General features: G+C 41.8%; 2 protein-coding genes across 3 annotated transcripts; one reads left to right on the plus strand and one right to left on the minus strand.

Annotated features, from left to right (window-relative positions):
* Positions 1-23,869: 23,869 nt before the first annotated feature.
* On the minus strand, positions 23,870-33,757 carry mthfr (methylenetetrahydrofolate reductase (NAD(P)H)). 2 transcript variants are annotated; one of them, XM_080763524.1, is made up of 12 exons: positions 33,618-33,757; positions 32,414-32,649; positions 31,707-31,945; positions 30,333-30,443; positions 29,705-29,898; positions 28,908-29,158; positions 28,110-28,244; positions 27,303-27,483; positions 26,865-27,047; positions 26,278-26,379; positions 25,965-26,084; positions 23,870-25,580 (listed from the first exon to the last, which is right to left on the minus strand). In XM_080763524.1, exons 1-12 carry the CDS (start codon positions 33,645-33,647, stop codon positions 25,347-25,349), a joined length of 2,016 nt encoding a protein of 671 aa, XP_080619650.1. In that variant the 5' UTR covers positions 33,648-33,757; the 3' UTR covers positions 23,870-25,346. The 2 variants fall into 2 exon arrangements, with proteins under 2 accessions (XP_080619650.1, XP_080619651.1); XM_080763525.1 differs by lacking the exon at positions 33,618-33,757 and adding an exon at positions 33,358-33,436.
* A 1,447-nt stretch (positions 33,758-35,204) lies between these two features.
* clcn6 (chloride channel 6) lies at positions 35,205-55,503 on the plus strand. Its single transcript, XM_080764740.1, has 23 exons — positions 35,205-35,344; positions 36,035-36,094; positions 36,895-36,960; positions 37,278-37,343; positions 37,623-37,689; positions 38,132-38,238; positions 39,059-39,185; positions 39,569-39,636; positions 39,763-39,821; positions 39,977-40,109; positions 41,002-41,115; positions 41,544-41,710; positions 42,654-42,771; positions 43,553-43,682; positions 44,192-44,345; positions 46,730-46,886; positions 47,974-48,080; positions 48,922-49,108; positions 50,881-51,041; positions 51,476-51,632; positions 52,213-52,320; positions 52,707-52,832; positions 53,615-55,503. Exons 1-23 carry the CDS (start codon positions 35,267-35,269, stop codon positions 53,693-53,695), a joined length of 2,598 nt encoding a protein of 865 aa, XP_080620866.1. The 5' UTR covers positions 35,205-35,266; the 3' UTR covers positions 53,696-55,503.
* The last annotated feature ends 16,014 nt before the right edge of the window (positions 55,504-71,517 follow it).

Raw genomic sequence — 71,517 nt, forward strand, 5'->3', positions numbered from 1 at the left:
TGCGTATAATTCACATGAATGGTCCATGTCTGTTTGATTACTTTTATACTAACATTTATATTTTAATGAATGATACAAAGCTCCATTGATTTTAAAAAGTGTAGACATTTAGAAAATGTATATAGCAACTAATCTTTAATGCATCCATAGTCCATACTAATACTAAATATTAATATTACTCCTTTCATTGTATATACTGTAGGATGAAATGTGGCATCTTGTGGCCATTCCAATAGCCGATCTACAAGCTCACAACACGTCGCAATGCGACGGATTGAGAGCTTGTAGATATGCCATTTTCAAAAAATATCAGGAAAAAAAGCTAACATTTTAACACAAATCTGGTGCGGGTCCCTGGCAAAAAATGTTTTCAGATAGGGTACATAGACAATTACATATGTTTTGTATATTTACAAGCAACTTTACAGAATAACAAACCCAAAGTAATTTACAAGCAGACATGGCAACACTTCACCTTTACATTTCCTAAGTTGATGTAAGATAGATAAGATCGTAAAAAGATGAGTGATGTTGTATATGACTATCCTATTGTACTGATTTGCACTTGTAATGTATTTGTTTTACCATCCCAAAGCAGTAAAAAAAAAACAGAAACATAATTTGAGCATTTGTAGTTTATTGTATGTAAGGAACATATATGAAGCAGATCACTAGTGCAAAACAAACAAAATGGGAAGCAACACAATGCTTGTATCTACAAATAATTTCACAACCAAGTAACAAAACAGTCTATCTCTTGTCTTGTATGTTTGTTTTGTGTAGTAACATTATCTGGATCTCATATTAACCTCAGGAGGGACAGGGGATCTCATAATAACCACAAGAGGGAGAACTTCACTGTTGCAACTGATTTTAACACTACAACTATATGCACTGCATTTTATCTGCATTTCAATTTCATCATTACGATTTACACAAGAAAATTGATTATTGGAAAGGTAAAAATAGAAAAAGAAAAAAATGGCAGCTATGAGGATGTTGAAAAAAAATATTTACATGACAATTTCATAGTCATTTTCCTCATGGTGATAAAAAAAAAGATATTAAACAATAATAGTAATAATAATGAATGAATGGGATACAGATGTTTCCCTTGCTCAGTGGGAGCCATTTTCTTTCCTCAGTGGGTGTCCTGAGCATTGTTTCCTGGCAACCAGACGTGCGAGAGGGGTGTGAGACAGTGACACTCGAAGTGTGCTCTGTAGTCTATTCTGTATTGCAGTTTTTCTTGTCATCATAGAAACAAACCCAGCTTCACAGAGGGAGGTCGTTGGAAAAGGAAGCAAAGTTTTCAGTGCCCTTGTGGCTATCTCGGGATACCCGGCCCTGAGTTTGACCCAGAACGTCAGCAGAGATGAAGTTATCCAAAACAAACTTTTAAGGCCACCATCGTTTGCCACCTCAATGAGTTGACGCTCTTCCTCTGTGGACAGGGACGACTCATCGCCTGGGACATTCACAAATGGATCACGGATCCACTCATTTGAATGTTGTTCTTTGGTGGTTGGAAAGTAATGCTCCAGCTCCATTGACAGCGATGCTAGGTGATTCCTCACCAGCTGGTAGAAGGATGGCACAGTCTCCGTCTCTCCCAAAACCTCTGCTAGTGAATGGAACATGTCAAAGGATCCCTTGTTCACTCGCCGTCCCCACAGTCCCAGTTTGGCTTTGAGCGCAGCCACTTTATCTGCGACCTTGAATACATTTGCCATTCTCCCCTGAAGTGACAGGTTGAATTCATTGAGCAGGTTGAATATGTCACACAGGTAAGCTAGTTTTGCAACCCATTCCTCATCAGTGAACTGTGCTGCCAGTGGCGAGTTATTTTCTGAAAGAAATCTCTGCAGTGGCCCACGTAACTCAAACACCCTAGCCAGCGATCGCCCCCTGGAGAGCCACCTGACTTGAGTGTGTAAGAGAAGGCACTTGAGTTCTGTGTCAGTGTCCCCCCCACAAAGATGCTCAAACAGATGCGAGTTGAGAGCGTGTGCTTTGACGTGGTTGATCATGTTGACAACGTCATTCAATACACCGTTAAGTGCAGGTGACATGTTTTGGCGGCCAAGCAGCATTTCCCTGTGGATGACACAGTGCGTGCGTTCACATTCAGGTGCAACCTCTTTAACCCTGGCGGTGAAAACAGCAGACAGCCGCCCAGTCATGGCGGCAGCCCCGTCTGTGCTCAGGCCAACACAGAATGACCAGTCCAATTTACCTGACATGAAATTATCCAAAGCCATGAACAGTTCTGCGGCTGTTGTGTTAGCTGCCAGCGACAGTGCACACAACAAATCTTCATGCACGTCATCCTGAAATATATATCGCACATAAACGAGAATGACTGCCTTGTTATAGACATCATTGGATACATCGTCCACCTGGATTGCATACCACGGTGACCCTCTAATTCTCTCCAACAACTGTGCCTCAATGTCCCCCGCGATTTCATCTTCTGAAGGATGGACGTGTGCTATGTTGTGAATGGCAGACTCTCCCAATATTTCGCGGAAAATTAGCTCACACGCAGGTAGAATCAACTCCTCGGAAATAGTGAATGGCTCTTCAATCTCGCCAATGAGACTAGCCACCAGGTTTGACAGGCCTACTCTCAGTGCGACCACGTTAGATGGGGGCTTCTTCGGCTCCGGATTCTTCTCCACCGCGGGCACCTTTGTAGGTGTCCTGGAAACACTCGGCACTTGTTTCTGTCCTTGTGAAACACTCGGCAATTGACTCTGTCCTTGTTGTGAAACACTCGGCACTTGATTCTGGACTTCTTGTGAAACACTCGGCACTTGATTCTGTCCTTGTTGTGAAACACTCGGCACTTGATTCTGTACTTCTTGGGAAACACTCGGTACTTGATTCTGTCCTTCTTGGGAAACACTAGGCACTTGATTCTGTACTTCTAGTGAAACACTCGGCACTTGATTCTGTACTTGTTTAATTACCTTCCGTTTTCTTTCTTTCTTTCCTTCCTTCTTACCTTCTTTCTTCTTGACTGCAGCCATCTTTGTAGGTGTCTTGGCAACACGACTCGGCAGTTGATTCTGTGCTATTTGTTTGATTATCGTCCGTTTTCTTTCCTCGAAGTACTCCAGCGTCATGTCTTTGAGTTCGGGGTGCCTCGATTCGAAGTGCCGACGCAGTTTCGAGGGCTTAAGTGCGTCGTTCGACAGCGTATCTGCACATACTACACACAGAGGCCTCTGGGCGTGCGATTCACCGGTTGCGATGAAGCCATATTTTAGATAGGACTCGTTGTATTTCCTATTAGACTTCTTCTTTTTTGCACTCTGTCCGAGTCGCTCTCCTGTCAACCCGAACCGTATCAAGTCATCGGCGCGGGGCCTTTTGCGTAGCTTGCCACCTCCGATTAAGCTCTCCATTGTTGGCTTTTGATCCATTTCGGCATGCTCCATTTCGCTCTCGTACGGGACTTTTACAGAAAGAAAGAAAAAAAGGAAAGAGGAAAAAAATATTCCAGGCTCACGGCACTTCCTGTCTTCCTCCTTATTTCTTCTTCGCTGTATACTTCTGTTTGATGTGTCTGTGGACTCTGTTGTAGGCCCTCTCTGCTGCCTCTACAATGCAATACCAGTATTGCATTTGGATTCTCAGTTGATGTTTGACCTGAATGTCAGAATATGATTAAGGTCGGAACTTGGAAGGGATAATATATATAATAATATAATATATTAAAATGTTGCATTATCGCAGAATTATCATTTCCCATAGAGATGAACGAAAAATATTTATTTAAAATATTTATATCAATTATTGTAACCCTGACCTGGAACAAAGCCATCCTGGCTCAGATTAATCATGACCATCAAACATGTTGATTCTGTGTCAAACCATACAATATATACATATATATAATATATCTATACAGTATAATATACTTCAAATTGAAATATTATTATTTTGTACATTATTATTGGTTCCAGATTCCACATACACAGAATAAAATATTTTATGGTCATGATTCACCATATGCCAGTGCCACTGCAACACTATAATTATACTGAAGAAAAGCCGTCGAACATGTTTCGACTCACAAAGGAGTCTTCATCAGGGCAGGTATATCCTGTGTACTTTTCTTCATTCGTACTTTTAAACCTTTTTGTGCACCTCCATCGAGCTCCTGGTGGATTCTCTCTTTGTCGCACTATACTTATAGTTGTAAGCTGTAGGCTATAGATACTTACATTGTACTAATAACAAATTGTATAATGACTTATTAAGTATCATACGTAATGCTATTATAATTCTCATAGTTTGAGAACATTATAGTAATTTTACACTAGCACTCATCGGACGAGTCATTCAAAGTTCACGTTTCTGACAGAAATAGTCTGTTTAGACCCTTTTAGGGTTTCTTGTTTATTGAAGTCATGCCCCAGCAGCAGATCAAACACAATGCACATGTCAGCCTGTAGGCCTTCCTCACCGTGAACGACACGTTTTACTGTAAACAGTTTGTGGGGTGGTCGTCATTGTCTGGACGTGTCCTGTTTGTCATTGTGAATAGCTGTTTTCATTTGTGAGTCAACAACACTATAGGTTAGTGTTGGATTGTTATAATGTAAATACACTAAGTACAGGGTATTTACATTATTACACCCATCCCAATGGCCAATCAATTCTATCCACGCCAGCATCATTATTTGCATTTGTTATTTGCATTATAACAGTTCACTCCATCAAGACTCTGTTTCTACATGCTTCCTTTATCTAGGTTTACCAAGTCTCAATGGAATGGCCATCCCGTGTCTATATATGCTTATAATCTGTTTATAAATATAATACTTTTATCTTCTACGGTAATATAACATGGAGATAATAATAACCTATCTGGAACCCTCCCATCCAAAACACACACAAAAGCAATGTTGACCACAACCATATTACATAGCCATTCCCAACATAGGCTCCAGACACAACCACCGGTCCAAAGTCAAAGTGCACACATCATGAAATGGACCAAGACTGGACCAACGAGTGGATGTCGTGTTCTCTGCGTAACTTATAAATGGTAAATGGTTAAATGGTGCATTTATGTAGCGCTTTTATCAAAGCGCTTTACATAGATTGTGCATTACATTCACCCATTTACACACATATTAATCATATACACTGATGCAAAGGAAAACCATGCAAGGCACCAACCTGCACACCAGGAGCAATTAGGGGTTCAGAGTATTGCTCAAGGACACTTTGGGGGGGGCCCGGGTTCGAATTGGGAATCTCACAGTTCCCATCCGGCCTCTGCCTCCCCTAATGTATAAGACCATGTGTATCTGTGTGTAGTCTATGTAATCTTCTCTCAGTATCTTCATAATTTCCTTAGCCCACTGAAATAAGGAAGTGATGCTGCATATTTCCCAATGCTATGGCATTTGATTGAGGATTTGTGGCAGTGGGTTGATACTATAGTATGGATACGCCCAATTGTACAGTTTCAAATCATGTCTGAATCTCTTCACCTATACAGTATCATGTCATGCTCCCATGCTGAAGTTATATAATCTAGAAATAGTTTCTGATAAGGATTAAGGACTACATTTATAAATCTTGGTCTTGGATATAAGATGTGGGAATTTGCTATGGATCTGGCGATGTAAAATAGAGTACTAGTTAATAGTTATAGTTGTCTGTAAGTAGGCTATATTAGAAAAATACAATACAACTATCATCAACAAAAAGATAATAAAGAAAATATACATTTCTCCATATCAACAGAGTTCTTGATATGTAACTTGTTTGCACATGTCAGCCTGTAGGCCTTCCTCACCGTGAACGACACGTTTTACTGTAAACAGTTTGTGGGGTGGTCGTCATTGTCTGGAAAATATACATTTCTCCATATCAACAGAGTTCTTGATATGTAACTTGTTTTTTCCTTGTTTTTGTTTTTTGTCCTCAGATTTTGATAGACTGTTTGCACAATTCAATTATGTGTGCCTTATATTTATCCTAATTCAGTCGTTTCTGGGTTGTCTTCTGTGGTGAGCAACTGGATTATTCACAGCCAATATAACAACATACAATATATTATCACGAATACTATACATATATAGTAAGCCATGAGGCCTCCTGTTTCTGTAGGCAACTTGATGTACAAGTACACCCCCTGGGCATGACGTTAGTATGTCATAGGGACATGGCTGAATGCCAATCAGGGAGGCTGACTGGGTCCCATTTTTCAGAGTCTTTGGTATGACCCGGCTGGGGTTTGAAACCCGGCCTCCCAGTCTTGTCTCCCATGCAGACACTAACCACAAGGCCACTTAGCTGGTATACTATACATATATGGTGCCTCTCTATTCAAGAAGGCAGTGCCAGTTTCATCCCATCTGCCATTAGGCTCCTCAATAAACACAAACCCCCTATACCTGATCCACCTCACCTGGTCGAACTGGACTTGCTTGCTAATCCCCCCCCCCTACACACACACACACACACACACACACACACACACACACACACACACACACACACACACACACACACACACACACACTCTCTAGTCTATACAGAACATAAACAAGGTATTTCACTTGGCTGTTGGGATGAACTGTTATAATGTAAACATACTGTATGTAGTAAGTATTTTTTTCTTAGCAAGTTCATGGCCCGATTCCCAATTCCTATAGACTGAGATTGTCTTCCTCATTCCTCTTTGTGTGCTTGATGGGGCAACTGGAGTGGACTGCTATGCAAATAACATCATAACACTGCTGCAGACTCACACTAATCAATTGGGCTGTTGGGATGGACGATTTGAATGTAAATGACCCAGTGCTAGTGTTTTGATTGGGTTTCATGGGTGATTGATTAGCATCTTTGGTTTCATCGTCCATAGAGCCAGAGTATCGGCCAATCGAGCCTCCCTCCCTTCCACAGCATAAATACAGCGGTGTTGCATGCTGCTGTTCACTCTCTCAGCGCACTGTGACTATGGAGAACTATGGAGTTCAGTCTGTTGCCACTGCTGTGAACCAACTCTTGGCTGCTGCAGGTAGAACCGCCATCAGCCGTATAGAATTGACAGAGCCGTTCTTCCTGGATGCCAAGGATGTCCAAAGAGTGGTGACGTTCATACTGAACTATGCAGAAGACTACGCTACTGTCCTGCCCGGGCGCCACCCTGGTCCCAAGAACATCAGTATCAGGAGGCTGCCATCTGACGTCACCAAAGCCTCAGTGTGGCAGCTCTACAGAGCTGCTGTGAAAAAGCTTGGTATGTGCAAAAGATACATGTATAAAGATGTATAATCTACTGAAGCGTGGTAGATGGTAGAAAAGTTACATGCTTTAGCGATGAACAGCAATGCTGTATGGATATGTATAATAATACTCTTTGTGTATCTGTCACTTACTTAAAATAATGCAGTAATGCAAATAAACCTACAATAAACAGTAGAAACAGCAAGCCAATGAAACAAATACAATTATTACACATACAATGATGAAAATTGGCTTTTTTATAAGGAAGGAGAAAAAAAGGCCTTTTGAGGGGAAAAAAACTGGAACAAGTGAGTTAGAATCTTGTTAGATAACCTGATGTCCTCCGGCAGGCTATGTCAATGTCATAGTCCTTTAGGGCAGGCAAAGGCCCGGTCACCACTGGTCACAATTCATCAACCTAGACCTAGGAACTAGCAACATATGTGCCTGACCAGGTATATAGACCCCTATTTAATACTCATTTTTGTCTTTGCAGGGGAGCGTGCCATTGATCTGTACACCTTCAAAAGACTGTGGAAGTCACTGCTTCCTCAGATAACAGGCACCAGAGCCCAGACAGACCTGTGCTGGAAATGCCAGAGTACTAGCAACCACCTGCTCAGAAGTGCCGACCTGTTGGACGAGATCAGGATGCAGAATCTGCAGAAGCAACAAGAGCATCTCAAGCTCGTTCACAAAGAGTTGTCATTGTACCATGATATGAATGCTGCCTGTGCAGAGACCTGTGAGGATTTCCATCTGTCTCTAGGCCCCTCCCAACCGGCAAGCAGGAATATCACCATGACCTACAGTTTTGATTATTCGCAACAGGTGAGAATAATTCTATTCAATCACACTGTTGATTTGATTTAACAAACGCATGTTAGGCAGATGTTGGTTTCCGTTTCATTGTATCTGATCAAAATTCCCTCCAATCTCTCCTCTCTCAGGTGCACTTTCCCTCTGACCCTCAACAGCCTGGGCCCATGTATTTTTTTACTCCACGCAAGTGTGGCCTTTTCGGCATCTGTTGTGACGCGATGCCGAAGCAAGTGAGTTACCTAATCGACGAAGGCATGGCAAGTAAAGGTAGCAATTCAATCATCAACTACCTGCATCATTTTTTCAATAACTACGGAGTTGGAGAAACCTGTGCAGACCTTTACAGCAGCGAGCCAAACAAGAGCGATTTTGTGCTGTGGTATTGTGCCTGGCGTACCATGAAAAGACTTCACCTGAAGCTGGACCTCCACTTCCTGGTCGCAGGCCACAGTGAGTCTGGCCCTGACTGCTGCTTTGAGCTGGTCAAGGACTGCTTCAGGGATACCAGGGTGGAGACGTTGTCAGACATTGCTGAGGTTGTGAGGGACAGCTCTCCCGTGATGCAGATGAACATCCCCCAGCTTGTAGGACTGGAGGACGGCACGGTGCTCGTCGAAAGATACGACTGGCACCAGTATCTGAGCAGCTACTACCGAAGGTTCTCGCAGATTAAGAGATACCGGCACTTCAGGTAATTATCATTGTTATTCTATTTAATAGATATCAGATTTTATGAACATGACAGTATCTTGTGAAAATGATGGTGACAATTGGCAATATTTTAAAATGCTTTTATTCTGTTACAGCTTTGATGCCCAGAGACCTGGTGTGGTTATGGCCAAAAAACACTGCGACTCAGAGCCAGTCGAGTTTCAACTGCTGTCCAACACTGATGTCCATCCCCCCAGAGATAGTCGTCCTGTCCATGCCCCAGCTGGACTGGAAATGACCAGACAGAAATATCTCTTTGAAAACATCAGAGGATTCTGTTCCGATAAGGCCAAAAACATCACATGCCCTCCACCAAAGTCCATGGAACCTCAGAACAAGACCGTCTGATTTAAGATTTAACTTCAAGTGCAGTCACTTTTCACTTCAGTCACTTTTTTTTAAGTACTGTTCAATTTGTTCAAATCCGTCTGATTTAAGATTTCACTTCAAGTGCAGTCACTTTTCAGTCACTTTTTTTTACGTACTGTTCAATTTGTTAAAATCCTGTTTTTATGGAGGTTTATTTTGTATGTATTTATATTGTACAGTTTTTTTCAATTGATGTTTTTGTTTGCACCATTAAATTCAAGTGCCATAAACATTAAAACATTTGTTTTGTCTTCTTTGGAATCATCTGAATGCAAATGTTTGTTTTTAGATAAAGTATAAAGGATAATAAATGGTACTACTGAATAGCAATAGCACATTTAAAAACTAGTACACCTACACGACTGTATATGAGGATTTTCAGTCATGCTTAATAGAACAGTTCATGTAAATACATTTCTGCATATGTTTGTTTAGTAATGTGTTGACTGACAATCTTTATAATGCAATTACTGATACGGGAATCAGACACATTGTCTAGTGTTTGTCTCTTATTAATATAGTCGGAGTTGTAAGTACGGTAGCCTTGCCGAGCCATGAGGCCCATAGGGCAGGAGCCTATCTCCTGTTTCTGTAGTGTGAGGCAGCTTGATGTACAAGTACACCCCCTGGACTTGACGCAGGGACTTACCCCCAATCCAACCCTTGATGTTGAGTGTCAAGCAGGGAGGCACTGCATGGGTCCCATTTTTAGAGTCTTTGGTATGACCCGGCTTTGGATTGAACCCCGACCTCCCAGTCTCAGGGCGGACACTCTAACCACAAGGCCACTGAGCTGGTAGTACAATATAGTCGGAAAATGCTTTGATGTGCTCGATTAATAACTGGCGTGATAGACTTATACGATTCTCTTCTCTTGTACTGGTTTGTTGAGCATGAAGAGGCGATAAAAAAGAACACGATCATAAAACATAAGCACTAAACAGAACATAAATTGTGTGTTATAACACATGATTTGGCAAATGTGGTTTTTAAGCGAGCATTGTCAATTTAAATTGCAGTAGTCAACCAGGGCCAATGGAACACACACACACTCACAATGAAGGGCTACTAGACCAATAATCATGATCTCATAGGTCTCTATCTCCCTCACACTGTTCACTACTGAGAAGTATCACTCACTATTTTTCAGTGATGGATGCAGTACGCCGGTATATGTGGTGAATCCATCCACAGAGGTACAATAGTTTCACCTGCAAGCCAACACAACCAGCTCAAGTGTTCTCAGTGTAAATCAAATTAATTGGTAGTATAACTGATATCTTCACCCAAACAGGAAAGGGTGTTTCTGACTTCCTGCATGGCCCACTGGAGATGGGTCGTCGCTCGTCGTGGGTCTTTAGTCGTCATGGAGACGCAGGCCTGCCATCTTCACACCACCAGTGTCCTCCGACACAGCTTGTCAACATGGCAGAAAAAGGTTCGGCTTTTCACCTGTAGGATCAACCAGCCCTCCATAGGAAGTTGTACGTGTCATGTTCCTTTGGATTTGGTTAAACAGGGTTTCTGATGCGTCTTGGAAAACCTGACGATAAACTGACGTTTATCGGAAGCAATATAATATAATAGACAATTTTGGTGCTACTTACAAAACACAAAAAGTTTCACACCGGTTAGTTAGTATATTACCTTATTTTCTACATAATAATGCATGTGTCACAAAGCCAACTGTTTGTTGCTGGATGCCTGGCGGTATACAGTAGCAACAGAGTCTTTGACAAATGCTGAAAACAGCTGACGCTTTCGCCGAAGGATTCAGTCATTTCAGATTTCAGTATTGGTTTAATTGGGTTCATTTCAGCAGAGCCCTATATATTACGTGGCTCTGCACAGTAAGATATAGGTGCTGCATGTAACATTTCAGCATGACTTTGTGCGATTGCCAAACACAACGGCTGCCTTCTCTCTTTCAGCGAACACTGATACGGGTTCAGCCAGACCCTGAGCTCCGAGCGCATATGGCGAGGAAGCTGCGCTGGCTGCAGAGGAGAGGGGACAGATGGACGCTGCGCGCTGCCTTCACTCTCTGGACAGCACGGCTCAGACAGAACCTGGCTGTCAGCTCCCTCTATACCCGCCTCACAACCACCAGGTTAGAGAGAGATTCACTGGAAATGGTCCATTTATATATAGCGCTTTTATCCAAGGCGCTTTACCTCAGTGGTTCCCAAACGTTTTCATGTCAAGGACCCCCAAATTGGCACGCATTAGGCTACGGACCCCCATTGAATGGCATTTCTATCTCTGAGACGCCAATTTATATTGTAAAATCAGTGTTAATTTAACTCTGAGAGTGTACAAATGGAACCAAATGGACCCGTTACCATAAAGGGTCCATTTGGTTCCTAATTATCATTTAGCTTGGGACCCCCTGGAACTCCATCAAGGACCCCTGTAAATGGTGCATTTATATACTGTAGGCCTAGCGCTTTTATCCAAGGTGCTTTACATAGATTGTGCGCTTTACATATATTCACACACACACACACACACACACACACACACACACACACGCACACACACACACACACACACACACACACACACACACACACACACACACACACACACACACACACACACACACACACACACACACACACACACACATGGCGGAGGAAACCATGCATGGCACCAACCTGCACATCGTGATCAGTTAGGGGTTTACCGTCTTGCTCAAGGACACTTCGACACTAACTCCCTCTGGGGGAGCCTGAGATCGAACTGAGAATCTCGCAGTTGCCTTCCGGCTGCTCTACCGGCCACTCTACCGCTGATCCACTGCCACCCCTGTGTTTGCATTTAGGTTTAGACTGCATTCATGCTAAAAATCCAACAATACCATATAGCTTGAATGCAACAAAATACCACTCTATTAGCAATCAGTTGTTTCTAAAAATCCATTATCATATAATCTACTTTAACAATTTTTTTTTTATTCATTTTTTAAATTATATTATGTATACATTTGCATTTGTCAACTTTTTCATGTCTTATTTAATGTATTTGGGGCTTTTTATTTCAAACTTCTACACACATCTGTCTTTGAAAAAGCTGTATTCTAAGCTGTCAACATGCATACATGTCACAGGTTTAAAAGCCCAGGTGGCATCATCATACGCTGCAAACAGCAGCAGCCCAGTAATTCCTGATGTTGTCCATGTTCCAGGGTGTTTATGGCATGGCGGAGTTACATCCAGTCACATGAGGAGATGAAGCATCTGGCCCAGAGACACGCCCACAGCAGAGTCCTACTCACAACCATGAGACACTGGAGACGGAGCGCTGACCACCAGCTGAAGCTACGCATGAGGACAGAGCACAGACTGACCGTGGTGGTCAGAGACTGTCTGCAGCGCTGGATTGAACACGCTGTCAGTACGTCCCATGAGATCTTCTCCCAGAGCCCCTGTCCCCCTTGGAATAAGACCTAACATGTGTCTGACACTAGTGATTCTCTTTGTCAGATAATATTTGCAGTACTAACAACTTAAATCAATGCATTTTAAAGATGGATGTCTATGGAGTTAACATTTCTCTAATAGACCCCCAGGTGTGGTTAGAAATGAGAATATTCAAATATGTCTTCCCTGTGTATTTTTGGTTTCTTCCTGAAAGCCTTTGAGTAAAAAAATACACCATTTGACATTATAACCCTTCCTCCATTATCATACAACACACGGCTGAGGGGGAGGCTTACATTCAGGTGTATGAAGTGGATGTAGGTGGATGGTGCTAAGGTGAAAACCAGGTAGTTAATGAACTGGTGGGTGTGGCCACATGAAAACATAATTTTGACACATCTTCCTATTATATTTATAGTACCTGATGATCATGTTTTAGGGGGAGCACACATCTAAGCAAAGGCCAGTTCCGTTATTACCTATCTCACACAAAAGGATGGCTTCTCTAAATTAATCTCTCTCTCACTCTCTCTCTCTGTGCGTGTGTGCGTGTGCATTTGTCCTCTCCATTTCTCTCCAGTGAAGCGTTGTCTGAAACAGCTTCTGTACCAGCATCTGGATGGCAAACAGAAACGTCTGAAGACAACATATTGGCTCAGCTGGCTTCAGGAGGTGGTCAAAGTCAGGAAGGCTCAAGAACATCACCACTGGACTGTGCTCAGCAGGTGAACCAGCGGGTAATGTGGTGTCATGTGGCCAGGAGTGGAATGGCCTGTATCGTTTCAATCATGCCCTTTGGTGTGATGGTACCTCTTACTTAAGCCATCAACGACAAGCCCGGTTCATGTTATTTCTCCTATATTCAGCTATTTTCGTCAAACATTAAATTCTCATTGACAATGAAAGGAGAATGTACGTCATATGTGGAATGCGCAAATCGTTACGTCATGATGATGTACGATGATAAGAGCGCCCCTCACTTCACACGGGTGTGATTTGTAAGGTTTTGTCCCCACACGTCTCTAGATTTGCCATTGACAATGAAAGGGGAATACATGCAGGTGTAGACTAGACTCGACTAGAGGGATAAAATATGGGGACCAAGTATAGACCCCTGGGGGACCCCTGTCAACAACGTTTATAGTTTTTTTTCCCCATTCCACATCAGACACACCCAACAGTGGCACGTCTACACTCAACACAGAGCCAAAGTGCATCTCTGCCTTGTCACCGCTACAAGCCGGAGAGTCCAACACGCCCTGCGCTTCACCTTTACGTCCTGGAGGGGACGTGCCCTTCGCAAGCGGTCCATGGCCCAAACCTCCATCCATCGATGGAAAACCAGGCTCCTGGAAGGTAGAGCTGCCAGGCATCGTGTCGCTTGGCAGCTGTCCCGCCGGTTCGACCAGTGGAAACTGGTGCTAGGCAGGAGGAGGGAGACGCGGCGCAGAGCTCTGGAGTTGTGCAGGGAGTGGGCGAGGCGCGCCAGGCAGGCCGTGGCTGACCGTGGGAGGGCCCTTGTGTTCTCACAGGACAGACAGAAGAGAGAGCTAGCACGGAGGTGGGGTCGCTGGGTGAACGTGCATGGAGATGTCAGGAAGAGTGTGGAGTTCCGTCAACAGAAGCTATGTCACAGGTTTGTACGCCATGTGTACACAGTATATACTTTAACACTGATCCACACAAAAATAGCTTTAGGTAGTTGTTACTTTAAAAATGGAACACACCGCTGGTCTAACACGTGTAACCCATTGAATACGACCATCAGTATATTTGGCATAATTATTGATGATTGATTGAATACTTTATTAGTTAAAATAGTTATTAGTATTTAGCATTAAAAAAAACACAATAATACATGTCATCAACAAATCAAAACACTATATGTATACAAAGCAGAGAAATGAGAATTACACCTCCGTTCTATCCTCCTTTGCATTTATCTCCCCTTGTGTGGTTTCCTGATTTACAAAGTCTAGCCAAAATAATCCCTGGACATAAAATTCACAAAATAAATTCAAATGCCCATCACTTGTAAACTGAACAAACAATGTCATGCTAGCATTGAAAAATAGCATCTAAAAATAATGCCAAAGGGAAAACTGTCTATATTTGTGTAGCCTACAGTGGTTCCCAAACTTTTTCATGTCAAGTAGCTACCCCCAAATTGAGACTAATTATCCTGCAGACCCCCATTTGAAAAGACATGCCAGGGACCCCCATAAGAGAAGATTTTTACGGCTCTAGCAGTGATTCTCAACCAGTTTAATTTCAAGGACCCCCAGTTTGACATGCATTAGTCTACGGACCCCCATTTAATGGCATTTCTATATCTCTGGGACTCCAATATAATAATTATTATAATTATAATTATAATAATATTGTAAAATTGTCAAATCAATGTTAATTTAACTCTAATTTAACTCAGAGTTACAGACCCATAAGGGTCCATTTGGTTCCAAACTATAATTTAGCTGGGTACGCCCTGGAACTCTCTCAAGGACCCCTGGGGGTCCCAAGACCCCACTTTGGGAACCAGTGAACACTGGCCTACAATATAGGCCTATGTCTGATGCTGTGAAAATGTACATATATTGATGCTGGTGTGGCCCATTGAAGCTGTGCAGCAACTGCAGTCTGTCTCTGTGTAAATGCTGTTCTATATATTCACTTCTCACCCATTCTGCTCACATTAGTGTCCTGCTAAGCTGGCATTCCTACACCAGCTCCACCGTGGCACAGGGGCGAGAGTGTGCCATGCAGCAGGCTGTCAGTACAGGGAGGCTAATGAGCCGCTGCTTTGACCGGTGGAGGTGTGAGCTGGAGAAGGAACGACACAGGCGAGAGCAGCTGGAACAGAGAATGAGCTGCTGGAACAGCAGGTTGACTGAGAGTGTCATGACGTACTGGAGAATGGCCACTAGAGGGAGCGCACAGCTTAAAAAAGCCAACAGACGAAGACTGAAGCAGGTGAGACAGACTTCAGGAGATGCATGACTGTGTGCAAAGTTCACATGTGTTAGTGGTGAAGTGTGTGTCAGAGTAGAATAACACCTTGTATGAAATGTAAACGTAATTATCATTGTTATTACATTATTAGCATATTTAATACCCTATTGTCCTGAATATAAATGGGGTCATATTATAATCAGGGAGGCTACTAGACCAGTGGTTCCCAAAGTGGGGTCCGGGGACCCCCAGGGGTACCTGAGGGAGTTCCAGGGGGGACCCATCTATTTTGTTCATGTTCATAAAGTGCTAAAGTGTTTAAAGCAGTGGTTCCCAAACTTTTTCATGTCAAGGACCCCCAAATTGACACTACTTAGCCCGTGGACCCCCATTTGAAAAGATATGCCAGGGACCCCCATAAGAGAAGACGTACACATTTAGACGTCTACATTTAGACGTCTACATTTAGACGTCTGTATACATTTAGACGTCTACATTTAGACGTCTACATTTAGACATTCCTGCAGGAAACACTGCTTGTGGTTGTAAATATATTGTTATCCGTGTTGCGAGGATGAGGGGGTACCTGGAAAAATATCTACCACAAAAGGGGTACCTGGTCCAAAAAAGTTTGGGAACACCTGTACTAGACTATTTGACATGCAATCCTCTTTTTCCACAAATGAATCTTGAAAAATGGGGGTTGTCTTATAATCAGAGTCAGTCATCTTATATTCAGCACAATACGATCAGCCTATATATATTAAATGCTTTTCCCAGCTCTCACATATTGTCAAACATTACAAGACAAAGATCTTGGAACTCCAATCATATCTTGGACAGTGTCCACTTTTCTAGAGCCAACTGATATATCAGTTTATATACTAGATAGCCATATACTTTATGCATTTTCTGTGGTGTTTGTTTTGCCAGTGTTTCCAGTGCTGGAGGCAGAGAGCCCACACACTCAGAGCTGTCTCTCTGCTGTGTGTGCAACGACAACACAGGAACACAAAGCGTGTCCTGCTAGCCTGGAGGGAGTGGACCCGAGGTACCAAACTACGTCTCCTCATAACACAGAACATTTCTCAGAGAAGTTGAGAGAACAGTGGCCTTTATTTCACTGATTGTTGGGCTGGGCAATTATCGGAAAAAAATGAAAGAGACCGACTCTAGAGCAGAACAGTGGGTTGTGACCCATTTGTGTGTCACGGACCAATTGTTATGGGTCACGACTCACGACTCGAGTAAAAATCGAAATTTCTTTTCCTTTTTTAAAGAGTTTAAAACAAACAAATCCAAGAAATTCCATAAATTAAAATAATAATAATTAAGAAATAGTGAAAATAGCTTTTATTTGGGTCCCGAGCAAACATCTAATCCCTCTTTTGGGTCTTGACCTAAAAAGTTTGGGAACCACTGGTCTCTAGACTAGAGAATGTTCAATGAGTATCAGTATCAATTTACTTTCTCTAGTCTAGGTAGAGCTAGAGAGCCATTTATTTGACACCATACTCTTTTGACTGTCCTAACATTAGGACATTAGGACCTATAGGAAATTATTCATAATTTCAATGACACATGAAGTGAGACAGAAGATTGTGTTTTACGGATTTGTATTATAATAATCTAAACAGAAGTTGCCGTTGCCTGCTAATTGTAATAACCTACAGTAATAGGCCTACTACATAATTGTAATCTGAGCACTTTCAACACTTTTTATTATCCCAAAATTGACTACTGTCCACAGTTAAATAAAGTAATTAAAATAATCCGGAATATCATTCTGCTCTGCTCTGCGCTGGTGAACAGTATGGCACTGGTCATCACTGCATCCTGTATGATAGAGTGGCCGGGTTGGGTCTATTTTTAAGGCAGTTGACGGGACACTATCACTCCACATCTCTCTCTCTCTCCTCCTGTCACCATACTGTAGTGTACACTACCCAATAAAGGCAGAAAACAATACTTTAATACCCGGCCACTACCCACAAAGTGACAAATGTCTGCAACTGTTGTTTAACTTGTGTTTTATGTGTGAGGCTATATGAAATTCTAACTGATGTATCTTGATGACACTGCATGCACATGAGGGCAACATAAATATCCCTTCTGGAATAAATATAAGGTTAGAAAAGCTAATCAGATTCCATTACTTACAGGGTTACTGATTAGAATTACACGCAGTTAATCTGTAAGTGACTGTAATCTTCCTGTCTGTCCAGAGTGTGAGGGTCAGAGGCAGATGTCAGAAGCAGTGTATCTGTGGATAGAAGGCAGGATGGTGAGCAGGTTCTTTCAGCTGTGGCTCAGGGCTCTACACCGCCATGAAGAGGCGTCCAGGCGGAGCTCCGTTCATATCTTGCACAGGTACCACTTCACGTGTATGCGTGTGACATCATCATCATCATCATACCTGGAAGTTATGCGTACTGTATACTCTCTGTTGCCTGGCCATTGTGGCCAATATATCACTTTTATTTACCTTTTGTATTTGCAATTGTGCAACTGATGTGTGGTGAAAAAAATAATTTAAATACAAATGTTCAGAAAATGTGTTGCATTGTTTGTGACCCTGTAGATCTGCAATGATTTAATTTAATTTAACTGAATAGCGTTTAAATAAAATGTTCAGGTTATGTGAATTTATAGCTCATTTGTGTTCAATGTTGTTTAATTAATTCATATACTTTTATTTCATTGTTTGATTGTTATTTAATTGTCTTGAAGTTGTCTAGATCCAGACAAGACAATGTGTTACTCAGGGTCCCCAGCAGCACAAGGCTCATAACTGAAGACCACAGGGCAGGTCCCCAAACCTTTCAGGCCTAGACACAAAAGAGAGATTAGACGTTTGACCGGGACCCAGACTAGTTAAAATAGCAGATCTACAAGCTCGCAATGTGCAGCGAAGCGACGCTTGTGCTTTATAGATCAGCTATTTTCAATACCGTACTTCTTAATTAATATTAGTAGTCCTTATTCATGGAATTTCTTAGTTTTATTTGTTTGTTCTAAAATGTATAACATTCTTTAAAAAGATCTGATAGCCAAATTACCCCCCCTTATTTTGGATGTCACAGGGTCTTTAACTGAAGTAGTGTCCCGGGAATGACTTTGATGCCTGTCACACTCTGACACACAACCCCCCCCCCCCCCCCCCTCCCAGGTTTTTTCAAGCATGGCGAAAGTCTGTGGAGGAGCAAAATTTTAAGTTGCAGATGGCACAGGCTCGGACAGGCGCTCGTCGCATCCAATCAGCTTTCAGTGTGTGGAGGATACGTGCTGTTGTGTTGGCAGAAAGACGGAGGTCGTTAAACCTCACCTGCTGGTCAGAGGAAACGTCAATCAGAGGCACTGGGATGGAAATGGGCCTCGAGACAAAACTGAGGTACTGTTTTTACTTTACATATTTGTATTTTATCTGCCATGGAAGGTGGCAAGGCTCTTGGAGGGTTGAGCCAAAGAAGTAACATCACCTCTTACCTCAATTCAGGGGAGCTGATTTCCAACCGTAGTCTCCAAAACATTAAAACATACAAACAATAAGAATACAATACAACAAAGCACTCAGTTATACAGGGTTAGGGTTATTGAAATAACATTTAAGAAAGCCTAACTAGACTCTATAGCAATAAACAATAGTTATACTCTAGTTACTAGAGTATAACTGTTGTTTACTGTTTATTTGGATCCCCATTAGCTACTACCTTAGTAGTAGCTACTCTTCCTGTCTTCCTGGGGTCCACAAAATAACTACTCTATACTATATGAGGTCAGTCCGCTGCCCCCTAGGTGGGTCGCAAGTCTGGTTATTTTGGTCATTGTCTTAAGTTGGCCTTTGAATGTTGCGAGGAATGGGGCTTTACCTTGGTGTAACTGGGAGAGTCCAAATGTATGTATCCTTTGATAGAGAGGACATTTTGTCCCAATCTGTCAGCCATCTGTGGTGGACCTCGCAGTACCCTCTCAGCTGGTGTCTGACCTTTATATGTCACGTCCAGTGTCTCTTCTGTGAATGAATTCCCTTAGGAAGGGAGGGGTGCCAGTCCGTGTAGGCATTTATAGATAAAACAAACACTTTTAAAAGCTCTACAATATTAAAAACGTCATAAGTGATCTTCAAAAGAGCTAATGTTCAATTATTATTGAGCCGTCTCTCTCTCTCTCTGGTTTCTCCGTAGGGAGTGTGTGTGTCGCTGGCGATGCCATGCTTTCCAGATGAGGATGGAGAGGATGCGAACCCAGCTCATCTGGGACAGCTGGAGAGACCAAACAGCTGCTGTCATACTGTTGAGGACCATGGTACACACAGAAGCACAAAAACACACTGGGTTCAACTGGGCCAAAATTGCACCCTACCATGGCTTAATTCCGGTTCCTTAGTTCAAAACAGATGACCGATTGGCATTTCTTATGTACGCTGCCAGTAGGCAGTGTACACAATCTTCCTTTCCGTGCATGGTTCACCGCCCCAAAAGATGGGTCAAATGCGGAGAACAAATTTCACTGCAGTAACGTGTGTGACAAATCATCGTACGACTTTGACTTTGACACTTAATATGGTTTAAAAAATATATAAAACAACTATAACGATTTCAATGCGATTTCAATGCAATTTTCTGCACATTTATGAACCTGCAAAAAAACAAAAAAAAGTTGACAGTAAGTTAAGTAAATGAGTGAGGAACATGACTGATGCGTGCATAATGTTTGTTGCTGTCCTGAAGAAACCACCTAACTCCATTTCTGAGGGTTTTTTGCATAGATTAATGCTATTGAACACCCTTTACATCTATGTGCTGGTTAAAAAAATATTGACCCAATGGAAAGTATATTAAAAAGTGCTTTGACAAAAAAAACCTCATAACTCCACTTGAGCTGGATGTTTTTAATTTCCTGAAAAATGAACATTTTGGAGTTAGACAGTTTCTTCCAGACAGCAGAGATGTACTGTATATATGTACACACACCGTACACATCATGGAGTAAGGCGGAGCTGACTCCACATCCCCATGTCTTTCTATCTCACGGCACAGTTCATTAGTCTTTATGTTAATTGCATATTTAACCAGTCAGGGAGTTAATTAGCTGCTTGTGTTTCTGTGCAGCACATAGACATACTTAACGTCCACTTCTGTCGTCCTCTGTGGTCATAGCATACACACTTAACCCCCATGTCTGTCCTCCTCTCTGGGAAGCACACAGACAGACTGCGGCAGGCGGCATGGCTCACTTGGAGAAGGAGGTACATCACTTGGCGGGTGTCGTGTGACTTCTCTGCACGCTACCACAGGACGCTGCTTGCTCAGGTCAGAGACATTCAGTACACATGGACACTTTATAATCACATGGCTTTCGCCTTTATTTTATATATTTTTATGGAGGGATAGAAAGTAGGCTGACAGGAAATCTGGAGAGAGATGGGGGGGTGACATGCAGTAAAGGCCGTCGGGATCGGGTGTCAAACCAGTTTTTTACGAAGGTCTGACCGACATAAACGTTGCTGCATAAATACATTTCTGCAAGTGAAGACAGTGTGCGGGATTCCAGTTCATTTATCCGACATACCTGTCCCCCGTAGGTGTGCATAAGGACTTTTACAGAGTTCCACATAGCTTCATTTCCACTTTTGGTAATTCCACAGAGCTACATTTCACCTTGTAGCTCAACACAGTGGTGACATTATGTCTTCAACTCGGTTCTTTTGGCCTGTGGTGAACCAAAGACCATTTTCTTTAGACTAATTAAGGCACCAAAAAGCACTATTATTCAAGATATAGTTGGTTTTGTCTGAATGTTGCAGGTCTTTAATGTGTGGAGGAGGAGGAGCAGCGGTGTGACCGGAAGGTGACCTGTGGACCATCTGGATAATACTGAGTACTGACACTGGCATTTTGTTCCAAAACCTGTTGGTGGCGCTATAACAGGCCAATGTGAAAAGGGTGGGATATATTCCTCAGCCTAGTAGGAAAGTCTGTGAAAGATTTCATGTAAATTGCACGCTGCATTCATGATTTAAGGGTTTTTGTTCAAAAGAGCCAATCCTGCAAACTTTGAAAGCCAATATAGCCAATTCGGATGGAATATGAAATATTTTTGGATTTTTGGAGTAATATTCAAAAGTCGACCTCCTGGTGGCGCTATAACAGGCCATTCTGGAAAATTTGGGGCAGAGGTTCATCGTTAGCATCCAGGGAGTGTGTGTGTGTGTGTGTATGTGTGTGTGTGTGTGCAAAAGTTGGCATCGACCGGGTTAACGGTGCCGGAGATTAGCTATACACAGACGGACGGACACGCACACAGGCACACACACGGACAGGGTGCAAAACATACAGCTCAAAGTGCTTTACAGAGCAATGGAGAAGAAAAAAAAAAGAAAAGCAAGGCATAAAACATTAAAATAATAGCAGTATTGTAATACAGTGAGGACATGAATAACAAGGAATTATAAAGATCAATTAAAAGCTATTTAAAGTCTTAGGAGGCCGGAGCAAGAGTGCTCCCCTCAGTATTGATCAAACCTGTCGCTTCAAAGACCTGTTCGACAGGCATAGTTAGTTAGTTACAGACTCAAAAAGAAAAACATATTTATGTAGGTCAAACCAACAGTTATGTCAATATAGTACTTCTCAAGGCTTGAAGTGACTTGGTTTGGTACTTTTCCTTTCATAGAATGACCCTGAGGGTCTGTGTGACAGAAGAGGCTCCATCCATGTGGCTTAGATGTGGGTGATTAATGATTATGTCAGCAGGTTCACAACAAGATAAGAGTATGTGTGCAGTGGTCTGACTTTATCTATACAGCCTGCAACGTGGAAATGAACGTTGCATCATTGTTAAGCAAATCGCTGATTTTGCACAGGGATGGGAAATCCCCATGTCAGAGAGAGACAGCTGTCTGTCTGCCTGCCTGCCTGTCCAATTGTCCATGAGTAGCTGTCTGTCTGCCTGTCTGAGTAGCTGTCTGCCTGCCTGCCTAATTGTCCATGAGTAGCTGTCTGTCTGCCTGTCTATGAGTAGCTGTCTGCCTGCCTGCCTAATTGTCCATGAGTAGCTGTCTGTCTGCCTGTCTATGAGTAGCTGTCTGCCTTCCTGCCTGTCCAATTGTCCATGAGTAGCTGTCTGTCTGTCTATGAGTAGCTGTCTGCCTGCCTGCCCAATTGTCTATGAGTAGCTGTCTGTCTGTCTATGAGTAGCTGTCTGCCTTCCTGCCTGTCCAATTGTCCATGAGTAGCTGTCTGTCTGTCTATGAGTAGCTGTCTGCCTTCCTGCCTGTCCAATTGTCCATGAGTAGCTGTCTGCCTGCCTGTCCAATTCTCCATGAGTAGCTGTCTGTCTGCCTGTCTATGAGTAGCTGTCTGACTGCCTGCCTGTCCAATTCTCCATGAGTAGCTGTCTGTCTGTCTGCCTGTCTATGAGTAGCTGTCTGCCTGCCTGCCAGCCAGCAAGTTGGTTAACAGAAAATAAATTGTTATGGCTGAGTAAAATAAAATACAATAAACACCATTTGCCTGAAAATAGATTACCCAGCTATGACCTTTTTCATGAAAACAAATGAGTAGTGATATGGCTGACTGAGTAAAATAAAACAATCTACTTGAAAATAGATAGCTATAAGTGAAGAGCAATTTCCGCAATTTCCATTTCCGCAATTTCCATTTCCACCATTTCCGCAATTACCACAATTTCCATTTCCACCATTTCCGCAATTTCCATTTCCAACTATTAATGGCAGCTGGGTTTCATCATTCAAATAAAATAGAATTCTGTCCGTTTAGCTATAAAATTATGTCAGGGAATAGGGATACACAGTATATGTCTTTCATTTGCATTGCATCTCCCCCCCCCCCCAAGCTTTTATTTTCGTTCGAGTAATAGTACAACTCTAATAGTATTACTTATAATAATGTAATTAAAGATAACTACATTCAGATTTATTTATTTTTATTTCATTTTCCAGATTTTTTTTCTTCTTTCTTTTTAGATTTTCATTGGTGGGCCAGTCATAATGGTCCCGCGGGCCTGAGGTTGAGTATCACTGCAGTAGGCTACATGCCATTGTCAGCGTACCCATTGTCAGTTATGCCATAAATGAAGATCTTTGTATCTAACCATGTCCATTTTAATGCCCATGTATGGAGATCCCCAAGTGAGTTTGCAAATGATATATGTACTTCGTCAGCTCACACTGAAATTTGTCTTGCGACCCAGCGGCTCAAACTGGCTGTTTTTGTCAAATATTTGTCTATTTTCGTTGCCCATTATGACATGCCCACCATTGCCCAGAACAGATGCTAGGGTTCATAATATGGTTAAAAGTAAAACAACAAAAGCAATGAGGTAGTAAAGGAAATGCTTTAATTGAGCAATACAAACCATCTAAAAATACAATAAATACGAGTGTTTAATAAAAAAGCAGTCTCAAATATACAATGCTTAATATTTTGTCCACTACTAGCCACTAGTCTATGATAGATTACAATCACTCACTCATCTGTGTCTGCCTGGCAACTCCTGGTATCATGACACTGTCTTACAATGTACATTTTATATTATATTAATAAAAAACTCAATTTTCATTTAGTCTACTACACATTTGCATGGTGTAAACATACTACATTTATTTTTAGTCCTATGTTTACAGTAGGGACTCTGCAGTATTGACATTTTAATGAAAACAAATACCGGTAATGCATACCATTTGAATTACTATTTGGCATCTTATTGGAGAAAGAATAAACATTTTAAAACAAAAACTTAAACCGGTCCAGGCACTTAGGCTGACAGCATGTTGCAGGTTCGAGTCCTGATCTCGACGACCTTTGCGTGTCTCCCCCCCCCCCCCCCCCCCCCCCATCCGTCTCCCCGTTTCCTGTCAACCTACTGTATATCAGTCAATAAAGGCAAAAAGACACATAAATATCATAACAAACTAAAATATACAAAACAATTTGGGGGATTCTTATTTGAGTCATCATTCCACTATAATGCCTTTCAATAAAGGCATTTCACTAAGATAACGGTAGTTATGTGTTGAACATATTGTTCACAAATACCCAAAATAATAAACCGCTGCTCATTTGTCTCCAGCATTAACAGTTGTAATCATTGGGATACTTATGTTTATATTATTATGGCTTAGTTCCGACATACTATTGTTCCGACTGTCATTAGACCGACAATCTACCTCAAACCCTAACCTAACCATACCCGCAAGCACGGGAGCAGCGCATGTCCGACCGTTGTTTCAGCATGTCGGACCTTTGGTGTGTCGGATCTGCGTGTGCGTCCCATGATAAATACTGCTCAGGGAAATGAAAATACTAGACACAAAACACATTTTACATTACAGGGCTGTTCATGTATTAATGGTGAAAAGCCCCATGCACATTTTCTCATTTCCCTATTAACAATGCTTAGAATTAGGCATTGTTAATAGGATTGTTTAGAATCTAATGAACTGGTGATGGTGACCTAAATATAGGTCAAATTGCAGTCAGATACTTAATGTAAATCCTGCTAACCTCATGCTTTGATTGGTCTAGCAAAAATGTTCTCCATTTGTTGCCCAATACAAAGCTAAATATTAAAAGAACACAGTTGTATAAAAAGTATTTAAAAAAAAGAAACATCGCTTCCTGAAGTAATAATACGCAAGTTTTAAAGTTTTAAAATACCTTGCAGTGGTGAGTCCAGAGCCCTGCTGTAGGCTCTCGATAGCAGCAACCAATCGTACAAAAAAAAAAAGAACAAATCAAGAGTCACATTGCTTTTCCCACTTCTTGTCAGCAGTCAGGCGGGTCTTGAAACCTGACATTATTCTGAGATAGTTCCCTCGTCGTTGCCACATTTGTGGCGCTCTAGGTGTGCGTCGAGCAGTTCAAACATGTCATCAATGACCTGCCATAAGCAGCTGTCCAGAGGGAAGTCATTGTCCACCAGGTTGACCAGGAAGTAGTTGTCGTGGATGTATTTAATGATCATCCGTGAAGGCGACTCGTCTTCATAGAGCTTAGCCCACTGCTCGATCCACAAGGCGAAGGCCTCGTCCTGGTGGGACAGAAAAAGACACGCGTCAAGACCATTAACTAACTACTTAACCCTATATACACATCATTGTACGTCAACAAGTGTAAATCGCTAGTCGCTACGCATTTCGCAGAATGTTTTCTCGAAGGTTTGCTGACTACTGTATGACCTACCCAAAATAGGGAAGACCAAAAAGTGAGACAGGAGTCTTTAATGTAAGAATTATCTTAACTGGGTCCAGAACTCATGGTCAATTCAGAATGCAGGTCGCAGCGTGAAACAAACGGAACACGTCATTTTAAACCAACGGCAATTTTATCAAACGTGCATTCACCCCCCTTTTTTTTCTCTAAATACCAGAGAGCAAGGGACTACCACAGACAGTAGGAACACACAAACACTCACCTTCCAATACATGAAGCTAACAGGGTCTACTACGGTAGGCTGGACAATCTCCCTGCCTGGGAAGATTCCCCACGTCACAGCGTTGGGCTGCATTTCATGAGCGTTGTTCAGATTACGGCCCTGAAGAGATTATGTAAAAGAATAGTATGCTTCATGGTATGTTAGCTCAACAAACATACTATACATACATGTAGAAATCGACAAATAAGCTACAGTAGCCAAATTACAGAAGATAAATGCTCTGCACTATATATAAAAAAATATAGATAATTACCACAACACAGTAAATTAAGAAACATTTGACAGAACTCACATGTACATTGACGATGTGGTAATTGACTCGAGGCTCATATTTCTTCAGCACTTCGAGGAGAGCAGTCACGTTTTCACTTGATGTGAAGAATTCCATGTAGGCCTGAAATATTTTTTATTAAAATGACATTAATCTATAACGATAATTTTGTTTAAGCACTAAACTAAACCCTATAACCACAGTAGTTGTACGATATCTATACCTATTCATTTCCCTATGATAGCAGATTTGACATGCCATGAAAGGGATGCCAGAGTTAATGTGGTACCAAAAGAAATATCATCAGTGCTACAAAACATTATCCTGGCCATGCAGCATTTTGGATTTCCAGTTCATAATAACTTGTATAGTACAGTCTGTCTGCAGGTCCTACTGTAAATTAACAATTAGCTAGATAGACCGGTCTGAAGCGAGTGGTGCAACAGCACCCCCTATTGGTACTCTAAACGGACATACGGTAGTCACATTAGGACATAGGTTGGGACATAGGGACAAAGCTGTTCCTTGGAGTGGTTGCACCACTCAAAAATAGCAATGAAAGTGTAGTGTACTGTGTGAAGTAGAAGAAAAGTGAAAAATGGTCTTACCTTCTGGAAAACATAGCCTCCAGCAGGTCCCCAGCCTACTACAGGGTCTGAAGAAGGCTTGCCATTGATGTTGGGCTGGGAGTTGATGGTGAGCACTCCACGTCGGTTCAGCTTCTCCAATTCATCTTTCAGCAGGTTTGTTTCTGCGGCCAGGGGCTCGTCATTCCAAGGCAAACACATAACCTAGCCATAAGAAGCCACGGTTCTCAACAATGGATCCCAATTAAATGTTGTTGATAATAAAAAAAACATTTTAATTGTTGATTAACCTGCTTTCTGAATACACCGTCTTGGAGTTGTATAATCAGCTACATAGATTTATTAATTCCAATGTCAAGCACACACACACATGGCCACAATTATTTCTAACAGCCAACAATAGAAATGATTCAAGCTAGAAACCATTGTTCAGAGGACTGCTTGCTTGTGTGTGGGTACCTTGTGTCCGTTGCTGTTGGGCTGGTTTGTGATGTAGGATGTGAACACCTCATAGACACTGGCCTCACTGGTCAGTTCCGTGCCCCACATCTGCAGCAGATCAGCTTTGGATGACTTGCTTTTCAGGTAGAACAGGTAATAGTCATTGAGCTCACCAAAGGCTGGAGACGAGGAGTTGCCCCTGAATGAAATTAATCAACACGGGTAGATGTTTTAATACTATTGACAAAACGAAAGTTCATGTGCCATTAAATAGATTTTTCCTCAGTAGCCCAGGGCCAACATACCATCCCAAGATCCACATCAGTGTTGTTTTTGGCAACATATTTCTATTTTAGCTTTAGTCATAGTCTCTTGAATAGTTTTCATTTAGTCTTAGTCACGTTTTCAGTCACCTGGAATGTTTTAGTGTCAAGTCTAGTTTCTAGTCGACTAAAATGTGTTTTGGCGGGCCTTGATGCCGTCGTAATGACTGTTTTTACACTTGCTGAAAATAGCCGATCTACAAGCTCACAACGTGTTGCAGCATGACGCGTTGTGAGCTTGTAGATCTGCTATTTTCAGCATGCAACCAAGTGTAAAATGACTTATACTGGATCTCTTGTCCACTAGTCCCCTTCCTAGCATTTTAGTCTAGTTTTTAGCTGTTGACGAAATTGTCAATACATTTAGTCTTAGTCATCATAGCTTAGTTTTCATTTACCGGTAGTTTTCGTCAGTGGAAAAAGGTAGTCGACGAACATTTTTAGTCGACAAAAACCAACACTGATCCACATGAATGACGACTATTCCGTTTTCTTTTTTTACCATCTGCCGTTGGGGAAGTCGTCCCAGTCCTGGGTTCTGTAGATGTAGCTCTTGGGCCTGGAGGCCCAGAATATGGGACGCACATCCTCCACCCTCCGTTTGGGGTTGGCACTCGTGGCCCAGGGAAGAGAACGTCTGGCAAATTAAAAACAGAAGCTCATCAGAAATGGGGACAGACTACGCATTAACATTAGAATGACTGGTTTGATTCCATGTGTCTCTCTACTTTGATCACTTGTCTTAGTCCATCCATGGGCAACTGGCGGCCCAGGGGCCACATGCTGCCCCACCTTCACTTAATGTGGCCCGCAGGTTCAGAATACTGATATTTTATTGATTTCAGCCGTTACAATTCCAAACCTGGATAGAGATTGCTTGCTTTTCAGAGGACAGTGTTACTTGAGGTCAGGAGGAGGGGATCAAACTGAAACTATTTTGTTTGGTATGGTAGCTTTGATAGTTGGTGACATCTTGATGAGACATCTTCTATCATGGTGAGAAAGTCTTATACCTTGCATAGTTGTGATGTCACGCATGACAATGGCAATAGAAGTCAAGACCAGCATAGTCAAAACCAGCATGTAACCTGTACCGTGTGTGCATGATGTGCGAGTAGATAACGATAAAGGGCACGACAGGATTTAAAGGAATTATCCCTGATTAAAAAGCATTACATTCTTTTATCTCAACCTGAAAGATTGTACCACTATCTGCTCCGCTACCACTGAAAAATACTGCATTGCTTTTCGAGACTCAATAGGAACAATATAATTTAGTCTATGGAGTCTAAACACTGACCTGGGGTCTTCTATCCACAAGCCCAGCTGGCGGAGGACTTCCATGGTAGCTACCTCGCGGTTCAGTGTGTAGAAGTGGAAGCCGGGCACCTGGCCACTCTTTAGCAGGACGCGGCACATCTCCACTGCCTGGTCAATACCATAGCTGCGGATGGCGGCGTCGTTATCTTTGATTGGCTCGATCACCTTGGTGATCTCCTCGGGAATCTCCAGCTTGGACAGTTTGACGAGCTGACGCAGAGACTGGTAACCCTGGTGTGGGACAGGTTCACAACATGTTATGTTATCCCATTAGACGTTCAAGTATAACAATGATACGACGAGAATAGGTCAGGCAAGATGGGCTTAAGTAATCAACTCTCACATGTAGCATTGTTAAGAAAAGTAATAAAAGTTGTTAAATGTAAGCATGTCTGTGCCTGAAACATAGAAAGTTTAGCCGTTTTGGGGGAATTTGTCACTTTACATTTGCACATAATGTGAAAACTGTCCTCTGCATTTAACCTATCCAAACTATTTGCGAACGCAGTGAGCACTAACTATGAGACCCTGCAGATCATGTCTGTCTGTCTGTCCCGCTGTTACACCACCCACCCGCCACCAGAGGGCGCAGCTGTATCACACACACAAAATAAACATGTACGCAAAATAAAAATGAAAAAAGGTCTGTGTGTGTGTGTGTCAGACTGCCACAACAGCTGCGTTCGCTTCCCGCGTTAACGCGTCTTACTGGTTGTAGCAGAGGGCATGCAGTTATTTGCTGAGGTCTAGTATTTCCACTACCTTATACTAAGTTACCTGGATGGGGAATATTCCAGGTATGATGGGACATGTGATGCCAATGGCCCTGCAGTCTCGAACAAATGTAAGGAAAGTGTCGGCCCTGAAGAAAAGCTGGGTGATGATGAAGTCAGCCCCGGCGTCCACCTTCTCCTTCAGGTATCTGAGGTCACTCTCATAGCTCTCCGCCTCAGGGTGGCCCGTTGGGTAGCCTGGGCAGTGGGCACAAATCACACATTGAATATAGGGATCAGGTTTTTTGGGACCGATCCAGATTGTTTTTCTCATGATCGGCCGATACCGATAGGTCCGATAACGATCTCGTGCGTATGGGGAAATTTGAATATTTCCAAAATTATTATGTCAAAACCCACTTCAAAACTGTTCCTGTGTTTAGGCCCGTCACAAAAATCACTAAATGGTGTAACAGATCAGTTTCTCCAGATCACCGATCGGAGTGAATATCCACTGGCCGATTATCGGAGCATTTGGACAAAGCGGTTATGGGCTTTCAAATTCACTAAACTTTCCAATAACCCACTACTTAAATACTGATTTGGCTCCAAATAGAAAAGGGTGGCGTTAGTTGTCACCCAGTATCGGATCAAGCAGGTTGCCATGCCTCTCAATGAAAACAGACACCTACCTGCAACACAGACATCAAAGTAGTCATCAAACTCAGAGCGGATGTGTTTGACGAGGTCTGTGCCATAGTTGAAACCTTTTTCCTCCTCTTCCCAGTCTTCTCCAATTGGGTCTGTTCAGATGTGAGAACATACTAATCTTAAACTAGACAAAACACGGGTACACAAACATGAAGCCGTTGGAACCCAAAGTAATTAAAAGCTGCTGTAACGAAAAGTCAAGTTAAAAATGTATTTGTTTAGCATATTCCACACAACAGGCCTATAGATTCCATGTGCTTGAAAACAAAGTAAAAATACCATTCAAAATAGCCTATATAAAGGCCCCAATAATGAATTATATGTATAATTATTATAATCAATGATCCTTTTATTTAACTGTAGTAGTTGTGTGGCCAATGGCCAATCAAGTATAACATTACAGTGGTAATACTTTTGAAAGACGTATTGCCTTTTTCATATCATGGACTAAGCTCAACCCAGAGTCCCTCTTCGAATGCATCAATGCACTGAAAGGGACAAAATCATGTTTAATCAGATCATTGAATGGTCTCAGACTCTCAGTAGGCCTACCAAGATCTCAGTATCTGCATTCTGCACGTTGATCAAAGCTACTGACTTACGTGGCTGGTTAATACTGATATGAGGTATCTCAATTTGAGATACCTCATATCAGTATTAACCAGCCACGTATACATTTACATCTTTGTACCTAGGACAACTCCCATATGGGCTAAATCAGGATAATCAAAAAAGATATTACCATAAACTGGTTACAAAATAATTGTCCTACTGTTGACCTATTTATCAACATTGTGAAACAACTGCATCTCCTAGAACCATTTATTTAAGTCTGCAAAAAGAGCTGGGTGAAAGAAGATGGGAGAAATGGAGAGTATTTAGCTGGGATATGGACTGAATGTGTCCTTCCTGTTAATGAATGTAAGGATTCCAAAATTCTGTAATATGTATTGTTGTTGCTGTACATCCCATGACCCATGTTTTATTGGTTTTTTTTTTATTGCTTGTCTTGTGTGTCTTTTGTCTTGCATATTCTAGAATTCAAAAGTAAAGAGTAAAAAAAAGAGAGACCGATATGAGGTTAGGGGACTTACAGTACGTGACTGGTCAAGACTGAGGTTAGGGTTATAAAGTATTTAGTGTTAGTAATATCGGTCTCGTCGCTGTCAAAACAGTAGCCGTGATCAACACACAGAACGCAGCTACTGAGATCTTGGTAGGTCAGTAGACTGCTACTGAGAGCATTCAATGGTCTGATTAAAGGTGATTTTGTCCCTTCCAGTGCATTGATAGCATTCGAAGCGGGTGACCCAGAATGTGCTGGCTTCAAACAAAAGCCCAACCGTGCCCCCTACCTCCTCTCAGTGCCATGATGTTTTTGAGGCCCAGGCGCTTGGCTTTAGCCAGGTAGCCAGTGATCTTCTCCTTGGTTTGATTGCAGCAGGTCATGTGGAGCACGGTCTCCAGACCGCAGTAGTTCACAGCCGTGCTGGCGATCATTATGGACGAGGTATCCGTGTCCGAGCCTGGATCTCCCGCTGGGTGCCAGGTGATGTCGATGAACAGAGGCCCTCCAGAGCCCATGCGGTCAAATCTTTAGAAATAAAATAATGGCACACTTAAAAGAAATGGCCTTCTGGCGTTGCATGGCGGCGATGAGTAGTCTAATAGTAAAGTAGTCTAAGTCTGAAGATGCACATGAAATCCAACAATCCTCTGATGATCCTTTGATGTAAAAAAAACTAAAATAATTCTTTGGTTGGTCTGATCTCTCCCAAAAGTGGAAACAAGACAACAGAGTGTCTAATATGAAATGTCAATACACGCTTAAGAGCTGCTTGGACATTGTTACGTTTTAGAGTCTTTCATAATAGACAAAAAAAAAACAGAAATCCCAGGGAGGAAACGCATCCCCCAGTATGTATGTCACACCATACACAGACGATGGAAGAGCTTTATCACTCCACTGTGGCCACACACATTGATATTACGAATTTCATAATATTGGAATAGCCACAGTTACAGGTGTGACATGCCTGAATACACCCACACACACACATGCCTTGAGATAAGGTTGACGGCTCCACTGGCAGTTCTGGGTGGGAAGAACTCCAGGGAGAACCAGGGGTCTCCGCTCTCAATTCTCCGGCGCATCTTTTCCCGCAGCCTGTCCGAGCGGTCAGCATCCAGCAGTGGGGTGGAGCACCGGGAGCTCTCCTTGGAACTGTCCCCGCTGCTGGCTGCACTACTGGAGTCGCTTTTAAACAACTGATTCACCATCTTGTCCTCTGTTGTTGACTGGCAGTGGGAATTCAGGAGAGAGAAAGCATATTAATAATGATGATGATGAAACATGTGTAATGTGTGTTGGGCATGGAGTAGTGGATCCAGGTATTTCACACAGATAATGTCAATGAGCTGGTTTTATTTAGCAGCAAACTAAAGAAACATTGACCATATCATTATCAAGCCAGGTCTCACGGCAGACAGTACTAATATAATAAAACAAATCAATCTGTGTGACAACATAAAATACTGAGTATAATAGTGTAAGTTACTCAGATCTTGTACACACTCTTATGAACGGCAAAACAAAGGGAGCAGTGTACCACCTTGTGGTACCAACCGGCATTGTAAGTATAGGTGCCCACTGCCCAGGAGCAGTTTTAAGGGATCGGTGCCTTGCTCAACAGCACATCGGCAGTAACCATGGAGGTGAAACGGTACACCCTCTTCTGGTATCAGTCCGTCCACACACACACTCTCCATACTGTGGTCCATGGTGGTGGACTTGAATCGACAACCCTCCATTTACCAAGGCAAGCAAGCATTTGAAGCAACGTCAATACGGACTATCTATTACTGCATGTCCGGCTGACAGACCCGTTCGGGACCCTTGGTTAGCTTACATTTTCTGTATTGCGTTTTGCTACGTCAGAAAAGGTAATCAAGGGTCCCGAAGGGGGCTATGGCGCTATGCATGTCTTCTCTTCACGATTACTTTACCCAGACGTCTGTCCCGCTGTATTACTCTGTAGCTTCTCTTCTCTCTGTGTAACTGTCTGTCTCTCACTCTCTCTTTATCAAAAAAGTGTGTTTTGGCGAGGCAACACAAAACTCCGCGCGGCTACGTTAGCTTAGCTCAACAATCCACATTGAATATCAAAGTAAACAAACACGGTTTACTACTACGGCTGTAGTGCTGCCTGCCTGTGTGCGCACTATTGTTCGTGCACATGGAGCTGAAAACTGTCAAAGTTAATTACCCGGCTTGGTGGAGTCTTTGTGGAAGGCATGTACGCACTAGCTAACGGGTCTTTTATAAGCCCGGTGTCCAGAATAGACACTCCTCCTCTCCTCTGTCTGCACCGAAAACAAGAGGAGCGTGAAAATATTCAAAATAAAAACAACTGAACTCCCGCACACCCCAGGGTGACATCGTGTGTATCCCATAGCCCGAGGAGACGGTCCCGCCGTGATTGGCTAATTGGTTGTCAGGCAACCGGTCCAACCAGGGCTCCTGTTTTGAGGCAGCCAAATAGATGTTTCCATTCCTATTTCTCTCGTGTAAATCTATTTGAAAAGATGCATCCTTATATGTTGAGCATAAAATATGTCATGCAAATCCCTTGACTCCTTCAAAACCGCTCTCAAAGGGCACCTATATACGGACGGCTGCAATTCGAAACTGGCCCCTGTAAAATCTGAATCCACAGCTGAATCCCCCCCTTTTCCCCACACTGTATATGTTTCTTTATCTTTTCCCTTTTTGCTTCCTTTATGATGAATTCATGTTCTGTTCCTTAACTATATAGAAGTGTCTATTTGTACGTCTCTAAATGTTTTGATGAATTGAACATGGTGGAGTGGACCCTGTTGTAAACAAGTGTAATGCTTAATTGGGTCGTCCACTCACAGTTAACAGTCTTTGTATTGAGTTTGTGCTTGAAATGTACTGTAATTCTGCAAACGGCTAATAAATATTTCAATCAATCAATCAATCAAACGTTGGGAGATATACAATAAGTTAATGAAATAAACAGTAGATGGCGCTATTTTGCCAGTAAAGTGAGATGCATTATTACATTTATTTTACTTTGACTTTCTAGTTTTACTAACGCTTATAGATAGGCTACAAAAATATTATGACGAGGGACTCAATGGACGCAATGACCGTATGTAGGCTATCCTTCACCCCACTGACTCCCCATCGCATGTTCTTTTTCTTTTCCAACTGTTCAAAAGCATATAATGCGCCTTTTCCGCACGTTTAAAATAAAAAAGCAGCACAATTGATGATTTCAACGGCACAAATTAGAGCACATCGAGCCCTAAAAACGAGACTAGTAGGGGCGCGTTCGGAAATAGCGCACTGTGCAATGCAAACTAATAGGCGAGTGCGCTCCCGGTGCGCATTTCCGAACGCACCCCATTTGAGTGCGATGGAGCCAAACAATTGGGACGCAAGTTAGGCTCGCAAAGCTCACGACCTATAACTCAAATTATCTCAAAAATGATACCAGCACAAATTATGAAATGTACGGCACAATTCAGCACAAATGCAGCACTAAAAAAATGACACCATTTTTATTTATTTATAATCAGATTCATATGGGAAATCACGGGGTGTCAAGTATGCCCAGCAGCTACACCTGTCATTTTACACAGTCCTCAAAAACCAGCGTGTTTCTCAATAACTTCATGTGATGTGAGTGATTGTACATCCAGCATTATGTCAACTCATAATACGTCAACAAATTGAAATAAGTCAAATTAAATATTAAAGGCAATGTGATTAACTGATTATAACGGACTGGAACGCAGGTTTGACGCGCTTGAAGCTGTCCGTCGTCTGTGTCTGGTCACATGACATGGTTGTGGGAAGAGGAGAGGTGATGCTGAGGCCACAGTGAAGATGGCGTGTTGTGGAAACACTTTTTGTTGTCAGCGCTGCTGCTGCAATGAGGGAGAGACCCGCACGCCCGAAGAACTGGTAAGAAAAGCAGCGAACTGAGAGATGCCGAAGACACGAATGAACATACGCTGGAAAATCTTGGGGGAAGTATTTAAGTTGTGAGCTTGTCTGCTCTCAGTCTGGGTGCCCATGTTGTTGTGTATGTTGTCTCTCTCTCTCTGTCTGTCACTGTGCTTTAAACTGTAGTGTCAATTTGAATGATGGGTGGACTGGTGCAGGCGTGATTCTGATGAGCTCTCCACTCTGTTTGGTGTGCTTGGTTTGGTGGGGTTGTCGTTGCTAAACTGCTCTTGTGTGTGCAGCTGCTTGACCTAACAAAGTCTATAGATGTCTTGAATGCATTGCTCATTCAGGTCACAGATATGGACAGATCAGTACCCAGAGCCCATTAATAACATAATTTCAACATTTAAAACCGTTTTGCACCCCTCTTATCTGAAAGCCTCACTCACACTGTTCTAATGCATCACCACCACCTATGACAAGTCTGGGAAAATAAGGATGCTGATAGCAGATGGTCTGGTCTCTTAGGGGCTGTAGGGGCTTTGTGGGGGTGGCTTTGCTGTGGGTCAAAACTCCATCAGTAAAACATAAATTGACAATGCACATTGTTTCCTTGTTTGATTTCTAGTTTCCTATAAGCTGTATTCCTGTACTTCTTGTATTTCTGTATCTGTCAAAGGCAAAGCATACATTCTCCTCTTGCAGGCAATACTGGCAGAAACCCAAGATGAGGAGGAGGAGATTCTGCCAAGGAAGGATTATGAGGTGAGAGACACTGCCGGAAGGTGCTGGATGTTTACATAATGTAAGAGTAGCCCTGCCTGAAGACCATGAGCATAATAACTACTTTGCACAAACCCACAAAGGGTGATTGGGATGAAGAGGCAGAGTTTGGTTTGTTATGTACAATATGTGGGAGACCTCGGTTCAAACCCAGGGGGCTAAATTGTGCTCGTGGGAACGTATGAGACAATTGCAGATGGAGAACCATGTTCTTTTATTTTTTTATTTAGCACAGTATACTATAAAACAATACAAGGCCTCAACCTGTGTACAGTAACCAGACATGATTTGAGTGCAATTAAATATACATATTATTAACAGAAAACATGATTGCAAACAGAAGAAGTCTAGAACAAAACACAGTTCTTAGTCATTTACAGCATGACGTAAATTGATTGTCAATATGTTTCTATATAAATAATAATACAAAACAGGTAAAAGGTAATAATTAGAATCTGAATAATTTAAGTGTTCGGATTAATCAGAAGATACTTCAATTTGTTCTTAAATAAGTTGAGTGAAGACAGTTGTGGACCTTATAGTGTGGTACCTCTGTATTTGATGGAAAACTGACTATGACTGGATAAAGGGGAGGATGGAAATGAGTAGCCTGTCTAGTAGTGTTGTGTTTGTGTATTTGAGAATTTGTTTGAAAGTAATTGTTAAAAGGTTTGGAAATACAGTTGTCATTGCACCAGGATACATATGGGCCAATCAGCAAGTTGACATTGGAAATCTTTGTCAAGTTTTTTGTACAACCTTTTTATTTCTTTGGTTGACAGAGTCTTGACTATGACCGCTGCATCAATGAACCGTTTGCGGAGGTCCTGGAGGGAATGAACAATAAGGTACGTCCATTCAGTCACTCACTATACATTTACAGCATCATCTGTCATTGTTTTGAGCTTGTGCAGTGGCCGTTTGGGGTGTGCTAATTCGGAATAGGGCGATTGTTTGGATCCTGATTGCATCGTGCGTGTCGGGCATGCCCGTTCAGGGCTTGCAGGGCCAAGAACTGCGGTATCACATTCTCAATAACCGCTCTTCTATTCAGCGTTTATGGGATGACTATGTGAATTATTTGTTTCTAGATAGATAATATCCATTTCACTTGTAGATTTTAATTTTTTAAATCAATGATTTCCCTTTTATTGGCTGCCAATAGAAAGCCCAAAAGTATGAAGCCATACGGTGGATCCTGGTGTTTGCTATTGGAGTCACCGTCGGTCTGGTACGTAGTGTTCATCATGCCATCTGAAATTGTTTTGCAAAATAAAGTCTGGCCTCTCTGGTGCTAACAAACTTGGTCCAGTGCCTCCTTATGACTGATGTCTGTTATGTACTGAAAATAGCAGATCTACAAGCTCTGTGTGTATGCAATGCAATGCATGCAGCATGACAGATTGTGAGCATATTATTTTCAGTGGGCAACACGACATGTCAGGCATTATCATACAATCAAACATTTCCCAGTGCAAAGATACAGGAACATTTATATTTATTTGTTCAGGTGGGGTTGTTTGTGGACTTCTTCGTACATCTCTTCACCCATGTCAAATTCACATTGGTTGGGAACTGTATCCTTTCTTACTGCTTTAGAGATGCACTCACATCAATAATCCCATTGTTGTGTACAATAATACACATGTAGTCAGCTTTTGAATTTGCTCATGTAAAAACATAAATTTGGTTTATAGTAACCTGAATAAGCACATAGGAATTTCAAAAGTATTTATTTTGGATGTGCTGTGGATCAGCTGTTTCCATCAGCTTACTTTACATGGTAATATTAAGAACTTATAGATCTTTATTGTCTTTATTGAAATTCAGTTTTACATTTAGTAATACAGAAGTTGGAACATGAAGACACAAAGTATATTGTATTGTGGATATGACCTCAGTCAGGAAATGCGCAAACATTGAAAACATGCATGTAAACACTCGCCACTCGCACCATATTGCCACTCTATATTACAAGGCTGTGTTGGGAGTTGTTCTACCTTATCCAGAATGTTGTAGCTGTTCAGGAATGTAGTGAGAAGGGCTGCCTTGCTCTGTCTCTCCTGGAGCTGCTGGCCTTCAACATGTTGTTCGTCTTCATAGCCAGTGTGCTCGTCCTCATTGAGGTAAGGCCGCCTCGTTATAAAACGTGAAGCTTACACACTAATAAGTTAACTTTATAATATAAGTGGTGCCAATATTTCTTAAAAGATTGTAGAGATGTTACAAAATCCTCCCATAGTCCGTTCCTACATTTTATACAATTTCTTAGACTGATGAATTATCACTTTGTTAGTGGACACTGGTGAGTCGTGACATACCGGTTTTAAGTCTTATCATGGTCCTTCAAACATGTATTAAAAGGTTTTAAGTCGTTTAAAAAAATCCACTACAGTGAGCCAAAGTAAATATTGGCATGAATGCACTTACTAAAAACGCACAGACAAGGTTGAAAAGTGGCAAAGTCGTCCTTTAAAGAGTCAGTTGGGCATGAACGGCAGACTTTTTTTTAACTCTGCAACGTATCTTGGATAGAACCAGTTTGGCTAGACTCAATACGAAATAGGTTCAGATATATTCATCATTCCAGTCCACAGCAAAGGCTGATGGAATTTGCTTCTGGTACCACATTGATTATTCACCACAGTTCTGTCCTTAAGTATGGGACTGATATCATCAACACTGTACATATGACATTAATCTAGGCCCGTATCAAACTCATATTAGGCCACAAGCCGTAATCTAAAGAAACATATTACATCTCTCTTCCCCTTTATTTGGAGAACCACAGAGTAGATCGGATCAAAGCCACTACTTTTATGTGTTTGACTGTCCAAGCTGCCTTGTCAATCTGCTATACTAGATCATGTGAGAATTTTCCCACAGAATGTTTATTCTGGTTTCTGGTGTTCCTGTACATGCTTTTATCTCCTTTTTATCTTTCAGCCAGTCGCTGCAGGCTCTGGAATCCCAGAGATCAAAAGCTACCTGAACGGAGTGAAGATTCCTGGCATCGTACGGCTACGTACCTTCCTCTGCAAGACAATCGGGGTCCTGTTCGCTGTTGCTGGAGGCATGTGATCCACCACTCATTGTCTTGTCATCCCTTGCTGTGATTTGAAAATGCTACTCCATGTTTTCTGACATAAATACAATGTTCTCAAACAGTGGTTTCAGTGAGTAGGCTTACAGTCTAAGAACATTTTGGATAAGGAACCACTGCATTATCTGGTACATTGGGTCATCATGACTACAAAAAACATCATAAAACCATGTAACAAGAGAATGCTAATAAACCAGGCTGTTTTGATTAGGGGAGCAAATCCGCTGTTGCCAGGACACTGTTCAAGTGACAATGAAACGGATGGGGCGACCCATCTTAAATTGTGCACCTGCCTCCCACTTGTACTTTTACTTACAGTGATGACGTGCGTCTGACTCAATGTGATTTTCCAGGTATGTTTGTCGGGAAGGAGGGCCCAATGATCCACGGTGGGGCCATTGTGGGAGCTGGCCTCCCCCAGGTACACACTACTGGACACCACATAGTCACGGACAGTATAGTACCCTCTGAAATTAGTCTCAGACTCATTATGGTCAGATAATGTGTAAAGTGCACCCACTGACCAGATGTTATTTCTCTCGCTCAGTTTCAGAGCATCACTTTTAAAAAGATCAAATTTGACTTTCCCTACTTCCGCAGTGACAGGTGACTGCCTCTCTCACTCTCCACACACACACACACACACACACACACACACACACACACACACACACACGCACATGCACACACATTACACACTAAAGAAAATGCATTTTCCTGTACCGAATGCCCCTCATTGTAACATTTCATCTTTTCTCCAGGGACAAGCGGGACTTTGTGTCAGCCGGGGCTGCTGCCGGGGTTGCGGCTGCCTTCGGGGCTCCCATAGGAGGCACTCTGTTTAGTCTGGAGGAGGGATCCTCTTTCTGGAACCAGGCCCTCACCTGGAAAGTGGTATGTGTGTCACCCCTTAAAAACCATTCTGGGCGGGAACCCCTTTTGGTGTTTTAAAGCATTATGTTATACTTTAGCTATTGAAAAATAACAGGTCTACAAGCTCATATAGCGAGCCACCAAGTGGCCTGTAAGTCTGCTATTTTTGAAAAGTCGTGAAAAAGGGGCCGCAAATCTTTGAATATATATTTCAGATTGAACATTTTTAACTAAAATATTAGCTTCCAGGGGGTCCCTGAAACAATATATTTTGAGATGGGGGTCCGTGGCCCAATAGAGATAATTCTGGGGGTCCTTGACATGAAAAAGGTTGAGCACCGCTGACATAGAAACAAAAATTAAGCATTTTCTTTTATCAACCTCAGTCCAAAATGGGTACTATACTAGGTGTAATTGGCTATCATTCTGTAGCACTGTCAAATCTGTGTTAGTTTATCCATTTGTAACTAGTGTACGACTGTAAAAAAAATGTGTTGTTTCCTGCTAACAGTTTCTGTTTCCAATTTAGTTGAGAAACAGGCCATGCAGTTGCTCTATTGATTCATTTGAACAGGTCCCTGTTATCAAAATACATGAATTGATACTCTCTAGGTCTTTTTTACGGTTTCCTATGTATTATGTACAGTTTATTCAGTTCATAATACAACATAATTCAATGTATTTCAATTAAAATAAATTACATAAACATAATGTGCATCTTTTGCACACTTGTATAGTGCACTGACATCACATCAAAACATAAAAGTTGTGTGTTGGACTTTTTATGTTGTACTGTATCTCAGCATGCAGGACACTACATGGAAACTCATGCAAGTGCTGTTCTGTTTTTCTCTAGTCTAAAGCACAGTGTACTGTGTAATAGTCTTTAATTTCTGGTGTTTCTCTTCCCCAGCTCTTCTGTTCAATGTCTGCCACATTCACCCTCAATTTCTTCCGCTCCGGCATCTACTACAACAAGTGGGGCTCCTTCCAACAGCCTGGCCTGCTCAACTTCGGAGAGTTTAAGGTACGTTCGTGTGTGTGTGTGTGTGTGTGTGTGTGTGTGTGTGTGTGTGTGTGTGTGTGTGTGTGTGTGTGTGTGTGTGTGTGTGTGTGTGTGTGTGTGTGTGAGTTTCCGACTCCCTCCGTGTCACAACAAAACAATATGTATTTGTGTGCCAGCTGGACCTCAGACTTTGGAGCAATTCTACACTAGTCTAGTAGCTTACCATACTGTCATTGTCTATTCTCAGCTTTGGTCATGTACACAATTTTTTATTTAGGCATTTAGCAGCCACTCTTATCCAAATAGCAGCATAATACAAATTACAGCAGCATAATACAATATATGTTTGTCATGTCACAAGTCACAGAAAGTCTCTTGTCAAAGATCATCCCAATTTATTTTTGACTCTTGTTTCGTTCATTTGCTAATTCCATTGTCCATCCCTATAGTGTAAAGAAGGGGATAAGAACTGCCACCTGTGGACGGTAGTGGATCTTGCTTTCTTTGTGTTGATGGGCGTAGTGGGAGGCCTGCTGGGAGCGTTCTTCAACTGCATCAACAGGAGACTCTCCAAGTACCGCATGAAGCACATCCACCCTAAAGCCAAGTTCATCAGGTAAGTAAGGCTGTTTTACTTAGCTGCACCGGAGTTTCGCTCACCAAAATAACTGTGAACTTGTAGATCGGATATTGACAGTTTGTCGTACACTGACCCTTTGTCGTACACCGGTGTTGCACGCTAAAAATAGGCAACCTACAAGTTCATATGTGAGCTCCACCATACAACGAAGTATAAATCAGGCTTAATAGTATTTTAATGTCCCATGTTGTGTTCATCCTGTTTCAGGTCTTTTTTTATGTGGTGTGATATTGTCACATCTAGTCGTCTTCTAGACATTCTGTTTTAATCAGTGGCATCTCAGAGATTACACAGATCTGTTTTGTTAAAATGGCTTTGGAATCAAGATGATGTTTGCAATTCGTATTTTTATATGTTGTCAATTGTCTTTTAGATACAAATATTGTAATCTAAACTGTGAAATATATCAATCAACCTTTTCTTTATATTTGTTTATGGTATTCAAAAAATCACACCCGTGTGAAGTGAGGGGCTCTTTACCAACATCATCGCGATATCATAACATAACATGCATATGCGATTTGCTCAGTGACAGACAAAACAAACCTTAAACTCTGTTCATTGTTAATGGCATTTAATGTTTGTGTTAGTGACAAAACAAACATTAAACTCTGTCCATTGTCTGTCCATTGTCGTTTTTAATGTTTGTCTAGACAAGACAAACATTAAACTTGTATAAATGCACAAAAAGTGCATATTGACACGCACACTGTCTGTACTTGCAATATGAACACTTTTATTCAATTAAGGGAAACTAAATCCCATTGTTCTCATGTGGGGGGAAAAAATACCCTATATCGCGCCAATGACGTCAAATGAATCCTTTTTATCATTGGACATGCAGAATCTACAATTAGTTGAGGACGTCATTTGACTAATTGACTTATCTATAATGCAGTACCATGATTTTATTTTTCAGGGTTTTGGAAAGCCTGTTGGTTACCATGGTGACAACGGTGGTGATATTTGTGTCTTCCATGACTCTGGGTGAATGTCGTGACTTGTCCACCTCCACCCCACACAACACCACACTGCCGGTACGAGCCCTTTCTCACCCCACACAACACCACACTGCCGGTACGAGCCCTTTCTCACCCCACACAACACCACTCTGCCGGTACGAGCCCTTTCTCAATAAATAAACCCCACACAACACCACACTGCCGGTACGAGCCCTTTCTCAATAAATAAATGTATACATTTTGGAGCAGATGAGTGGGTTCTTTTCTCTTTTTCACAAGCCGTTTTTCTCTACCACAACCTATACCAGTGTTGTTTTATGGCAGGAAATTTTGATTTTAGTTTTTGTCTCTTGAATAGTTTTCACTTAGTTTTAGTCACCCGGAATGTTTTAGTGTTAGTCTAGTTTTAGTCGGCTGAATCTACAGTTGATTTAGTCGACTAAAATGTATTTTGGCCGGCCTGACTGATTTTACACTTTACATCTGCTGTGACGTGTTGTGAGCTTGTAGATCTGCTATTTTCAGCATGCAACCAAGTGTAAAAATAGTCCTTTCCTAACATTTTAGTCTAGTTATTTGTTGATGAAATTGTCAATGTATTTAGTCATAGTTTTAGTCATCATAGCTTAGCTTTCATTTAGTTTTTGACAGTGAAAAAAGGTAGTCGACGAACATTTTTCGTCTTTGTTTCAGTCGACCAAATCAACACTGATCCTGTGGTTATAGAAAGCATTGCAGGGGCTTCGTTGAGTTGGTTCTTATTTGTGACCCCCTCCAAACTAATGCAGGGGTCCCCAAACCTGTTCACCATTGAGAAGCAATACGTCACAGTAACGAATGTAACGAATGTTTCCAGGTGCGTGGCAGTGAGGAGATCAACGCCACCACCCGACAGTTCTTCTGCTCCAACCAGACGTACAACGACATGGCCACGCTGTTCTTCAACCCCCAGGAGGCCGCCATTTACCAGCTCTTCCACCAGCAAGGTGACATGGATCAGAGAAACATGCGGGATTGCAATTCATCAGACTGTCATTATATCGAGAGTTGTATTTATTTTCCCCAATGGAGCAAGACACTTTCACACTTTCATGTCAAGGACACGCAAATTGATCTGCATGTGACTCCCCATTTGAAAGGATTTTGTGCCAAAGACCCCCAGATTTGTGTTGTTTAAAACTGTTAAATGATTATTCCAAACGATTCCATGATCTTTCGAGATTCTTTTAAAAGCTAGACTATTTTTGAATGGCTGAAGTATAAAATGGTATACTTTGAGAACCACTGCTCTACATCATTTGAATGTCTTCCACGTTGTGCAAACTATATCTGATATACTCCGAGAAACAGCTCTGAGCAAATCGACGTGTGTAGATTTGGATTAAAAACGGCAGTTATAGAAACGGACAGTATGATGAGTATATTGATGTTGTCAAAACAGTCACGACGAGTCCCTAAAGTTGTGCAACCCCACTTTTCCCCGTGTGTCCCGTAGGTACTTTCAGCCCGGTGACTCTGACCATATTCTTCGTGCTCTACTTCCTGCTGGCCTGCTGGACGTACGGCACGTCGGTGCCCAGTGGCCTCTTTGTCCCCGCGCTGCTCTGTGGCGCTGCCTTCGGACGCCTCGTAGCCAACCTCCTTAAAATGTAAGGGGAATGCTCAACTCTCTTTTACAAGTATCCTTGTTGTAACCCATTGACGAAGGTGAAAATGTAACAAAGGACAGATTACAGTGTGCCCGTACTGTTCCAAAGAGGTAAGTGTAGTCAAACGAACTTGAGAACAAAAGGAGTCTACCGACGCGCCTCAAGGCTAAAACGGCTGGTCCGGTCACGTGCTTCACAGGAACAAGGACACTTGATGCAGAAGGAGGAGAGGACACTGGAGCAGCACGGACATTTTAAGCCTTTTATTTAGGTGCTAGTATACAAACTCAGTCTCATGACTCTGATGAAGACCTTTTAGGTCGAAACGTTAGTCGTTTGTATACTAGCACCTAAATAAAAGGCTTAAAATGTCCTCTCCTCCTTCTGTAGGTAAGTGTAATGTAGTGTCTTAGCAGGGCACATGAACCTGAGCATCCCTATTCTGGGCGTGTCATAAGATGCTAACATGTCCCGACAATGGCAGATCTGCCAGCTCGCAATGCATGATGGAATGTAGATTTGCTATTTTATCTATTCATCATATTACGGTGTCATTTTTTTATAAGAATTGTGGTAAAATAAACATATATTGTCGGGCAGGTGGCTGTGTCGTAGAATAAACATATTGTCGGGCAGGTGGCTGTGTGTCGTAAAATAAACATATATTGTCGGGCAGGTGGGTCGTTTACAGTCACACATATTTGATATACCGGTAGTCTGTTTGTGGCAACATTTTTACTAATTTGGTGGCAGTAACATTGATTCTTCATATCCATATGAGTGAAACAGCCGGGATCATGTGTTTATTTTTGGAACACAGTTCTTATTTGACGCAATATTGGGAATTCAGAATGGTGGAGAAAAAAAAAGCGAACCCAGGTAGGATGTGTGTAAATGACGTCAGACTTCGGTGCTCTATAGTGATTTCTGATGGTTAAAAATGAACCTGTAAAAGTCCTGCAAGGGTCTCTCAACAACTAAGTCAACGCTTTTCCAAAGTGAACCACCACCAGTTACTTCCTCTCACGGTGGAATTTGCTGCACAGACAACTTTCTCACTTTGATGGTTGTCTCTCTCTGACCCACTTCCACAGACTGTCCCGCAGGCTTTTGAGCACCACTCAGCTGCAAGTAACGATTGTTAGCACTGGTCATTCCACAGCTATGCTTAATTGAGAGACACAACACTCTGCATTCTCACAGTGTAATCTACCAGCAAAATGTAAAAAAATACCCCAAAAAACATTTACTATACTTTGTTTAGCAGATACATTATGACTATTGGAAACAAAATAATACATAATACTGTGTGGTTACAGATTTCATGAATAGAGGGTATGTGCATGCTTAAAGTGAATGGCACATCGAGTGGCAAATCGAGTAGCAAAGCAACCTGCAAAGTGAGTTTAACATTGTTTAACGTTGTTTAATGCAATCAAATAGGACTTTTCTCTTTGGATGTATGGGCTGTCAAGGCCAAAAAGTAGTTTTTTGCCACTTAGTAGGCATTCCTGCATAACTTCCGGGTTTGATGATGTCACGCGCATACCCTCTATTAATAACAAAATCTTTTTTTTTCCAGTTATGTCATGAAGAAATGAAAGATAAATCTAAGATTAGAGAACAAATATAGTGAAATTAGCCGATCTACGAGCTCACAATGTGGCGCGAAGTGACACATTGCTATTTTCACTAGTTTGTGTCCTGGGTGAATGTATAAAAACACAAAAACAGGACAAAAATCATAAAAACTGACCAATAAAATGGATTTTTTTTCTTTCTTTTAAAAGTCAGTATACTAAAATAAAATGGCATGTTTTCGGCCAACCATCTTTTTAATGTGGATTTAAAAATTTCAAAGGAACTGATCACCTTGAGGCTGGAAGGCAAGCCATTCCACTGAACTGCTGCAGAGTACATGAATGATGTTTTTCCCATATAGTTGTGAAAAAGGCAGGGTTTAAAATCAGTAGGGCTCCCTCTGGTGTAGTGCCTGTGAAAACCGTTGAAAAATAGTCACTGAAATATTTGGGTGCTACATTATTTCGAATCCTGTGAACTAGACACATTTTAAATTGGGATACTCTCTCCTCCACTTAAAGCCACCCCAGACTGGTGAAGTGGGCAGGGAGAAGGTGAGTTCTAGGATGCAACTTCAGGATCACTCTAACCAATTTATTTTGAGAGTTCTGGAGTTTCTTCTTGAGGGTCATAGAAATGCCAGTATACCAAGATGTACAGGCATAGTCAAATTGACATTGTACAAGAGCCCCAGCCAGGATCTTTAGGGTGTTTGTATCTAAAAGGCTAGATATTCTAGCTAAAAATGTCGTTCTTTGGCTTACCTTTGACCTGCCTTGTTTCTGTTTCTGTCAAATGTTTAGAAAACTTGGCCTGGACATCTACTCTGGGACCTTCGCTCTGATTGGTGCAGCCGCCTTCCTTGGGGGCGTGGTCAGGATGACCATCAGCCTGACTGTCATCCTCATTGAGTCAACCAATGAGATCACCTATGGACTGCCCATCATGATAACACTGATGGTACGTTGATGCAGAAATACCCTCCACCATATCTATGTCATGGACAATTGCATGCTATTAATTAAGACCTTTTCTGTAAACATGCTTTCTCTCCTGCCAGAACGAACAGGAAGCTCTCTCTGCCTTGTGTGTTCTTGGGGGACATCAGGCACTGAGAGGTCTCTAGGACTATGGTTTGCCTCCTGCCTAGTGTCCTCCTACGTCTCACCATAGTAGACTGTCCGTCTGTGCGGTGTGCATGTATCCGTCCTTGTCCACACTTGGCCTTACTCTGGTGTATTTGAGTCAAGGGAGCCTTCTCTGCGTCTGTGTCACTGTCGTAGTTGTTGTCCCGTGGCGAACAGAGCTGATCATCCTCAGGTGTTCAGTGGCTGAAATGGATTGATTAGCAATTACTTGATAGTTGATTAGTTGTAATTTGTGTTAATCCAGTCTAAACAATATATTAATAACGATGTGTAAGAATTCCCTTCATTTTGATTAATTATAAAAGATTGTGTACACAGTACACTATATGGTTAACCGTCAACATACTAACCTACAATGCTGTAGTGTACTATATACCAGGTTTTATTTTCACAGTCACAGATGTATAGTAATGGTAGTATATTGTGTTGAGTTGAGTCACACCACGTTGTGACCTTGTAGATCTGCTATTTCCAGTGCCTAACTTACACCTATGAACTATGAATCGGGCTATACGTGTCCAAATTTGATTGAGGATTTTTTTGAATTTCCGTTTTATGTCTCATGAAAGCAGGGAATCATAGCTTCAAATTGACATATTGGTTGTTCAGTTTGACCCACCAGTTTTGGATATATGGCTTATAGAGTAATGTCTTGCAGAAAACAGCGAGTTGAGAAAAATGTACATGTCGATTTCAGATTATTTAAGACATGCTCTATTATGTCGATTTCAGCTCTGACACTTATTTCAGACATGCTCTAGTATGTGAAGAGTCCACCTGTGCTATTAACTCATTTTGAGAAAAAAAAGGTTTTTCTCCTCTGATGAAAAGCTGGAATTTGCGCGATGGCAGGCTCTCAGTAAAATCTGGTCACATATGGTTGTTGTGCTGATTGGCAGGTGGCCAAATGGACAGGAGACTTCTTCAACAAGGGCATCTATGACATCCACATCGTACTGAAAGGAGTTCCTCTGCTGGAGTGGGAGACGGAGGCTGAGATGGACAAGTAAGATTTATGGGTCACGTTATTAACCCATTCTGGACGGGAACCCCTTTTGGTGTTTTAAAGCATTATGTTATACTTTAGCTATTGAGAAATAGCAGATCTACAAGCTCATGTTACGAGCTTGTAGATCTGCTATTTTTGTTTTTTAAATCCCGAAAATGTGGCGCAAATCTTTGAATATATATTCTTTCAGAGCAAACGTTTTTAAGTCTAATCTTTGCTTCTGGGAGGTCCCTGGAACAACATATTGTCAGATGGGGGTCGGCGGCCTATTACATATCATTTTTGGGGTCCTTGACATGAAATATTGAGCACCACTGATATAGAAACATAGGTATTTCAGAGAACTGTCATGATTTAGAAGACTTTTTTTTTTATTTCGAAGTCTGGTCTAAATGGGATAATGCAGCGGTTCTCAAATTGGGGTCTGGGGACCCCCAGGGTTCATCGGTGGATACACTAAATGTATCCACTTTAATCCTAATATATGTACATCGACTGTTTGAAATGGCCGATCTACAAACTGTTGTAGATCTTCTACTTTAAAATAAATCTAATTGGGGGCTCCCTGGCACAAAATATTTTCCAAAATTAGAGAATGTAGAAGAATTGACGTTTGCCTGTTATCTCTGCTATGGGCCAGGTGCAACATCAATACAGCATGGAAGTGTAGACAAAATCTTATCCAAAGACTGAAAGACAACAACATATTCTTTAGATTTGGGTCTCGGAGGCAAAAAAGCGTCAAATGGTGGTCCGTGGCTCAAATGCCGATTTTAAATAATGGACCTTGATATAAAAAGGGTTTAGTAAGCTGTGTCCGGCTCTCGTCCCGTTCCAGACTGACGGCCAGTGACATCATGGAGCCCAACCTGACCTACGTGTACCCCCACACGCGGATCCAGTCCCTGGTGAGCATCCTGCGTACCACCGTCTACCACGCCTTCCCCGTGGTCACCGAGAACCGGCTCAACGAGAAGGACTTCATGAAGGGCAATATCCTGATCAGCAACAACGTCCTCTTCAAGGTACTACCGTAGCTCCTGTTGCTGCTTGACATTTACTGTAGTACACACACACTGTAGTACACACACATACCCTTCATATTTAAGATACAAGTTCAAGTTATTCAGCTAATGCACTAGCACAGCGGTACCCAAGCTTTTCACTGTCGGGGCCCACTTGGATCCACCCATCTGACCCCTCGTTAAGTGATCAGATGGATGGACCGTGTGCATTTTCAGAGCATGTTTATTAAAATAAATGAATTTGTTAAATTCAATGAAACATTCTGAATAAAATCTTAGTGTTTTGAAAATTATTTGTGGGCCCATTTGCAAAACCTACATGGCCCGCGGGTTGGAAACCCCTGCACTAGCAGGTTAACTCATCCAGTGCCACAGGTGGATACCAGTTTTGGCCCTCGTTGCCACCGAAGTCCATTATAAATAAAAATAATTTGTAATAAAATTGTGCATGTAATGTGAATATCATCACCTGAACACCAGATTAGAGGAATCTTCAAAAAGGCGGCCATGGCAACGAGGGCGTCACGGGATAGGCGTCCATAGGCGTCATGTGGCACTTAACAGTACAAAGGATACGTGCTTTTTACTGCTAATATGAGGAGATTAAGCTGTTCTGGTTTCCAGGATATCCTGTTAACTGTTGCGTTACCGTTCAATTTATGTGTGATCTGTTTTTTGTTTTTGGGCAGTCCTGTCTGCATCCTCGTTTCCTTGTTGCATTAGTTAAAGACAAGCAACTGATTGTGAAGTTGGATTAATACATTCTGATTGGACTGTTTTGCAACAGTGCTTATAGTTTGAGATGACAACACCGCCAGGGTTACACAGGCTACTATTTGCAAACTATCACCAGCAGAGGGAGTCAGAAGCCCATGTTTAGGGCTCATTCTGTCCCCCTGGTGTTTATCAACCCAGTCCAAGATCCTATAATACTTTTCTGTCCTTCTAAGACATTCATTACCTTCTTCACCAAGTGTCCTTTTTACTCCAGCTGTCCAATAAGAGACTAATAAGTCACAACAATGCATAGTGAACAGTATGGTGTGACCCGATGGTCACTAACCAAGTACTAAATACCATCATGCATTGTGCTGGCAGAGAGAGGGAGAGCAGCACAGCATGTTGTACTGTACACATATAATATTGTATACATTTGGGAGAATATGCTCAGTGTAATATGTATTTAGCACAAAATACTGATCTTTTACTGTTATTTATTCTCTGCCACATTTTGTGTGACGGCACTGATGGGGCTGTCACATGACACAGCACATCAGAATGTTTTCTTCCAACAGGGCTGTTTTTTTTTTACAGTACTGCCTGTTCTTTCCATGTGCATGTTCTTTTCTGGTCCCCATTAGGACCTGGAACGCAGCTGTGTCACCTTAGCTTTTAATCATTTTAAACATTATTTTTAAACTTTAGCTGTTGAAAAGTAGCAGATATACAAGCTCATAGTGTGGCACCAAGTGCAGCGCTATGAGCTTGTAAATCTGAAAATGTGGCACAAATCTTATATATTATATATATTCTTTCACAGCAAATGTTTTTAACTAAAATCTTTGCTTCTGGGGGGGTCCCTGGAACAACATATTTTCAGATGGGGGTCGGCGGCCAAATACAGATAATTCTGGGGGTCCTTGACATGAAAACGTTTGAGCACCACTGATATAGAAACATAGTTTTTTTTTTTCTTCAGAAAATTGTCAAGACATTTGGTCTCGGGTCTCAATGGTTTTGTGTGTCTACTACTGTTTCTTTCCATCACACAGAAGTCGAGCGTGTTGACGCGGGCAGGGGAACAGCGGCGGCGCTGTCAGTCCATGAAGTCCTACCCGTCCAGCGAGCTGAGGAACGTGTGTGACGAGCTGGTCCCCGTAGCGGCGCCCGCCGAGGAGGGCGAGGACATGCTACAGCAGATGTTGGACAGAAGGTACACAGTGAAACCCTCGGCACCCAAGGCTATACTTACTTACTAAGAGGTTTCATTAACCCATTTAGACCTATGTTCCATTCTACAAAGTCTTCTAAATCATGTTGGTTTTCAGAAAAACCTATGTTTCTATGTCAGTGGTGCTCAAACTATTTCATGTCAAGAACCCCAGAAATTAAATTGGCTGCCAACCCCCATTTGAAAATATGTTGTTCCAGGGACCCCCCCAGAAGCAAAGATTTGAGTAAAAACGTTCACTCTGAAAGAATGTATATTCAAAGATGTGCGCCACATTTTCACAATTTTTCAAAAATAGCAGACCTACAAGCTCGTAGCGTGGCACAGAGTTCCGTGCTACTGTATGAGCTACTAAATTATACCTCCAGGAATCAATTAAAACCCAGAACAAAAATGCAGTTGTGTTTGTTTTCCAGACATGAGCCCTACCCCAACCTGTACCCAGACCAGTCCCCCAGCGAGGACTGGACCATGGAAGAACGCTTCAGGCCGCTCACCTTCCATGGCCTCATCCTGCGCTCCCAGCTGGTCAACCTGCTCATACGAGGGGTCTGCTATGCTGAGAACCAGTCGGTCAGTCAGTCACACACACACACGCGCGTTTGAGCGATACGTTTTTATTGCATCTGATACTGTTCCTGAAGAAACGGTGTAGGCTCGAGTAGCTCTCTCCTTAAATGATGATGTATTTCTATTGACACCCATGAAGTAGTCTCGCGTTACCAGACTGTTACCTCCGCGATTTCCAAACGCTTCATCATACAGTCTGGGCCACCGGAAGAGCTTCATCATACAGTCTGGGCCACCGGAAGAGCTGTCATGAGTAAACTATAAGCGGAAGTGGAGCCTCCCCCCCCCCCCCTCACTCTGTCTTCCAGACGTCATAGCCCAGAGGGCAAACGGGTCAGGGAATAAATACGTACATGACGTCACTCACAGCCCAGCAGGAAAACTGCCTCGCTACTCAAGACCGCAATATATATTTTTTTACTCAAGACTGAATATAATTACCATTATCTTACTTTTTCGTTTGGGACCTTGTCACAAAATCCCGTGACCCACTTTCAAGTCCCAACCCACCGGCTGAGAAACACACAGGAAAGTGCATTTGGAAAGCATGTCTAATTGTTTGTCTCTGTGTCTCCCAACACAGAGCTCCACTCAGCCCAGGTTGTCCTACGCAGAGATGACAGAAGATTATCCACGCTACCCCGACATCCATGACTTGGACCTGGCCCTCCTCAACCCCCGCATGATAGTGGTATACAGTCATCTCACGCCAACTTTGGGCTATTGATGATGTTTATTTAAAACTATAGCTGTCGGGAGGGGGGGGGGGGGGGGGGGTGCAAATCTTTGAATATATATTCTTTCCCAGCAAACGTTTTTAAGTATTAATCTTTGCTTCTGGGGGGTCCCTGGAACAACATATTTTCAGATGGGGGTCGGTGGCCAATTACATATAATTATTTGGGGTCCTTGACATGAAATAGTTTGAGAACCACTGATGTAGAACCACTGATATCATTCTTTTTAGAAAACAGTTTGTTGTTGTTTTACAAGGCATATTGTAGAATCTGGCCTCAGGCCTCAATGGGTTCATTTTGCTGTTCTAAATCCTGCATGTTGTTGTCATTCTTTGTGCAGGATGTGACTCCCTACATGAACCCGTGTCCCTACACAGTGTCCCCCAACACACATGTGTCCCAGGTGTTTAACCTCTTCAGAACCATGGGCCTACGACACCTGCCAGTGGTCAATGCCGTAGGAGAGGTCAGTAGTACTTAATAGTAGTACTTGTTCTTCCCGTGTCCGCAGGGTAGGTAGGTACCCTCACAAGAAACATGCAGTAATCTTGGCCAGCCGGGGCGGCTGATGGAGGGGAAAGGAACTGGGTGAAATAACGCGTACCTTCTACGGTCTGCGTCCAACCCGGGGAAACTCCCCTCTGTCAGGTGAAAAGAAGTGGCTTGGACGCTCATGCATTGAAGGAAACATGAGGTCAGTCCGTTGCTGTCCCCAGGTTGGCAGAGGGCGTGTAGAGATAATTGACACAAGGTGAAAAAATGGGTTACAAAATCTTGGGATAAAAAGAAAAAATCACACCAGTGTGAACCGAGTGGTGCAACTCCCGTCTATTGGTTCTCTGTATCGTTCCAATTTCTTCTCTGTATCGTTCCAATTTCTTCTCTGTATCGTTCCAATTTCTTCTCTGTATCGTTCCAATTTCACGCATGCACACACCACTCGTGCTCATGACAACAGGATACAGGTACACGGACATTGCTGGTTGTACCACTCTGGTGCCCCCTACTGGTATAAATAAGTCACATAATCATGCTCACTTATACAGGTAGGTACACAAACAGGTACACGGACATTGCTGGTTGTAGGAGTGGTTGCACCACTCAAAAAAGAAAATAGTAGTACTTGGAAGTTGGTCATAGTACAAGTAAAACGCAGGCCTCTTTATCAAAACAGCATCTTGGGGGGTAATTAAGAAAATTATGGTAACGGCACCTGTAACTCTTGTTTCTGTCCCTCCGGTCTTTCAGATCGTCGGGATAATCACGAGGCATAACTTAACCCACGAGTTCCTTGGCGCCAAGCTCAGACAACACTACATCACCATCTGAACGGCAGGGGAAGGTCGACATCTCATTCAAAATTTCACAGACTATTTCTGACCCGGCGGTCACTCACGACAAGCCTGTACCCGTCCATTCCAAATGCACGAGTATGACCCTTACAAACAGACATGTACACATTCTTCATGGTAAACGGGGGAACATGCAACTTTTTATGTGATCTTGGGGTAGCTTGCTTTTGCGGTTAATTCCATTTGGGTAGAACATTTAGATTTTTATACGTGCATACGTGCATTGATGTCCAGGAAGAGTCCGCGTCCTAAGCTATCCTACAGGCATTTTCACAGTCAAATCCTCTGTGTTCATTTAACACAGAACAGTGTACAAATGGAACCAAATGGACCCTTACGGGTTATATTAATTGACACTAAAGATTTACTCTTTAGGCTTTTATTTCTACTGACGTAATCGCTAACTCTTTACAATTAAGGTCTCTCTTACCTTGGGCCCTCCTACATCTTCTATGTGTAATTAACTATGTGCACAACACAATATTCTACGAAAATGAAATATTGATTGCCCATTATTCATGACGGACAATTTATGCTTTATCAATGTTGTCACTCTAGCACTTTTATTTTTGACTCTATATTTCAAGGTTTATTTTTCTTTGTTTTGTAAATATTATACTGTATTTGCACTTAAATCATTACTATCTCATTACAGCATTATAGCAAAATAGAGCTTTGTAGTTATAGACAGTTTGCTTTGAGATTCTGCTACCTAAATCAGTGCTAAACATGGCAGCTTAGAGGTGTGCATAGTTGAGCCACGTGGCTTATGGCCTTTCATTTGGCAGATAGATTGAGACACAGACAGACAAATATACTGTACACCCTCATCAAAATAGATGCATTGCTTCGCGGCTCAACTAACGCTTATAACCAAGTCATGATGTATTTAATTACTCTAACAATTTTATTGCACTTGTGTAAAGCTTGTCAGGGGAAATATTTTCATTGATAATTCAGGTAAATCGCAGTGTTGAAGTGTTGTCTAAGGGAAGCTCTAAGTCTGTCAGTGACAGACAGTCAGTGTTGAAGTGTTGTCTAAGGGAAGCTCTAAGTCTGTTTGTTTTGTTGACCAGATTTTTATTTAATAATTTTGGGCATTGTTGGAGGATAAGTTACAGTAAATCTTGTCGAAACATGAAGTACTAAACATATTTAACATGTACAGTTAATTTTCCATCAAACAAATATTCTGGTGAAAATTCTCTGTAGAATTAGTTTTGAGTCAACACACAGGGGCGCAACATGTTGGTTAAATATTTGCCACGCCATCTCCTGACATCGGATTGATTTAAGGTGAAAATTGTGGCGTTTCTTCTTCAAACTAAAGGGAATCCCCACCCTGTCTTCGGCTGAGGGAAGAGGGATGTAGATCTTCTTCTCCTCAGAGCCTCGTCGATGTCCCAGGGGAAGTTAGTATAGGAACCATCTTGCAGGGGTCTTCTTCATCTCCTGATACAACTCTGCCTTGTCTTTGTGACTGGCTGCTCCCCTGATGTTCCACGGCAGTCTCGTTGATGAAGACTGTGGTGGCAGCATATAGAACCGTGCCATTTCAAAGAGGAGGCGAACCAGTTTCTCAGACTCCCCTCTAGTACTTAGACGTTGAAGATATTCGTTTTGCACTCTGTAGCGACTGCTTTGACCAAGAAAGTTTCACGGGTGCCTGGACAATCCTACAGAAACTATAGTGGAGGTGCTGGGTTAAAAAAGTGACATAGGAAAAGAGAAGGGAACTCGCACACTCATATACTTCAAAAGGTATATTTATTGACGATGTTTCAAGCCAAGGCTCTTCATCTGGTCATCTGGTCACTGATTGACCAGATGAAGAGCCTTGGCTCGAAACGTCGTCAATAAATATACCTTTTGAAGCATATGAGTGTGCGAGTTCCCTTCTCTTTTCCTATGGCTGGAGAATCCACCATGAGCACTCCCTTCCATGGTCTTCGTATGCGCTTGAAAACGGCAGGCATTCACATCTTCCAAATCTGTAATGTCATCCCATTTAATGTTGGGGGTTTGGGATATAATGTCACTTTCAAGGGCCTCGATGAGGTCTTTGACGTATCCTGTCCCATCAAACTTCTTGGACTCTTTCTTTTGGGCCTCTGCTTTGATCTTAGGTCAAACTTCTTGGACTCTTTCTCTTGGGCCTCTGCTTTGTTCTTAGATAAAACTTCTTGGACTCTTTCTCTTGGGCCTCTGCTTTGTTCTTAGATAAAACTTCTTGGACTCTTTCTCTTGGGCCTCTGCTTTGTTCTTAGGTCAAACTTCTTGGACTCTTTCTCTTGGGCCTCTGCTTTGTTCTTAGATAAAACTTCTTGGACTCTTTCTCTTGGGCCTCTGCTTTGTTCTTAGGTCAAACTTCTTGGACTCTTTCTCTTGGGCCTCTGCTTTGTTCTTAGGTCAAACTTCTTGGACTCTTTCTCTTGGGCCTGGTTTCCCCCTGTCGCCACTGGCCCCACAAGGTCAATTCCTCTGTTGTGCCCTCAGTCAAAAGTGACTCATGCAAAAGAGAAATAGAGAAAATCACCAAAATATTCAACAAAGCCAGTAAGTATTACATTATGACTTATGCAAGTAAAATTAAAAACAAAAAAACACTTTAACTATAAGTACAGCTTCTAAAAATCCATAGAATAGATTATGTAGATATTAGGGTGATGAATTTTGATGGCACATATATACATCAACAACATTCCTTTGTTGCTGTTAATGTCTTTATTTAAGAGAATTATTTTTATAAAGAATTTTATTTGCGTACAATTTTTACTGTACTGTGATTGGTTCAGTGAGAGAGTGGCATTTTAGTGTGTATCAAAATGTTGACCTGGCATTTTTTCTGTTTTTTTTTTGTTTCATATATGCATTCTTGAAGTCATAACAATAACAACCACTATGAATAACGAGAGCTTTACAAGTGCACTGTAAATTCTGGAATCTTAATTTAAAAGGGAAACTTCTCCAATTTTGAATCTAAATCCCATTGTTCTGACGTGAGATCATATCCTGTAGGAAAAACGTCTTTTGTGGTCATGCGTAGGAATGACTCATTTGGCTGCCGCTGCACAGGCGGGTACCCTTCTTTGTGCATTTTATGGGAGAAATAGACAGTGGCCTTGTGGTTAGAGTGTCCGCCCTGAGACTGGGAGGTTGGGGTTCAACTTCCAGTGGCCGGGTCATACCAAAAACTATAAAAGTGGTACCCAATGACTCCCTGTTTGGACACATGCTACCTTCATGTCCAGGGGGTGTACTTGTACATGGCTAGGGGGTGTACTTGTACATGTCCAGGGGGTGTACTTGTACATGTCCAGGGGGTGTACTTGTACATGTCCAGGGGGTGTACTTGTACATGTCCAGGGGGTGTACTTGTACATGGCTAGGAGATGTACTGTACTTCATGAAATGTGTTCCTGCCCAAGGCTTACTTACACCACAGGTATATACCGTATGATTTCCTCATATGTCTCACCTTTTCTGTCACAAATTGCTTGTGGCCACTGGGGTTTCAGGTCCTACTTGTTCTTGCAGTTCTTGTCGATGTCAGGAATACCGAATTTTAACCACTTAAACCCTCTTAGAGAATTTTCAATCTACACCATATCTCTTTGCCAAAAAAATAGCTGGTCTACAGTTGTGAGGTGTATTCTTTTGTCAAACATTCCCCACAGAATCGGGATGCTGACGTCACGTGTAGGACAGTCAACTCGTAGGCAAATTGGAGCGGCGTCTCGAAGCCAGCCTTATCAGGAGTGTTGAGATATTAACCCATTAGACAGGAACGACTTTTGGTGTTTTGAGCATTATGTTATACTTTAGTTATTGAAAAATAGCAGATCTACAGTCCCTGGAACAACATATTTTATTTTTGAGATGGGGGTCGGTGGCCGATTACATATATATTTTTGGGGGTCCTTGGCATTAGAACTACTCATATAGGAAGGTATTTCAGAAAACTATCAGGATTTAGAAGACTTTTTTTTATTTCAACGTCAGGCCTAAATGGGTTAAGGTCTACGATGTAGTGCCGTGTTTCCCAACGTGGACTTTGTTCAAAATCGGCAAAGTTTCCCTTTAACTCTGAGAGTGTAAAATTGGATGCTTTCTGGTCCATTTTGACACGCTGAAGGTCCTTGCGCATCACCGGGAGCGTTTATTTTGTGTGATTCATTCAAATTAACTTAAACTGCTGCTTGTGCCACGAGTACATCTGCACAGAAAACAGACATTCCGTGGCAATGAGCTCTATGCACACACACCATTTTGGAAAGAACTTGGGCGCCTTCCCTACTTGTTAGTACCGCTGATACTAATGAAGGCTCTGTTCCATTCTGGTCAAACGGAGTCAAGGTGCTGTTATTGTGCATGTGGAAACACTCTGCTACACCAGTGGGTCTCAAAGTGTCCTTGAGTGGGTTCCAAATGACCCCGTACGGGTGTGTAACTCTGAGTTACAGAGGGCGACACTGGCTCAGGAGGTAGAGCAGGTCGTCAATGATCCATGGGCCGGCGGCTCGAATCCCGGCTCCTCCTGTCTACATGTCGAAGTTTTAGTTTTTTGTTTTTTTTAATTCGCTGGGAATTAAAGAATCAACCTGTATGATTGAGGCATCACCAAATCAATAGTTTGATGTGAAATATTTGTCTTTCAGATTTTTCTTTTATTTGTCGCGCTCCTGGTGTGTAAGGACCTTAAGATTTAAATTTAAACTCACAGATTTTTGCTCTGTAGAATGAAGGACAAAGTTTCCAACTCTTGAGGCCAGAATACCACCTGCCAAACCCCTTTGTCACGTCAGTGTTTAGTACTGTCTGCTATGGATGCTTATTGTCTTGTGCTTGTTGATACATTTTGTTGCTGTCGGGTAGAAGAAACCTATCAATTCAACATATTTCATCTTTGTACTGTTGTTTTCTTGTTTTGTTTTTTCATAAAGTAATGCTCTACTTCATAATGCAAGACTGTCACACAAAAGTAGTAAAAATGGCAATCTATCTACTGTGAGCTTGTAATGTAGATCGTCCATTTTCACTATTTTAAAACGGTTTTGGACATACAAGGTTTCTACCCGACAGCGACGGCATGGATTTGTAATAATGCCTACAAACAAGAACCCAAGCTCATGGCAAAACATCAACCCGCTGTCATAGAATGAGCCTCTGCCTTGTGCCTTTTTTATCATTAAAAATAAAGGTCCTTCTGTTTTGACAGCCATCCATGTGGTTTATGTTTAAATAAACTTCTGTGGCATCCATTCATGTCCTTTAGTCTTCAGGTAGACCTCGGCAGAGTCTAGCTACAATGAGGACCTTTCGCCCATTTGAGTTGCATGTGAAGTCAGGAAAAAACATTGCCAAACAGACCCGTTTGGTGTCGATGCTCATTAGGAAAGGTTACTTTAATTCTTTAATTCGTTAATTTAAATTCCAATTTCCTCTTTTTCTATATCTGGGTCTTGCAGGGTTAAACCTAATTCCCCATCATGGGTTTTGTTTTGATATTCATAATAAAAACATCACTTTCATTTTCTCTTGTTTCTGCAATTGATCTGATCAGATCCATAAACATTTCCTATCATCGGTACAGTTTTGTTTTGAGACACTTTCATTTTCAAACACTCCTTAGTCCTTAACCACTTTCACCCAGGTGCCCCTGTATTTGGTAATGTCATTGTAGGCAAATATTTTCCATTTCCAGCATTTTTATTTTGTCTCGGGAAGTGAGAGCCTTTCCCTGCTTCTAATGTATCTGGGATGGGTCAGTTCATTTCCCCTCAGTACAGTTTTGTTATTAGACACTTACATTTTCTCATTTCTTTAATGGGGAAGCAGGGGCTCTTCAAGTGGGATCTGTCGCCAATCAGAAGGCTCCAGTCCCTCCCAACATGGTGACAAAGTGTTTTAAGTAAGACACTGACCTGTTTCCCATGGGTGCTGTGCGCTGCTAATATCAGAATCTCGATTATCCCTGTTGATATCCATGGCCATTGACCATGGAGCCATTGAGGTCATTAAGGCCTTGCTCTAGGGAAGCCATTTCAGCTGAATGTTTTTTAGGGAAGGAAACAGCGGTTCATATTTTACAGTCCCCCAATCTCCTTTTGACAACCTTCTGTCACACAACTGGGCCAAGAGATTAGTATACTGTATGTGTGACTTATTTTCATTCCTAACGCTTTTCTTCATATTCAAATGCTTTTTGCCAATATGGCTGTGAAATAGGTTTACATCAAAGTAGTCTTAAGAAGTCTTAGATTTGTTTAACTTGCAGAAACTCCTGTATTTCATGTCCAGTTTACTTTGTACAACAGCCATGCCCTCGGTTTCCACATAGTCTTGGTCATGAGAAAGTAGTCCATGTTTATAAAGTGCCCAGTTACTAATCAGGCTAATTGTGTTGACAGTGGAAAGAACACAGCTCCCCAAGCCCCCGCACCTGTGCTTATCACTAGGATCGGCCTATAAAGCCCAGCATCAAAGCCCTGAGTACCATGGGATTCCGTCGTAGAGTCTGATTCGTTTTCCAAGACATTACTGAACACTATGGGAACCAGTGAGTTGTCAGATCATTGCTGGATAATACGCTGTTAACCTGGCCCTCCCGAGGTCCCTCACCTTTTCCAGTTGGCTGGTGCATCTGTCAAAATGCGCCTGTGAGGTGTAGAGGATAATAACTGTAGAGTTTCATTGATAAAGCCTAACGTAATTGGACAGCGGTTTGTGACAGTGTCTCGCTTTTATTGTAACACACAGAGGCATCTCTGTTCCGCTGGTTGTCAGATTACATTTACACACCATATCACACGGCAGTGAGTGAATCGCTTTCATCATTTACACCGCAAAACACTTCCTTTGAATCTTTTTTTTTTCTCCGGGTTAATATTAACACTCCGGATTTTGTAGTACTGATTTGAACCCTATCCTTGACCACTGTGCTTTTATTTATGTCTCAGAGAAAGTGTTCTGGAGGCAAGCTGTGACATTGTTTTTTTTTTTTTTTTTCACAAATGATTCCAAAAGTTATTCTGGAGTGGAAGACCTTGAGAGTTGTTGGATATTTGGGTTAATTTTAGAACAAAGAGCAGGTCTAATTGAAAGGCAATCTGTTCTCTGATGGTGTGACAGTACAATGTCACACCCTTTACATGTCATTGTTTTTTCCCCAGGCTACTTCATTTATGGAGAGTTAAAACATGGGGTCAGATACAATAATATATGTTGCTGCAGCTTTTTAACTACTACAGAAACTAAACCTACATAGTTTTGTCATACGATGAATAGTAGACACAGGATATTTACATGCCTACAATCTGCCACATTGTGAGCTTGTACAGATTAGCTTTTTTTAAATTAGAACAATTACATTTTGCTTTGTGTGTGAATATTGTCTGATAATTCAAATTTTTGGTTATGGTGGTTGTTGGTTGGTGGTTATGAATCACTTGTTGCATTAAAAATTTAATAACAAGTGACATGGGAACATTTCAATAGCATATATTTTGAATAAAGTTATTCATCAAACTTTAACAAACTTTTTCAGGCATAAAAAAAGGAAGTATTTGTTTGATTTGCTTCCATCTGTAACAATATGGGATTATAGTATTTCAGAAGTTGCCCAGCTTAGACAGACAGACACATATTTACAAATGGTGTTGCAGGACCCCAGGAAGACTAGAGGCTCATTCATGTGTCTCTAATGGAGATCCTTTAATAAACATAAACATAAGCAGTCACTAATTTGGCACTAGGTGATAAATGAGACAGAAATAAGTGCCTTTGGCTTGTCAGACTTTAGCAAGCCATTTACAAACACAGACAGTTGACTTAATCAGACAACCTAAGGCATAAAACCCTAATTCAAAAGTTTGTTTCTCCACGTAGCCGATGCTTTCTGAATTATCTTTCTGCTCGCAGTTAATATAATCAGTTTTTAATAATGTGAAGAGTGAAAGACTTCACATCCCCGGTAGTGGTGGAAACCCATTATGGCCTCAACATCATCAACCATCACCTCAGGTTACAGTCTCTGAAAACATTCATGTGAAAACCTAAATAAAGACACAGCTGAAGGCTTCAGTTATGCATATAACACCGTAATGAATTTCTTCCTCGTAGACTGGAAAGTCGTAAAGTTAACGGCCTGTTTCTAGCTCCAAGCAGAGATGTACTACATTGATGTGATGAACTGCAGGCAAAGCAAGTAGGCTATGAAGGGACCGTTTCCCATCTTTATTCAGTTCTTCATCTGGAGATGAGTGCCAGCTTACCCTGTTGGCAAATAGAAAGTAGAGACATTTAGATTTTCTGGGTTATTTACTAGGTTTAAAGGTCTGGTGATTTTTTTTCTTTTCTTTGCTTTTCATCAATTGCACCCAAAAAATCAGAACTTTGAACATTTTCTGTGGTTTGGGTTGTCTGAATAATAAGCCTCTAAAAGTGGTCTGGCAAACTGATTTGCCTGTGGACTGTGATGTCGTCGGAATCTGGATCTATGTAACTGGCAATCAATGTGATAACACATCTCCTGACATCCCTTTACAACAACACTCTTACCTCTGCCAGTGTTGCATCCCAGACCGCTTGCATTTCCGATGCGGTCCATTCTCGCTCCGAAGCAGCTGGACGATCTGCTCCTCGCGGCCATCAGCAGGTCCTGAAGCCGGCTGATCTGGCTGGGGGTCCGACGTTGGCCCTCCACGGACGACTGGAGTTTGTCTGATAATGATGGCCGCTGGCCGCCCTCCTGTCCGCGCTCAGGCTCTGGGTTTGTCTCCTCATAGTCTGGCTGCGCTGCTTCCACGTTCTCCTCCTGCTGTTGGCCTGTTTCCGCCAGAGTCTCCTCAATGCGCTGCAGTATAGACTGGTGAGGAGATGGAGGGACACATTCAAACAAAGCCTGAAAGCCATGAAATTGACTCACTTATAACTTATCACAATGAAAATAATGTTGTAATGTAGCCTACGACACAACAATACCAGTCCGACAACACAATGCCTGTCAGACTGTTAGTACATCGGACCAAACACATGCACCCCACAAGAAGGCCTAGTGATTCGCATTCTTGCATTAATTGCATTAACACCAAAAATGAATTTAGATACTCCAGGTATTTAAAGGACAGGTAGCCTCAGTACCCAGGCTTTTATTTTCGTTCCCATTCAAAGCACAGGTAACGTACGTCTGGTTAATGCCGACTGTCCAGTACAGGTCATCCCTATGTTACAGTATGTTCCCACTTCCCAGGGTCATAGTTGAGGTTCGTAGTTAGGGTGAACCCTGGGAACATAAACGTATGCTCTGTGAGGTACAGCATCAGGATGCAGCTCCCTTGCACTAAAATGTAACTGCAGGTGTCCTAGGAGGATATGATTGGTTTTGACAACAACCTTCATAAGCTCATTATATTAGTACTGTGCTACTTGTCATCACATTTACCGTAATAACATTTAAAATAATTTAAAAACAAATATCCAGCATAGCATTAACCGCAGTGCATTACAGTATATCGTACCATACTGTATAATATGTATTGTGAATCAAATCTTCCGTTAATTTAAAATGAGAGGTGCTAGATTTAGACTGGCATGTAGGATGTTAAGAAATTCCAGGCCAGTGCGGTAAGAGAGTGAAGTAAACAAAATACACTGCACTGCTCGTTGCCAACTACTTGTCAAGGTGCCCTTGATCAATGCCTTATCTGCTCTGGTGGACTTGTTCAGTGACACCTCCCAGGTATGAATGGATGCATGCGAGATAGCCCTCCGTCCTCGTGCAACTACTGCCACCGCAATTTTGTCTACAATGCAGTACTGCACAAGTGCACATATACAGTAGTCATTTTGCTTAATTAAATAACAGTTTAAATGGTGATTTCTTCTTAAACGGCAAACTGGTTTCTCCGTCAGGGAATGTGCATGCTCCATTTTCATGACTACATTTGAAACTCTGAATACATTTGTTATGTCTGCTTGAAAATTCAACACACAAACACCTACCAACACAAACTAATATGGTAGACCAACCTCACAGGATATACCCTGTTTGTGAAGTGATTTCTAGGTGTTTTTGTAAGCATGAGAGCACAGAAGAAACTGGAATGAATCGTACCACTATGTTCCTAGCACTTGACAGCATTTTATCACCTCAGTCAAACCACTGTAGAATTTCGCCTTCATAGAAAGAGTCAAGCATTCAACCAAGCCGTGTAATAAGAATGTATAAAACATTTGGTGTTCCTAAGTACTCTGTCTCAACAGTAGCCTATGACTATACTGTACACACAACCTCTTGTGTTTTTAACTACATGAAACCTTGGCAGTGTTTAGTGCACACAGCTCCAAAATGTTTCAGCTCGATACCCAAAAGAGAAATTTGGTGTCTCCCCAGGACCGGAACGCACAACAATTTATTATGAATTAATAGGGATAGATAATATAACTGAAAAGGGTGAAAGGTGTGAAGAGCATCAAATGCAGACAGCATGGTTTCTTACCTTCAGTTGGTCCAGGTCAGCGGTGGAGTAAGAAGACCTCCCTAACACATGGCTGCTCACCAGTGTGAACTGACAGAGCACAACCAACAGGGCCCACAGGAGGCCCGTCCTCATGTTGTCCTTTAAGTCCTGCTTCACAATGGCTCCTTCTACCGCTATGCAGCCACTCTTATATAGGCACAAACACAGCCACACACTCACCATCCAAGAGACAGTCATGTGTCAGTAACTCATCATTTTGTAGATTGCCTCGAGTGCATTCTCACACCTCTGAATGATAAGACTGCTGGTAAAAAATAAATGTCCTTGTAAGTGGCCTTCCGGGTATAGTGGGTGATGTGTTGTGTATCATGTGTGAGTCTGTGTATTGTCATGCTTCGACACAAACAGTGGCATGACCTGAGGTGTATACAATCTTGGAGGCGTGAGCTCAGACGTGGCGTGGCCGTGCAGGAATGCAGCGTCCACTATACGAATGCTTGGAATATCGTCTGCACTCCTAACTCCTAAATATATACCATAGTGGGCTAAAAGTGAGCTCTAGCATTCAACCGTGGAAACCTTTCAAGGTAATACCCTGAAACGCAACGTAAGGCATCCTATATGAGAAAACTTTAAGTCAGTTCTGCTATAGGATGTCTGTCTGTCTGTCTGTCTGTCTGTCTGTCTGTCTGTCTGTCTGTCTGTCTGTCTGTCTGTCTGTCTGTCTGTCTGTCTGTCTGTCTGTCTGTCGTTTGCTATATGTATGTGACGTGCAGGGGGTTTGGGCACCTGCCCTTTAGCCTCAAATTATCTGGGCCCTGTATGAATATTATATATTTTAATGTTTACACTGTGATGAGAACGTATTGCTCATATTACTGTCCAATGAACATGAACCAAGTTATTGTGGAACATCTTGCTCCATTAGCTTAAGACATCCAATGTAGGCCCACTACATTTCTGGTGTGAAATGGTGGTGTTTTAAGCATTATGTTGTACTTTAGCTATTGAGAAATAGCAGATCTACAAGCTCATAGCACGGCACCGAGTGCCACGCTACGAGCTTGTAGATCTGCTACTTTAGAAAAATCGTGAAAATGTGGCGCAAATCTTTGAATATATATTCTTTCAGAGTAAACATTTTAAACTCAAATCTTTGCTTCTGAGGGGGGGTCCCTGGAACAACATATTTTCAGATAATTCTGGGGGTCCTTGACATGGAAAAGGTTGAGCACCACTGACATAGAAACAGAGGTTTTTCAGAAAGTTGCCAGGATTTAGAAGACATTTTGTAGAATCGAGCTCAGGTGTAAATGGGTTAATACATGTACACTCACCCACACTACACAATCCATATACATACACGCATTACACTATACTGTACTTGTCACGATCCGTGATGTTTTCTGTTGTGCTTTTGTTTTGTAGTATTTTTGGTCCCTTGGTTTCCTCTGTTGCTTTTGTTACCTGTGTTGTCTCACCACCTGTGATTATTAGTTTTCTCCACCTGTGTCTTGTTTGTCTCTCAGCCAATCCCTGTGTTGATTTTGTTAGTGGTACACCTGTGTCTAGTCAGTCTTTGTATATATATGCCCCAGTGTGTTTCAGTCCTTTGTCAGATCCTCAATGTAAGTCAGCGTGTTCTCCTCGTGTATTTAATTCTACTATTAAAACCTCTTGCATCGTACTTAGCCTCTGTTTGTCTGTCCTGCACTTGGGTCCTACTGTATCTCTCCTTGTCTCAAACCGTGACAATACTGACTTTAGTCATTTCCACACTATCTGTTTATTCCTAGTTTGTTTATTTGGTTTTGATTATTTCATCAATAATTTACTTTTTAAACTGTATCCCTATCCCTTTTTTTAAACGGTATCTGGTACCCTATAGGCCAGGGTCATAACAGAGTCATGACATCTTGAAAACCATAACGATCAGATTTCTTGCACGCTCTGTTACATAATATTTATTTTTACATTTTATTGAAACTTTGCCCAAATATAGAGATGACTAACATCATAGTACTGATGTCATATAGCTGACATCATAGACTAATGGAATCCATGCTGTTATTAGAGGGTCTTTTAGTCTGCTTGGCTCCCGTGGGTCCTCAGCAAGGAGCTTGTGTCTGTCTGGGTCTAATCTTATCTCATTTCACAAACGTCTTCACCAATCAATGGCAGATGTCTTGCTCATGTTGCCAGTAGGCCAAGGAACACTTTTTCCACATTGTGAATATTTGTTTTTCCTTTTTGTAAATTTGTTCTATACTGAAGTTAATAGAAGTTCGGATCGGAATCAAACATTTCAAATATGGAAATGAATTACATTATTGTACAGGTGTCATATGACTAAAGGCTATACTTTCACCAATATTTGTTTAAAAATGCATCAGAATTGGTACAGTAATTGTAACATAGTTTGATAGCTGTTTAATAATATTTTTATTTTATTTTTAATATTATTATTTTTACATTTACGCAGAAGACACCTATTCCATGCCCATCAACATTATCTCACTTTGTATTTATTTATTTTAGCATGCAGGTGAGATTGTAATGTCTTTCAGATACAACAGGTCTGCGCCGCTGTCCAAGGTGCTGAAATCTTTGCTCACTGTAGTGTAGACTTATTTATGTATATCGGTTGCCTGTTTCTGTAGTGTTTTTTGACTTGAACCCACAGAAACCCTCTAGCTGCTTGAGTCTATATAGCATCCATATGGGGCTAACATAACCATGTTACTTGTAGATTGGCTGTTTTACTGTAGCCTGATGAAGGTCTGAACGACCGAAACGTTGCTCACTAAAATGCTGTAAGTGAAGACCGTGTGCGGGATTCCATACTTTTATCTTCTTCTCCAGTTCCAGTTATCTGATGCACCTGTCCTCCGTAGGCGTGCATGAGGACTGTTTCCTTCTACTGTAGCGTTCTGAAAGTATTTCCCTATAATCACATGCCCAATGCATTGGCCCTTAAAAAAAAGCTAAACACAAGCTGCATTTGCAGATTTTGACACCATTACAAATGAAAATCCATTATATGCAATTGTAAACATTTATTCAACAACATATAAAGAAACAATTACGGGTCCAAATAAATATATTGGTAAGCCACGAACGAAAGTCAATAAATACAAGTATAAATAAATAGCCTGGGAATAAAAATATGCTTTGGTATTGTCAGAGACGGTGCAGGTCCAGGAATCGGATGGTAAGACTTCATCTTCTCTTTGGGCCTGCAATTGAATCAAAAAACACCAGCGTTAAGAAACGTTCCCATAATCCCTTTCACACAATACCTCTTCTCAGGGCAGTATAGGCTAGTTCTTAAGTTCAATGTATTTTTTAAAGCCGTATAGGGCCTACAAGTTACCAAGAAGATCACCTCAGCTCAGGTAATATATTATATAATGTAAAGTACACCCTTAACTTACTGTATTTTCCAACTGTGTTGCAGCCCAGGGAGCTCATGGAACCGATCCTGTCCATCCGTCGGCCGAAACAGCCTGATGAAGAGGATCTCCTGGACGAGTCGTTCCGGACGCTCTTCAGGTTCTTGGCGGAGAGGAACTCCCTGATGGCAGCCTCGTCCAGTCTCGTTTGGCGCTGCTGCTGCTCCTCCGCCTCGGCCTCTGCGGTCTCCTCCACATTGACGTCGTCCAGAGTCAGACCTCCTACTGCTGGGACCGGCTCTGCCTCGTTCTGCTCGGGAATGGCCTCTTCTAGTCGATGCAGAAGCTCCTGCAAACACAAGATTGAAGTGAGAACTTTAACTTCATATATTTCTTGTTTTAAAGGCAGCAAGCGATGGTCAAGGTCAAGTTTATTTGCATGTCCCAAATTAGGCTATTCATTTTAACAGCATGTTAAAAGAAAAGCTCTAGAAACACAGTAAACATACAAAAAACAAGAACAGACATATACATGGTCACAAGATCCAGATAACAGATTTTATAAACTGCAAACTAGAACCATCCTCCCACCCTCCCACCCACCTCACTGCGTTTAGACTAGAGTAAAGACTTACCTTTAAGACGTCAATGTCACTATTGGTCAAGCCATTGGTGATGGGATACGTGCTAAAAAGCTGCACATTTAAGAGCATGAGGAGGCCATAAACCGGAATGTAGTTGAGCTGCATGTTTGTCCTTCTTCTTTCTTGTGCTGGGTGGTCTTTAGTTTCTTTGCTTCGTAGCTGTTTCTGTGCTTACCCCAACATCACCAGGGTCTTTTATACTGGAGCACAGTTATGCCAGGAATTGGAGTTGCATTCCTGACACCTGATTATGATAACGCTGGCTGTCGGAAATGACTCCTTTTAAAGCTTTGTCTCTTAGATATGAGGCATAACTATGACATAGCCTTCGTCTATACTTTGTTTTAGAAACATACGTAGTCTACATGACGTTGAGTTTACGAGAAGACCTGGCATCTTTAAAATGTGTTACTAAATGTGGCTGTGCACGAGGTGAAGTAATTGGCAAGTTTCCATTATAGGCTATACCACTCTTACTAATAGGCTAACCCTCCAACCCAAACAGTCATTGTGTATATGGGCCATCGAAACAAACGTGTGTAAATTGGCCTGTACTCATGCACGTGATCCTGCATGACATCTTTTCATTCAAATACATTTTTGTACATTGTTTTTCAGTCAGACACACAAAACTCAATTTTGAGTCCTATAATAATTATAATGTCCTAAATCTTTGAATTTTGGGAATGGAATTTTAACATTATAGCCTCAAAATCGTCTAGCCTACCTACTGCAGCCTTTAGTCCTTAAATAGAAATGTGGGAGACAAATAAAGAGAATGCACCTTGATAGGTCTAATATTCACCCCAGGCTTTTTTCAAACACTGCATCCTCAGTGTTCATTTATCACTCTGAACACTTGAGTTAAAATAACACGGAGGATTTTAATGTGTAGCCTCTTTGGTATGCGTTATGACGTAAATATTGGGAACTATTTAACTTTGTTCCCTTTTTTTTATCTCAACAAGATAAAGCCTGGAAAATAACTAAAGTTTAACTGGAAGAATGATGTTGTCCAGCCTACTGGAACTTCCTGTAGCTCTTCCTGTATACTTCCGGTGAGACACTTTCAGTTCAGTAGATGTCCAGCCTATGAGAAATACCTGCCTGTGTCTTCATTGGACACTAATTGGATCGACTAAACATCTCCTTTTGAAAGTTATTTTTGGGGCATTTTAAGCCTGTTTCTGACAGGCATAGTGGAAATGTGGAAGCAGGTCACAGCAGCTAATGGTCCAGCCCATGGTAGGGTGACCAGATCCAAACTGTTCATTTGAGGGACTGAAGTATCGCTTGTGTGGATGGGACAAGTGGGACAGTGGATGGGACAGGACGGGGTTAACTTACTTGACCATAGACCTAATATTGCCTATCATTTTGTTCCCCTCTGGCGTCTCACATTTTGTTTTAAATGGCCGACTGTATGTAGCCCATGCAGGGGACATTTCTCATGTTATTTTAGCAGGGCTTAAAAACACATTTTGGAGGAAAAGAGAGAACTTTACAACAGAAAGCTATACAGTATTAGGGAACTACCGGTACCTATATTTGGGCCTTTGAAGTTTTGAACACTGATGCCTGCCATGCAGTCACAATGTGGGAAAGGTCTCAATTTGTGGGACATATGAAAAGATAAGGGAACCCGCACACTCGTATGCTCCAGAAAATAACTTTTATTGACGACGTTTCGAGCCAAGGCTCTTCATCTGGTCAAACTTTCATATGTTTTTACTTACTTTTTACTTTTTGAACCCAGCACCTCCTTGAAGTGATGTGCGTATTTTTCTATAGTTTTTGTCCCTCAATTTGTGGGACGCCTGGAAAATCTTGGAAAGAGGGGCTGTCCCATGCATGCACACAAAGGGGGACATCTGGTCACCCTAACCATTGGTCCAGCCAGCAATGGTCAATCCGGCCAAGATGTGAACCTGCAGTGTAGGCTAACGGTACATCACTATAGCATTTTGCTATAACCTGGAAAGATACAGCTTTATAGAAAATCAATATTATACTTGTAAAACGTATAGTTTAGACTACAGTATTCAGGACATATCCTATGAGGGAACACTTTACCATGTATTAAAGACCGCATTACATTATCACACATAACTGAATATTGCATAATAGATAATGTATTTTGTGTAATTAAATCATTCTCCCTAAACAATTATCCACAATCAATTTTAACTGAGGCCATTGTTACCATCCTGGCTGCAGTCAGTGTTGTGTTTATATACTAATCATATAGCTTTTTAGCCAAAATACTCTTCTCTTCCATAGAAATGAATCACCTCACTTCCAAGATAGGCTGCGACATGTGCTTTGTTTGCTGTCGGGAGGGAACCTCATAACTCAATTTTTTTTGCATATATCAGTGCTATTGAACACCCTTTACGTCTGTGTGTTGTTTCGAAAATATTGACCCAATGGAAAGTAGTAAAGTGCTTTGGACAAAACCTCTTAACTCCATTGGACCCTCAAAATGTCTGCTAAAGCAACTAACTCCACCACCTCTCCCCCTCTCATGGAATTAATTGACAATGTATAAAGTTACAACACCAACTTTGATGAGGCTGCATTGCTTTGTTTTAAAAAATATAAGGTTTTCTTAATTTCCTGAAATTTTTATATTTTTAATTTCCTGAAATTTTTACATTTAATAATACACGAAATGAATACTTGTGAAATACCTGTATTTTCCCATCGAAAATAATCATTCCGGTGTTGAATTAAAGCTTATTTTGCCACCCAAAACCTGTGCGTAAAAGCCTTGCGCAAACATTTACGCACGTGTTTAAGAACCTAATCATATTCTCGGGGGGAACATTCGAAAAAATATGTATGTAGAGCGAAAACAGCAGAGCCTATTGGAGTGCAAGTGTTAATGCATTGCCAGCAAGAGGGGTTCGCTGCATTCATATGATTATGCACAAAATAGGCACGATATAGTAGGCCTACCATAAATTAATTTCAAACCCATACTAGGGGCTGAGGCTCGATCCTTTGGCTGCTACGGTGGAATCACGCTGGCAAACAATGTCCCTCTGTTGAATTTAACAGTGGTTCCCAAATCAGTCCTGTCAGACTGTCTCTCTGCTATACGCAGGCTGTTGTCCGTATCGTGTCAAGTTTACATTGATGAATGCAGTGACCATAGCTGAATGATATTGGATGCATATATCACAATTAAGGACCGCGTGTCTAAATATTTCACAAGTCCCTATATGGGGTGATTCTATATAGGCTTTGCTTTTGTGTGCACCCCAGGGCCCAGACAGTTTT

Source organism: Protomyctophum bolini (genome assembly GCF_963924005.1).
Source record: "Protomyctophum bolini genome assembly, chromosome: 5".
Lineage (NCBI taxonomy): Eukaryota > Metazoa > Chordata > Actinopteri > Myctophiformes > Myctophidae > Protomyctophum > Protomyctophum bolini.

What these genes read in the sequence shown, in the direction of transcription:
- mthfr (XM_080763524.1), bottom strand. Translation starts at nt 33,647, where the DNA reads ATGCCTTCCACAAAGACTCCACCAAGCCGG. An exon ending in CAAAGACTCCACCAAGCCGG is followed by an intron (nt 32,650 to 33,617) that starts GTAATTAACTTT and finishes TCCCACTGCCAG; the next exon opens with TCAACAACAGAGGACAAGAT. An exon ending in ACCACATCGTCAATGTACAT is followed by an intron (nt 26,085 to 26,277) that starts GTGAGTTCTGTC and finishes TAATCTCTTCAG; the next exon opens with GGCCGTAATCTGAACAACGC.
- clcn6 (XM_080764740.1), top strand. Translation starts at nt 35,267, where the DNA reads ATGGCGTGTTGTGGAAACACTTTTTGTTGTCAGCGCTGCTGCTGCAAT. An exon ending in GTAGCCAACCTCCTTAAAAT is followed by an intron (nt 44,346 to 46,729) that starts GTAAGGGGAATG and finishes TCAAATGTTTAG; the next exon opens with AAAACTTGGCCTGGACATCT. An exon ending in CAGCAGATGTTGGACAGAAG is followed by an intron (nt 51,042 to 51,475) that starts GTACACAGTGAA and finishes TTTGTTTTCCAG; the next exon opens with ACATGAGCCCTACCCCAACC.